This window comes from Hyaena hyaena, unplaced genomic scaffold (assembly GCF_003009895.1).
Source record: "Hyaena hyaena isolate Hyena2069 unplaced genomic scaffold, ASM300989v1 scaffold_29, whole genome shotgun sequence".
Taxonomy (NCBI): Eukaryota; Metazoa; Chordata; class Mammalia; order Carnivora; family Hyaenidae; genus Hyaena; species Hyaena hyaena.
The window spans coordinates 2999969-3062275 of NW_024080661.1; the positions used below are offsets into that span (position 1 = coordinate 2999969).

Sequence of the window (62307 nt, forward strand, 5' to 3'; positions counted from 1 at the left end):
CCGTCTCCTTTCGCCGAAGTCCTGGGCCCCCGATCCCCGCGGCCGCGGAGGGGGACCAGAGGTGCGGGGCTCTGCAGCTCTCCGGGGAAGTCGAGGAGGCCCCCAACAGACAGACACACACACACACACACACACACACACACACACACACACACACACAGAGTGCCTAGGTTTCCACTTAAAAAGGAACGGTTAGACTTTGGCTTCCTTTTTTTTGTCTCAAAGGCGCAAATGGTTTTCCCTTTTCCTTCTTCATTCAGAGGGTCTCAGCTGTGTAGACCTGGCCTAAGAGCTAGAGTTAGATCCTCTACACCTCCGCCTGTACCGAGTACGTCTTTTCTCCCGCACTGCCGGTTAAGTACCTGCTTTCGCATCGTTCTCCTTGCATTGAACTCTGCAAACCTGCTTCAGAAGCAACTGACTTTGTTTTTATATTTTGTCATGCATTAAGCCAACGATCTAATTTTTATTAGTTCCAATTATCTGAGAAAAGCCCACCCTGTAGCGATTATCAAGATTGTGTACACGAGCCCTTCCAAACAGAAATGCGATTCGTTTTTAATTTTTCGAGTTTCAATTTTTTTCGTAATAAGCTTCTAGTACCCATATAACTAAAAAGGAACGCTATTAAAATAATAATTTCCAGATTTTAATCCATCTTTTTTTAAAAAAATAGATAATGGTGGCGAAAGGAAAAATTCAAAAGTGATCAATGGATATCCGTTGAAAAGAAAAGTAGTTCTTTGTCCGGCTTATTACCTCAGTCCTTCCTAAAAGCAACTGTGTGGAGTTTTCTGTACCCTTACAAATAGAGCCTTTAACATATAAGTGGCAGCATGCTATATGCAAGGTTTTGTATTTTGTCTTTTATTTTTTAAATCATGTTGATAATAATTCGGTATCTTTACTAATGCCTCCTTTTGAATGGCTCCGTTTTATTGTATGGTTGTCCCATAATTAATTTAACCAGATAACTAATTTACCATAATTAATTTAACCAACTATTGACAGATATTTACATTGTTTCCAATTTTCTCTTCCCCCTTTGTCTGGTACTCATACATGCAATACACACGGCGTGTACATATGCAAGTGTATCTGCATGATATAGTCTTAGAAATGGGTGGGATCAAAAGCCTGTGGGTTTTTAATGTGCACAGAGTTTGAACTTATTTTCACAGTGTTCAAACAATGCATCTGTCCCTTTTTAGAGAACTGTCTTTTCCTGTCCCCCCTCCCCATCTTCTATTGTTCTTTGTTGATCTAGATTCTTACTAATTTGTTCTTTTATGATACTTTATTACAGTGTAAGATTCTGGCTTTGTTCTGTTGGTAGGGTTATAAATGTGACAGGATTTAACGTTTCTCCATCTATAAGGTATTGGGGGTGTGCCCACATTTTTTCTTGGAGATTCAGGACAGAATGGAGTTTGGGGTGTAGATTTTGGACTACTGTCCACTTGCATTTGCCCTTGCAGAATTCCATCTGTATGGGAAAATGGAGGGAGATTTTGGGCTTTCTCTTAACCATCTCTTCTTCTTCAACTCTCCTTAAGATTAGAAGACACAGGGGTGCCCGACTGGCTCCAGCTGATAGAGGATACAATTCTTCCTCTTGGGTTGTGAGTTCGAGTCCCACACTGGGCTTAGAGATTACTTAAAAAAAAAAAAAAAGATTAAAAGACACAGAAAAGTCCCAAGTTGGACTGTGACGGAAACTTCAGCACTGCAGAACTGAGACACGTCAGGTCCAGGGCACCCCCCCCCCCCAGGTCTCCAGACTCTCATCCAACACTAGAACATTGGGGTGGGGTCTAAAATATGGCACCTGGCACCTAGCAAATGGGCTTCTGGAAATTCCAGCCTTCCACGAGGGGTGAGGGTGAAGCTTTCAGTTTTCTGGGGAACTGAGAAAAAAACAGCCAGTGCACCTGGCCGCTCCCTCCCGCGACCCAGGGATCGCCACAAACTTATGTCCTCAGAGGACACGTGGGACAGCAAAGACTGGCTGGGGACAGGAGGGTTGGTGGGCTGGAGTTGGGGGGAGGGTAAGGGAAGTGAGCTAGGAGGAGTCGGAGAGATTGGAGGGGCTGCAGAGACTGCTTCCTGCAGTGAGCTAGCCGCCCTCCCCCCCTTCCCAGCTGCACACCACTTCCAGGCGGGAGCTCCACTCTCCCAGGCTCTGGGGCAAATGCAGCCCCTTTCAGCCTTGCTGTCATCATGACTTAGAGCCGTCGCCACCACTTTGCTTGGGGTTCCTGCTCAGCCTCACCCTCCAGGCACTTTCAGGAATTCTTTGGAAGACAGAATGGTTTGTGTCCATTTATGTACCTGAGACACTAGTCAAGAAATTGGGCAAAAAAACTAGCAGATCCTTAGAGAAAAGGTCAACAGAGAATTTGGATCCTGCAGAGTTCTGGGGATGGGAGCCAGGCCCCGTGGCAAGGAGGAGAGGATTTCACAAACGTTTCCTGAGCACTTACTGCGTGCCAGGAAACGACTTCGGGGGCGCAGGGTCTCTAATCCGGTCCGATGTCTCAGGGCCGCATTTAAGGTTGGAAAATGAGATCTACTTTCCCCCAAAGTGTTGTTATTAAGTTTGATGCCCTCAGAATTGTTGGCAGTGACATATAGATTGGGTACGTTAAATGTTAAAGGTTTTTAAGAACATTATTCAGGTAATAACTTGTTATCTTTTTTTTTTTTCTTTTGGTCAGGAGACCTCTCTTTCCGGAGAAGTCTAAGGGCTTTTATTACCTAATTTCTGACCAAATGACATTTCGCTTTTTGGTCCCATGACTGCGTTATTTTAAGTTAGAAAATGTTGGGGCACCTGGGTGGCTCAGTCAGTTAAGCGTCCGACTTCAGCACAGGTCATGATCTTACCGTTGGAGAGTTCGAGCCCCGCGTCGGGCTCTGGGCTGACAGCTCAGAGCCTGGAACCAGCTTGGGATTCCGTGTCTCCCTATCTCTCTGTTCCTCCCCTGCTTATGCTCTGTCTCCCTCTGTCTCTCAAAAACAAATAGATGTTAAAAAAAATTTAAAGTTAGAAACTGTTCCAATGTGACTGATGGATGTGTGGGGGGGAGGGGGGATGGGAACGGAGAGGGGGCACTTGTGGGGATGAGCACTGCGTGTTATATGGAAACCAACTTGACAATAAACTATTTGTAAAAAAAAAAAAAAAGAAAGAAAAAAGAAAATGTTCCAATGTATCCAAGTAATTGCTCGAATTGGTATAAACAGTGAGCTTGGACCTAAGACCTCAGCTCCTCTGAGAAAAGGAGGTGGCTCCTCCAGGAAGAAAGAGCTCCCATCCCCACCTCTATGCCCTCTCCCATGGATGCCAGTTGCCCACTTCCCCCCCCCCCCCCCTGCACCCAGCCTCTTTGGCTAGAGCCTGTCTTCCAGGGGTCTTTTCCAGGAGCCTTCTCTTCCTTGGGAGAAGGGGTGGGGAGAAGAGATGAAGGCAGAACCCATGTTGCCGGTGGGGAACGACTAGCTCTCTAAGCGCGGCCCCCTCCACCCTGCACAGATGGTCTGCGACCCACGACCCACATTTTGTCCGCAGTCCCCACACCACGGGAAAACCACCATCCCGATGCTTCCCAGCAACTGGTTGTTTGGGTGTAGACCCCGTGCCCGGATCTGTCTGCTATCGCCCTTTTGTGTGTGTGAGCGAAGCTTTAACAGGCAGAGGGAACCGAGCAACAGAATCTTATTCGGTCGTGGGGTCTCAGAGGACAAATCCAACCCTTCTCCCTTCCCCTCATAGTCAGGGTTGAGCTGAAAGGGATTCTAAGTTTCTCCGACATCAACTCCCCCTTTCTCTCTCGATTTTTATGGTTTCCTGAAAGTCTTCTAAGACAGGGTCCAGAGAGGCAAGATGAGCAGCGGTAGAGTAGGGGGCGAGGGAACATGATTTTACACCAACCCAGCGTCACAGAAAGTTGGCACTTGGTCCCAAAGCACCAGGATGGGGAAGGGGACCTGCCCGGAAGGCCGAATGTGCAGCGTGTACAATTCCCGGAGGAACTACCCGTGCACACAGGCGACCCCTCAGCCCGAGGTCGGAGAAAGGACAGGCAGAGAAGTCTAGAAAGGCAAAGAAGTTAACGATGTTTGGCCGTCTGAGGGCTTATCAGTGCGTCGGGGTCAGGCGGGGGCCGAGGCGACGCGCTGGGGCGGACGGGCTGGGGCTGCGCAGGCAGGAGGGGCCGCCCCATGGACCCCACCTAGGCCGCGTGGAGGCTGCGCCCCCTGGGACTTGACCTTTCCCAGCCTCGAGGTGGAAGGAAGCGGGGAACTGGTGAAATATTAACCCCTTTTGGGTTCTGAAGTGGGGATAATGGTGGAGAGAGGGGGGACGCTGCTCCCCTTCCCCCCTTCACATCCTGGGATTCAAATCCAAGCCTTTGAACCCTCAACCCCTGGCGGGTGGAAAGGTGCACGTTCGTGGGTTTCCTCTGCCTCCAGGTTTCTCCTCCCCAAGAATGAAGAGTCTTTCAGCCCGGGTCGCGGGGGGGGGGGGGGGGGGGGGGGGGGGGTTGCTGAGCAGAGGTGTCTAGCCCTTCTGCAGGGGACGCCTTGGGGACCGGGGTCACCAAAGTCTTTGAGTGAATTGGGGGTGAGGTGGAGCGGATTATGGGCACCCCTTCTCTGCAGCCTTCCATCTCAATCGGGACTGGGACGGGAGGGTGAGGGGCGCCCAGCCCACCGCCCTTCCCCGGGAGTCCCCCGCGGGGTAGCGCGCGTCAGAGTCCTGAGTCGGGAGGAAGGGCAGGTCGCCGGAGGGATGCCTCGGGGCTGGGGAGTCGCGGAGGCATTTATGGGCCGGGCGGGGTGGCGTTTCCCAGCCTCGGTCTCCCCACCCGCTGCCGCGCACGCCGTCGCCGGGGACAGCTGGGTGGGGGCCGGGCCCGGGCCCGGGTGCCTCCCTGCGGTGAATCAGGCTTCTGACCTCAGCCCCAAGCCGGCCTCGCTCCGGAGGGTAAACATCTTCGGGACTTTGGAAACTGGTGGGACCAGAAAGGTGAGGGGGTAGTAAGGAGGCGGGGGCGGGGGGGCGGTTAGGAGAGAGGCCCAGAGGCGGGGAGGTTCTCAAATCCCATCTCCTGCCCGGAATCCAGAGACGGCCTTCCTGGGGGGTGGGCTGCGCTGCCTGCTGGAGGCCGAAGAAGGCGCATCCGGTTGCGGGATGTTTCCCTCCTGCTGGATGAAGAATCCCTTCCCTCAAACCTGGGAAATGCCACTTTGGGAAAAGGTCCCAGGCTTGGGGGCAAGAGGGAGCAGGAGGGGTCTGAGAGGCACCCGCCCTGTTCCCGTTCCCTCAGGATCACCCCAAGAATATCCCTCTGAAGGGACACCAGGCATCCGTGAGCCGTTAAGGATGAAGGATGTAAGCAGGGCACAACTGGAAATGCCCACTCCTTAGGGAGGGACGTGGTCACTAAGCTTCAAGAACGTGGTTGCCACAGCTATCCTTTGTTAATGCTAAGACGGTGTGGAAAGAGCCTGTGTAGGCTCCGGATTCAACGCCATCCTTAGGCCCATACAGAGGAGCGGTGGAGTCAAACAGAGCCAGTATAGACCTGGATCCCAGGGCCCACCAGCCTCAGGCCCCAGCGAGTGTTTTCTCGTGACCCCCTCACCCCCCCAGCAGAGTCTCCTTGCCTCCTTGCCTGTAAAAGAGGGATGGTACTAACAGCTACAGAGCTGATGCTGGAATCAAGTCAACACCCTGGAGCGACACGCCTTGCACAGCATAGCCCAGCGCTTAGTGACCGCAGCAACGGTCTGCCGGCCTCAGCTTCCTCTCTGACCTTGCCAAGCCCCAAAGGCATGTGTCCTAGAGCAACCTTTGGACACTGGCCCTCTGCTCGGTCCCAGCCAGATGACTAGAGGGACTGAGAAATGGATCAAAGGAAAAGTCATACTCTACTCCTTTGTCACAGCATCCACCCCGCCCCACCGCCACCTACCCGAGGGAAGCAGCTCAGTTCCCAGTCCTCTGGCGCCCAGGCCGTAGCCCTCCACACCAAGAGGCAGATCTCGGCAGAGACTCTCGACAGCCTGTGTTTTCAGCACCCCGTTGGCTTTTAAAATGAAAATAATTCAGGAGAGGGCCTGGGTTTAGGACATCAAGCCTTTTCTTGGAGCTGGTCCCCAAACTAGCTGTGGTCTGAAGATGGCTGACTCGGTTCCTACTTTGTAAAACTGAGGTACCTGCCTTTCCCACCCTGTCTTCCTCGGGGGTCCTTATGGGAACAGTGACAGAGTGGAGGGTACACGGGAATGCTCGGTTCCCCTGTGTCGTATTACACTGATCTCCGCACTAGAAGCTAATTGCAAGGGCACAGGTCAAGTTCAAGAAACCGTGGCCCTGGAAGGATCTCCCTGAGGTTTCCGTTGGGTGTCCTTGGAGTCATGGCGATTCAGTCTTGCCTCCCACACATGCTGCTTCTAATATTACTCACCTCCCAGGCCCTAGTTTTCTCATCTGTAAATGGGGATTGAACCCCGCTCCCCGCCTCCCCCCCCCCACCATCAGGTGGTTTGGGGGATAACTCCTACAGCACTTGACCTAGTGCCTGACACGGAATACGCACCAAATAAACAGCAAGGACACGTATTCCTAAGTAGATACTGGAGTCAGCTGACTGCACGCCCCCTGCGGGGGGCTTTACCCCTGCGGCTTTGGGGTATCTGAGCCTGGGCCGCTGGGGTGCACGCAGCCTCGAGAGCAGCGAGCAGAAGGCGGTTGGTACGTGGCTGTCGGCCCTGCCCCAACCAAGCATTTCTGCGCAGCTCCCCCAACCTCCATCCTGCTTCTTCCAGCGGAGCGGGTCCTCCTGGGACCCCGCTGGGGCGAAGGGCGGCTTCTCTGCGGGAGCCCGCGGCGGACGCCCGAGCCGGGTCCGTGGTCCTGGCGCCTGAGCCGGGATGCGCTCCGCAGGGCAGCGCGCGGAGGCGCAGCGGCGTCGGGGAGGCAGGCGGCGAGCAACGGTCCACCCGGGATTTGTCCCCGCCCGGGAGCGCGGGGCTCGAGCGCGGGGCTCAGCGCCGAATCGGCCGAATGCCTCCGGTCGCTTGGCGCACCAGCGCGGGCCTGGCTCCCGGGTAGCGAGGTTTTTCTCTCCGTGCGTCCTAATCTCCAATTCTGTGCAGATTTACCCCATGCGCCTTTTCCGCGCTCACCTTCTCCAACGGACACCTCTAAGCCAGCAACACACAGGGCGCGCGCTCTTTCTCTCTCTCCGGGGGATCCCCCCAACCCCACCGTTGCCTCTAAGTCCCCTCTCGGGAAATGGGGAAGGGAGAATGCCCTCCACCTCCACTTTCCCAGGCCCCTTCTGGCGGACGCCGTTTCCCCGCAGGGTCCCCAGATGCAAGGCAAATGAAAACACCTGGAAAAGAGAATCCTTTGCAGGGTTTGACTCTAATGAAAGATTCCTTTTTCTCTCTCCTGTCTTTCCCGCCTCTCAGACAGGCACGTTGGAAAAATAATCCAGAATTTTCAAGGAATCAGGATATTTGCTGAGGCCTGGACACCCAGAAGGGGACAGGCTATCCAATAGCTGGCTCTTTTTTTTTTCCTCTCTCTCTCCACAGGAGCCCAGTCCCTATGAATACAACTACTGTGCATCTTTCTGTGAAATATAAATTTCCCAACCAGGCTGCAAAGAATATGAATTTTCATAGGTACACTGAGCCCTAAAACCACCATCAGGCCATAAGGGGGGTCTATTCAAGCTACCTCCAGGTACAACCAAATTACATCATGGAAACCAGAGATCTTGATTCAGATCGTTTGTGTTTAAATAAAGAGGGGAAAAGGGTGGCTAGGGGGGTTGAGCCTCTGACTTTGGCTCAGGTCATGATCTCTCAGTTCGTGGATTTGAGTCCTGCCTAGGGCTCTGTGCTGACAGCTCAGAGCCTGGAGCCTGCTTCAGATTCTGGGTCTCCCTCTCTCTCTGCCCCTCCCCTGCTCACACTCTGTCTCTCTCTCCCTCTCAAAAATAAATAAACATTAAAAATTTTTATTTAGGGGCACCTGAGTGGCTCAGTCGGTTAAGCGTCCCACTTAGGCTCAGATCATGATCTCACGGTTCGTATGTTCGAGCCCCACGACGGGCTCTGTGCTGACAGCTCAGAGCCTGAAGCCTGCTTCAGATTCTGTATCTCTCTCTCTCTCTGACTCTCCCCTGCTCACGCTGCCTCTCTCTCTCTCTCAGAAATAAATAAAACATTAAAAACTTTTTAAATAAAAACATTAAGAAAATTTTTATTTATAAAGAGGGGAAAACACTTTTGAAATATCCAAATAATTGGAAATATTCATAAATATATTCATTTCACCGGGGCTCTGTTTGGCTGGTGGCTGTGGCAGACAGAATCAGGGATGTCAACTAGCTATTTTTCTGGTCTAAAAACAAAAATACCCTTCCCCCCCCCAACACATACACACCTCCTTTGAACCTCTGCTTCTCAGCTACAAAATGCAAAGAACTCAAGTCCCATTTAGACTGTGGGAATTGACATCGAGGAGTTCAGGGCGGAGGGAATAGGAAATGCAGCAGACATGTTGTCAGAGGCCCAGACTAAGTCCTGGCTCTGTGCCTTTGATGGCCCCTGGCCTCAGTGTTCTCATCTGCAAGATGGGGATATTACTGATTTCACAGGACTGCTGCAGAGCATACACAAAGTAATACATGCAAAGATGCTTTATCATTATCTGGCTTTTCTTGGCCTCTCCCACGTTGAAAGGGGATCGAGGCAAGGAAAACAAGCGTCCAGCTTGGCCCCCGCCCCAGAGATGGTATGAGCATCCCTACGCTCCTTGAGGCCCTGACACATGGCCCTGCGGGCTCAGTCTCACCTTCTGCCAGATCCAAGGGGAAGCGGGAGGCCCGCCTCGACCCCTGTTTGCTTTGGCCAGGTTGGGATGGCTTTGGTGGATTTGCCAACAGGATTTTGGTGTTTGCTCTCCTGCCTGGCAGACTACTGAGGCAGCTGGCATTCTGTTCCCAATTAGCCTGCTGACTGATGTCGCTCATAGCACTGCCTGCCTCACTTCCTGCCGCTTCCACCCCCCTTTTCAGATGGATGAGGGACCGTTTCTTTTCTCAGACTCCTAGGCTTGGGAAAGCGGGATGGCGGAGAGCCGACACAGCCTTCCCTCCTTTTGTTTTAAAGTTTGTTTTTTAGACTTTAAAGTATATTTGAGAGAGCGAGCAAACAGGCGAGGGGCAGAGGGAGAGAGAGAGAGAGAGAGAGAGAGAGAGAGAGAGAAAGAGAGAATCCTAAGCTGGCCCCATGCTCTACGCTGAGCGAGACATGGGGCTTGATCTCATGAGCCCCACAGTCTTTCCCTTAAAAATGTTTGTCCAGGGCAGGGTGTGGGTGCCTGGGTGGCTCAGTCAGTTAAGCTTCTGACTCTTGATTTCTGTTCAGGTCATGATCTCAGGGTTCGTGAGTTCAAGCCCCGCATCAGGCTCTCACAAGGCCTGCTTGGGATTCTCTGTTTCTCTTTCTCTCTCTGCTCCTCCCCTGCTTGCTCACATACACCCTTTCTCTTTAGCTCTCTCTCTCTCTCTCTCTCTCTCTCTCAAAAATAATAAAATAAGGGGTGCCTGGGTAGCTCAGTCGGTTAAGCCTCTGACTTCAGCTCAGGTCATGATCTCTCGGTTCGTGGGTTCAAGCCCCGAGTTGGGCTCTGTGCTCACAGCTCAGAGCCTGGAGCCTGCTTCGGATTCTGTGTCTCCCTCTCTCTCTGTCCTCCCCCACTCGAACCGTATCTCTCTGCGTCTCAAAAATAAACAAACATTTAAAAAAATCAGAGAGCCAGAGAAACCAGGCACCCGTTATAGATTTTTAAAAGACTTGTTTTGCCTCCCCCCACTCCTCTCCTCATGGTTTCCAGGGATAGTAGTTCCGGAGTAAAGAGGAAGGGGGACCCTTGCTGAAGCTCACCCCAGACCAGTCCGGGCATGGCTCAGGAGAGTAGTGACAGGGGTGTGGTTAGCAAGGACCTGATGGGGAGAACACACGCTCAGAACGATCCCAAACCTCCCACCGCAGGGCAGCTCCGGAAGCCTGGAGCCACCTCCCGAAGCCCACAGTGTGCACTCAGGGGTCACAAAACAGCCTGCACACGGCGCACTGCTTGGCTTTCCCAGGCTGCCGGTTAATAACGCAGAGTAATGGCTGAAGAATGCAAAATAATTGAAAGCGATGCTTCGTAAATTGCAGCTCCCCAGTCTTCATTACTTTCCTAACAATTTGCAGAAACCATTTCATTGCGTTTTTAGATTCCTTGAATTGAAATGCCGCTGTGTGCTGTAATTAAACTAAGTGACATACCAGCTGTGAATGAATGCATGCGGCTCATGTAATCATCCCCGTCCGGGTGGGGGAGGACGCTTGAGCCAGCTGCCAATCTGCCTGCCTCCCTCTCCTTGCCAGAACGCATGGCAAAACCGGAATCTGCAGTTGCCCTTTGAAGGCTAGGGGGAGAGGTTTCCCCGCCTCTTCGAGGTGGGCTAGGGCTTGCCCAGTGTGGGATGGGCCGGATAAGTGGTTCTCAAACATGGCTATACATTAGAGCCCTCTGAGGGAGCTTTCTAAGCCAGGTCAACACCCCCTCACCAGGTCAACTGACTACTCTGGGTTTTTTTTAGGGGGGGGTGGGGTTTGGAAGCACACATGTCTTCAAGCTGCCCTGGTAGTTCTGAGGCTGGAGAACCTGCCCAGTCGAAAATGGCTATTTTATTAAAAAATTTTTTTAAATGTTTATTTTTGAGAGAAAGAGTGCGAGCAAGGGAGGGGCAGAGAGGGAGGGAGACAGAATCCGACGCAGGCTCCAGGCTCTGAGCAGTCAGCACAGAGCCTTACACAGGGATCAAAGTCATGAACTGTGAGATCATGCCCTGAGTCAAAGCTGGATGCTTAACCAACTGAGCCACCCAGGCACCCCCCAAAATGGCTATTTTTAACAACCCAGTCTTCAGGAAAGTCATTTTTGCACTTGGACGGTTCTCCTTCAGGGCTGCTCTTTAAATCCATCTGCGGACCAGAGCTCATCCACCTGCTTTGTGAAACAGATGCTCTGACTTCTGTCCCCCCACAGCTCCTTCTCCCAATGTGCCTGTCTTCTTTGAGGGGACTCGGCTCTTTTGAAGCCTTCACTGATGTTCCCTTTTCCTTCTCCCTTTCCTGTTCACTTAGCTGCCAGGTCCCAGCTCTACAACGTCTTTCTTGCCCGCCTCCTTTTCTTTCCCACGGTCCGCCACCCTAAGAGAGCCTGCAAGGGCTTGAAACCTGGGCCACTGTGAGAGTCTCCTAACCGCTCTCCCACATTGGGCCTCTCCTTTTGCCCGCCATCCATCTTACCATCTCCTACCAGATTTGACTTTCTAACGTGAAAATCCCCCTTTCAAAAGCCTCCAGTGGCTTTCCATTGAGTGATGTAAACACTGCCCAGAATAACATTTTACACACTCCATATTCACTCATTCAACAAATATTTACTGAATTTTTTTTTTTTATGTCCTAGGCGCTAGGCTAAAAGTAGGGAATAGAAAGATGTAAAGACATGTTGCAGTCCCTTGAAGGGACAGCCATGTGCACAAGTTCACTATCATGAGGAGCGCAATCCTAGTGATGCAAACACGAGCACCCGGGTCTCCAATCTGGTCTCTTAAACTGTCTCTCCATTGCCACCTCCCACTTTCCCTTTCTGATCCAGCCAGATTGCACTAGACTCTACTTCTTGACCACGTTCGGGTTTGTTTTTATTTTCTTCCACACTGCTGTGCCCTCAGTACCCCACCTCATATCCACTGTTTTTTTTTTTATTTTTAATGTTTATTTATGTTTAAGAGACGGAGTGCGAGTGGGGAAGGGGCAGAGAGAGAGAGGGAGATATAGAGTCCAGATCCAGACTCCGAGCTGTCAGCGAGCTGTCAGCACGGAGCCCGATGCGGGGCTCGAACCCATCAGCAGTGAGATCATGGTCTGAGCCGAAGTCGGACGCTCAACCGACTGAGCCACCCAGGCGCCCCTCATATCCACTTTTAAAAATCGTGTGTATATATTTTAAGTAGGCTCCACACCCATTGTGGGGCTTGAACTCACGATACTAGGGTTAAGATCCCATACTCTACCGACTGAGCCAGTCAGGCGCCCCCAAACCATATGTATCTTTTTCTGCCATTTCAAATATCACCTCCTCCAAAGAGGAGGACTTGATCCTCCCTGCTGGGTGGGAGGGCAGTTCCTTCTCTAACGACACTCCTTGTTAGTGGCACTTAATTCAAGCTAGCGATCTGTGGGTTTGTCTCACTCCACCGCACACTCCACGGGGCAACGTCTGCCACAAGATTTTTTGTTTTGTTTTTTGTTTGTTTGTTTTTGTCGCACACAAGCATCGGGCAGACCGCTGCTGGGCGGAGCCCTGTGCGCGAACAGGCGGGGTGGGCGGGGCCTGCCATGTTGCCTTCTCATTGGCTAACCCAGAGCTGTCGAAGTCTCTAAGCGGGACTGGCTACGTACCGTACCGTGGTGGGCGCAAAATGAAAATGCGGGGCTTCCTGGTTGAGAAACTCTTCAGGGGCGCTTGGGCGGCTCAGTGGGCGAAGCGTCCGACTCTTGACTTCAGCTCAGGTCATGATCTCCTGGTTCCTGAGTTTAAGCCCCCCACGAGGCTCTCCGTTACCTGAGATTCTCGGTCTCCCTCTCTCTCTGCCTCTCCCCTGCTCACCCTCTCTCTCAAAATAAACATTTTTTTAAAAAAATATTCAGAATTTCAAGAGGGTGAAAACAGAGCATCTAACCAAGTGCAAGGCCCTTCTAAGCGTGCAGCTATGTGAGACTACACGGATTCCACGCCCATGAAGCGGAGTCTAGGATCAAAGGTGCAGGCACCAAATCGTCCCCTAGAAAGACAAATCCTTCTGACTTCGCCTTATTAAAAGACTTCCTTTTTATCAGCTCAGGAACCTTGACTGGCTGAAGCTGGTGACTAGGGAGAAAAGGGGAGAGATGTGGAGGTTCTAGAAAGCCCCGTTTCAGGAAGTCTTACATCTTTTGTGAGGGCCAGGCTCTGATCTATAGATCCCAAAAATGACAATGGAAAAATTGGCCTTGAGTCAGTCCATATTGAGGCTCCTAAATGGTATTGGGAAGGGACAGGCAAAGGGGGTTTAAGTAGTCTCTGTGCCCAGCATGGGGCTCAAACTCACATCCCCAAGATCAAGAGTTGCATGCTCTTCTGAGCGAGCCCACCAGGCGCCCCAGGAGGGTTAATGTTTTACTAATCTGGGTAGTTGTAATCAGGGCTCCCTTCCTCTACCATCCAGGTAAATCCTGACTTACTTACTAAAAACAACTCTAGGGGTGCCTGGGTGGCTCTGTCAGTTGAGCGTCCGACTTCGGCTCAGGTCATGATCTCCTGGTTCGTGGGTTCGAGCTCCACGTCAGGCTCTGTGCTGACAGCTCAGAGCCTGAAGCCTGTTTCAGATTCTGTGTCTCCCTCTCTCTCTGTCCCTCCCACACTCATGCTCTGTTTCTCTCTGTCTTAATAATAAATAAACATTAAAACATTTAAAAAACAAAACAAACAACAAAAAAAGAACTCTATACCAGGAGTCTCTGAAAACCAGACCCAGGTGGGGATGAAGTTGTGTCTGTGAGTGCTTCCCAGTGGGACATGCATGGCTTCTCCATTCACCACTTTGGATAACTGAGTGAGGAGACCTGTGTGCTTTAAGTTTCCCAGAATCCTCTGACATCCGTGACGCCAGAAATTCATTCCAGTAGGAGTCCATAAAGCAAAGCTGAATCAACATTGTGAAGCAGGTTCTTGACTTCAGACCTCACCCTTCTTCCACCGCTGCCCCCTCCAAAGCTCCTCATTCCTGGGCTCTAACTCAGGAAGAGCAAGTGGGGCAAAATCTCAGATCACATTCCTGTAGAGAACGAACCGGCAGGATGAAAGGTTATGCCTCGCGTCTACCAGAACTGATGCTGGGCAGGCACGTGGCAGCCACAGTGCCCCCCAAAAGGGCCACCTTGGGCACCAGCCTCCCGGCAAGGAGGGCAGAGCCTACCATTCATCCAAAGAAATTCTTCAAAGGCTCCCGATGCATTTTCACTGCATTTGGAGCTTTCTTAACTGAGGAGTGCTCGGGAAGACGATCTCTCCCCCTTCCCCCTTCCCAGTCCCTCTCTGGATCAGGCTCACCAGCCCAGCATTGAGCGTCACAATTTATTAATGTGCACTTGGGGGGAAGATGTGTCATTTCTGCAGGTAGCTGGAAGAAACACCTGCACGCCAGGCACACTCGCCTCACTTCTTTCTCTATCAGCAGGGTCGATGAGGATTGGTGACGGAGGTAGCAGGAAGGTGTTTGGGCACAGAGGTGGCTGGGGTGGGAGGAGGTCTGGTCTTTACCTTGTAAAGTTACATCTGCCCCAGTCCCCTTACTCAGGGCTCAGAGGCCTGTTGGTGGACTGAGGACTTTGGATTCCTGGAAACTTTGAGTCTTTCTCTGCAACATTCCTCCTTTGAGGGGGGAGTGTTCTAGAAGACGATGCCATCTGAGGGACCCATAGGAATGACACCAGAGGGGCAGCTGGGGTGTGTCCTGAGGCAGCACCAATATCTCTCATAAGTCATGGTCCTTTATCACTGGAAACTCAACTGGGAGGGTGCAAAAGGCAAGGCTGTTGGCCCAGTGGTGTTAATGGGAGGTAGTTTATAAGACCGGGATATCTAGATGAGGAAATAAAACTTTCAGTTGATTCTATGAACATTGTAGACAGTTTAAGAAAAGATAAATCATTTCCTGGGGATACGAGGTGGAGAGGAAAACAGTGGCAGAGATCCAGCCTGATTCTGAAAAAAAAAAAAAAGATATGTATTTTTTAATTTCCTTTAAAATAGCCTCTAGAATATTCAAGTCAATTAACACATCATCACCATTCCTATCTAGAAGTAGCTCGGAGGCGCTCAGGTGATTCACATCCACAGTCACCAGAAACTCATATTTACCATCATCTTCTTGCATCCTTCTAGCCCCAAATATTTGATACGGGTCATTAAGGAGCAGCCAAGATGGCGAGTCCGAGATAATATGCGGTGGTGGTTAAGCGCACAGGCATGGGAGTTTTGAGTGCTCTTGTGTAAGTTATTTAGCCTCTCTAAACCTTGGCTTTCTCCTTTGAAAAAAAGAGAATAACAATAGTACTCACCACATAGAGTTGCTTCAACGACTGAGAAAATGTATGCAAAGCTTTGAGTACATCAAAAGCAAGTGTGTCTGGGTCCAGTCCTTGCTGGCCTCATCAGCACAATGTCATCATGATGATCATGCTCATGATGCAACTACCACTTATTCCGTAGGGTGCCAGGCACACCGCTGTAGCAGGCTTTTAAGAATCTCTTAAAATCTGGGGCGCCTGGGTGGCTTAGTCGGTTAAGCGTCCGACTTTCGCTTAGGTCATGATCTCGCGGTTCGTGGGTTCGAGCCCCGCGTTGGGCTCTGTGCTGACTGCCAGCTCAGAGCCTGGAGCCTGTTTCAGTCTGTGACTCCCTCTCTCTCTGACCCTCCCCTGCTCACGCTGTCTCTCTCTCTCTCTCCTAGAAATAAATAAAACATAAAAAAAAAAAATTAAAAAAAAAAAAGAATCTCTTAAAATCTACAAAATGGACTATTTATCCCCTAAAAGCTCAACTGTTGACAGATCTGAAACCCTAAACTCAGTGACCGACCCGCCGTGAAAGTGGGTCCAGAGGAAGGACGATGAGATTATAGTGATCTAAGTAGAAACATGTCAGGGCTCCTTTCTTCACAGGGGTCAAGATAGGCTCTAAGTCCACAGCAGGATGGTAAAGAGGAAGAAACACTGGGTTATTTGTCCAGAACTCCTCACTTGTGTGAGGTTGGACAAGTCATTTAATGTCCCCAAACCGTGGTGGTTTTCATTTGCAAATTGAGGATAAAGTCTGATGTCTTCTTGCCAAGCTCACAGCATTTGACCTGAGGATTCCATGAATATGGTATGTCAACTTGATGTGTGGAAGGTATTACTTTGACCAAGAAAGCCCCATAACTTGGACCTCTGCTCTACTCTTTCCTTCTTTTTTTTTTTTTAAATGTTTTATTTATTTCTAGGAGAGAGAGAGACAGCGCGAGCAGGGGATGGTCAGAGAGAGAGGGAGACACAGAATCTGAAGCAAGCTCCAGGCTCTGAGCTGGCAGTCAGCACAGAGCCCGACGCGGGGCTCGAACCCATGAACCACGAGATCATGACCTAAGCGAAAGTCGGACGCTTAACCGACTAAGCCACCCAGGCGCCCCATACTCTTTCCTTCTTTTATTCAACCGTGAAGCCTGATTCTTACACCACATCCTCCACCATTTGTAAATGAATGCACTGATGGCCGGGCATTCTCCTGTATACAATTAGACTTCAGGAGTTTGCCTTGTAAGCATCAGTCCTTGGCACACTGATGAACTGGGGATTTTTAGAACCCATCATTTGACATGAGAGCAGAGGGCCAGCTCTGCGATCTGGCAACCCTGTATGGCATTCTAAGAGGCCACCTCCGTCACCTGCAGAAATGCCTTCACTGAAGAGTCATTTATTAGAACCCTTTGGTATGCCCCCAGCTCAAACTGAAGACTATTAAAAATGCCATTTGAAAATAAGGTAGTATAGTTTAGGAATCAGGAACATCTGTCTCAAATCCTTGCTGGGCCACTTAAAAGCTGTGGGACCTTCTAAAGTTCAGGCCTTCTGCTTTTTGAGCAGAAGTTCTTTTCTTTTCTAAAGTGCACAATTGTGATTGAAATGAAATTGGATAAAAAATACATATATCTAGAAGTGTGCCGGCACCAGCGTGGTTGGCTGCTAAAAGAGGGGTAACAATTACCATCATTACTATTCATGAGAAAGTAAGTGCCTCCGGCCACTGTCCTCCACGGTAGTAGAAGTCTGTAATAGAAGATTCCATATGACAAACTGCCCTTAGATATGAGGGCTCGGGAAAGAAGTCTCTCCAAAAGAACTTATCTTTATGTTCAAACTTATTTTTACTCATTTAGGAGAGAATACCAAAAACGCCTCTGCCAGTCAAATCCCAGAGCTTCTCAGGGAGACCAAACCCAAGCTGGAGTTTGCTAAAGAATGACACAAAGAAACATCATCTGATGTCCCAGGTTCAACCGAGAGAGAAGCTCTCCCTGTTCTCAGCTCTCTCTTACCCAGACCTGATGCTGCGTAACCAGTCACATAAATGCCAGTATGTAGAGGGAAATTCCAAGAGCTTAGGATATGAAGTAACCAATAGCCTAATCTCTGAAGAGCTCTCAGTCTGGGCTTGGCGTGGGGTAGGGGGTGGGGAGATGCAGCCCCTGCCCTCAGGGAGACCCCAGTCAGATGGTGGAGACAGAATCCATGTCCTTAGGGAGACTCTATTCTGATTGGAGAGACAAGAAAGACCCAAACACCCAAACAGAATGCTGTGTTTGGCCTTTTCTGCTAAGAGGTTCAAAGCCGAATTCAGTAGTCAATGCAGAAAGTACTTTCTCTCACCCTCTTAATACAATGATCTCCTTTCTCTATATGGCATCTGATCATCATGACTTCATTCTATCAGGTGTATTGAATAAATTTTTCACTGTAACCTACTATATCAACCCCCCGCCCCGTTTTTAACAATAGGATTATAGGGGCACCTGAGTAGCTCAGTTGGTTAAACATCCAACTTTGGTTTGGGCTCAGGTCATGATCTCACAGCTTGTGAGTTCGAGCCCTGCATCGGGTAGTGCAGAGCCTGCTTGGAATTCTCTCTCTCTCAAAATAAATAAATAAATAAACAAACAAACAAACATTAAAAATTTTTCTTTTAAAACAGGGGTGCCTGCGTGGCTCAGTCAGTTAAGCATCCAACTTCTGCTCAGGTCATGATCTCACGGTCTGTGGGTTCAAGCCCCACGTCAAGCTCTGTGCTGACAGCTCAGAGCCGGGAGCCTGCTTTAGATTCTGTGTCTCCCTCTCTCTCTCTGCTCCTCCCTCCCCTGCTTGAGCTCTGTCTCTCTCTGTCTCTCTCTCTCAAAAGGAAATTAACATTAAAAAAATTTTTTTAAGCAATGGGAGCATAAATAGCAATAAATGAATAACCTTCCCTTGACTTCAAATTTTAGTACTGGAAAATCATGAACTGAAGAAAGCAGGGGTGGGTTTGGGCTCCGTAAGGATCGGGGAGTTTTGTTCCAATAACAGGCCCACAGGTCAGGCCTGACTGTCACAAGTTTCTGTGCCCAGGCCTGGGTCTAGACATAGGACAATCCTCACTCACTACCACACCTGAGAGACATGGGTTGCCGGGGCCACACCTCAAGCATCTTGTGTCAGAATTGCCAGGAGTGTGACCCAGAGGGCTTAACTAGCCAGCCCTGCCCTCGATCGAAAAATCATCAGGGAAACACCAGGCCCAGTTCTTCTCTGAGGTGAGGTGAGAAGCCCATCAGAATCATGCAGAAGAGCTTCTTAAATGCAGATTCTTGGGCCCCCACTAGGACTTACTGAATCAGAATTTCTGGAAGCCGGCTCTCGAATATACATTCTTACAAGCACCCAAAGTGATGTCTATGGGCTGATGTTTACTCTCAGGCCGGTCTGCAGTGTGAGACACTGCACAAGGAGGCAGGGTCAAACTGTCTGGTCACACTTTGGTGGCAAGAGGGAAGGAGATGGACGAAAAGCGTAGCCTTCTCCAGGCAGCCAAGCTGCAGGAGCCCCTCCCCTTCCCGAGATGCCATATACTTGATGAGTTTCTCCTGGGCTGGGACACACCGCCCTCCTTGGGCAGCACCGATGTTCCGACAGAGGGCCCCTTGCTATCTTCCACACAGTGGAATCAAAGCTTCTCAAAGGTCCTCGCTCCACTGTCTTGTTGTTCTGTCCCTTCAGTCCATGTCATTACCCTGCCCGCTTTCGGGGCAAGTGACCCGGACCCAGGCCAGGCTGGCATGGAATGAAAGCTGTGGAAATCAACCTCACGGATGACATGGTGCTACTTCTGGGACTGGCATTAATGACTCTCACTTTTATTTTTTTTTTTTTTTTTTTTTTNTTATTTATTTCTAGGAGAGAGAGAGAGAGACAGCGTGAGCAGGGGAGGGTCAGAGAGAGAGGGAGTCACAGACCGAAACAGGCTCCAGGCTCTGAGCTGGCAGTCAGCACAGAGCCCGACGCGGGGCTCGAACCCACCAACCGCGAGATCATGACCCAAGCGAAAGTCGGACGCTTAACCGACTAAGCCACCCAGGCGCCCCAATGACTCTCACTTTTAGCCGTAAGTGGAAGACAAGCAAAGTACCAGCAAAGCAGGTTGATCATAGCAGAAATACACATGGGGGAGGGGAGGGGGTCTTGGCACATTTTGACTGAGGTTAGTCTTTTTGTTTTTCTTTAATTTTTTTTTTATGTTTTATTTATTTCTAGGAGAGAGAGAGAGACAGCATGAGCAGGGGAGGGTCAGAGAGAGAGAGGGAGTCACAGACTGAAACAGGCTCCAGGCTCTGAGCTGGCAGTCAGCACGGAGTCCGACGCGGGGCTCGAACCCACAAACCGCGAGATCATGACCCAAGCAAAAGTCGGACGCTTAACCGACTAAGCCACCCAGGCGCCCCTGTTTTTCTTTAATTTTTAATGTTTATTTTTGGGGGAGAGAGAAAGCACGAGTGGGGGGGGAGGAAGGTGGGCACAGAGAGAGAGGTAGACACACAATCCGATACACGCTGTCAGCTCAGAGGCTGATGCAGGGCTCGAACTCGCAAATTGAGAGATCATGACCTGAGCCAAAATCGGACGCTCAACCAATTGAGCCCCCCGGGCGCCCGTGACTGAAGTTAGTCTTGATAGTTTGCTCACCTGTATGTCTGATCGCTCCAGCCACCCACCTGCCTATCCGACCTTCCAGAAATCTGTACACGTGGCGCGGGCCAATAAAGCAAGCACGCGAAGGGAATACGGGCGGACCTACCTAGTTCCGCGCGCATCCTCTGGGGCCCGCGATGCGGCAGTGACTGTAGGCTTCCCGATCCTGCATACACGGATCTCTCGTGGCAGCCCTGTGGCTTCGGCCCGGCCTCGGATCCAGCCGGGCTGGAGTGGCGACCACCAGCAGATCCTTCAGGGAGACGTCCTGGCTCGGCGGATCGCGCACGACGAGGAGGGAGGACAGACGCAGCCGCCTGTTCCCGCCGGAGTTCCGGCCGCCCACGCAGCACTCCCCGGGCAGGGACTGGTTTTCTGGAAAGGCGCAGTCACCGGCGTCATCAGCTTGTGCTGCTGGACTCGCCCCCGTTCCTGGCGGGGGGCCACCTCCCGCTGGGGTCCCCCGGCCTAAAACCGGCTGGAGTTCCTGAATCCAATTCCTCCCCCAAATAGTTTCCTATCCTGTTGCCATACTGAATGCTCCTCACCCAGTACGACAGGACTCAGCCGAATGGAGCTCTTCTGAATGAGGACCCGGAAACTGAACAGGGTACTTGTCAAAAGCATTCAATGGGGTGGGGGTGGGGGGCTGGGGGAAGCACTTGGGTGGCTCAGTGGGTTGAGCATCCGACTTCAGCTCAGGTCATGAGCTCAAGGTTGGTGAGTTCCAGCCCTTCCCTCATCCAGCTCATTGCTGTCAGCGCAGACAGACCCCCCTCCGCTAGGGATCCCCTGTCCCCCCCCCTCTCTGCCCCTCCCCTTTGCTCTCTCTCTTTTCTCAAAAATTACTAAAACATTAAAAGAAAAGAGAAAAGTCTCAGGGCGTCTGGGTGGCTCAGTCGGTTAAGCATCAGACTCTTGATTTCGACTCAGGTCACGATCTCAAGGTTCACGGGGGCCACACCCCAGTGTGGGGCTTTTCGCTGACTGTGTGGAGCCTGGTTGGGACTCTCTCTTCCTCTCCCCTGCTGGCATGCTCTCTCCCTCTCTGCCTCTCTCTCAAACTAAGTGAACACTTTTTAAAAACATTCTATATATATGATTTTTTTTTTTTTTTGCTTTTGTATTTCCAGCAAGACTAGAGACTCCCTAAGGACGTGGGTTATGTCTCCACCATCAGGGTGGGGTCTCCTGTCTCCCTGAGGGCAGGGGCTGTATCCCCCACCGCCACCCCCAGACGGGGCACTCCTCAAAGACGAGGACTGGCTCCGTTCGTGGCTCCGTCCCCTAAGCCCTGGGCACGTGGCACGAGCCTGGTGGCACTCACGTGACTTGTTACTCAGCACCAGCTTTGGGTTGCAGTGAGCCGGGAACAGGGAGAGCTTCTGCCGCAGGTGAACCTTGGTGAGGAGCTCCGACATCAGATACTGCTTCCTCGTGTCAATCTTCAGCGAAGCCCAGCTTTGGTTCAGACTTCCTAGGAAGCCCTGGGATTTCGTGGGCAGGGAGCTTTTCGACATATTCCCCTGGAGGAGGGGCTGAGAGATTCCGTGGTGCTCATACTTGGAGGAGGCCGCCTTATCCGCCTCGGGGCTACTGTGCTCAGAGCTGGTTTTCGGGATCATGCTGGGCAGAGGCTCTGGGGAGTCTGAGCCCCGGGTGGAGGAATCTGGGGAGGTTTCTACTGGGGTTACGGGCTGGAAGAGAAAACAGTCCAAAATGAGACTGCCGAAGCCTAAGTCTCCTTCCTAGGCCTTCTTGACTTAAACAAAGTAGGCCAAGGTCATGAGCAGCAAGAAAGATTAGGTTAGAATAGTTTCCTAACCAGGAGTTGGTTAAATGTCAGGGCAGAGGATAGAGGGATGGCCACAGAAGTCCCTTGGGTTTTTTTGTTTGTTTGTTTGTTTGTTTGTTTGTTTTAATACAAGAGACAGTTTAAACCCGAGAAATTGGTTATCAGAAAAATGGGTATTATTTCACAGCTGTCAGACTGGCAAAAATCAGAAAGGTGTTGATGGGATGGGGTGGTACGAGGACACTCATACACTGCTGATAAGGAGGTAGACTGATACAGCCATTTTGGCGAACCATCTAGAAACAGTTAATAAGATTACAATTACACTATGACTCAGCATTTCTGCATCTAGGTGTACATATCCAGTGAGTTGTAACTCCTTTAAAAAAAAAATGCGTACAGGGGCGCCTGGGTGGCTTAGTCGGTTAAGCGTCCAACTTTCGCTTAGGTCATGATCTCGCGGTTCGTGGGTTCGAGCCCTGCGTCGGGCTCTGTGCTGACTGCCAGCTCAGAGCCTGGAGCCTGTTTCAGTCTGTGACTCCCTCTCTCTCTGACCCTCCCCTGCTCACGCTGTCTCTCTCTCTCTCTCCTAAAAATAAATAAAACATTTAAAAAAAAATGCGTACACCAATGTTCCCAGCAACATTATTCCCAATAGCCAAAAGGTGGATGTAATCCATATGTCCACCAAGAGATGAGAGAAGAAACAGAATGTGGTATATGCTGACAAGGGAATGCTATTCGGCCTTAAAAAGGCAAGAAATTCTGATATATATTGCAACACGCGTTGACTTTGAAAATGTGATGCTAAGTAAAATAAGCCAGATGCACAGTACAAACCTTATATGATTCATCTTCTCTGTGGTATCTAGAGTGGTCATAGAGATAGTAAAATAGAGAGGAATGAAATAAGGCAGAAGAAATATTTGAAGAATAGCCACAAACTTCTTGAATCTGGTGACAGACATCCATTTACAAAATCAATAAGTCCCTAAGAATCCTAAGTAGAATGAACACAAATAAAATGCCATCCAGATGGGGCGCCTGGCTGGCTCAGTCAGAAGAGCCCTCGCCTTTTGATCTCGAGGTTGTGAGTGCAAGCCCCACATTGGGGATGGAGATTACTTAAAAAAAAAAAAAAAGAAAAGAAAATCTTCAAAAAGAAAATGATACCCATACACTTCATAGTCAGATAGCTGAAATCTGGAGATAGAGAACCGCCAGAGGAAAATGACACATTATATACAGCTGACAATGTTACGAATACAGTTGACTTCTCAGGTAAGAGAGGTAACAAGACATTGCATGGTGATAAAAAAGGGTCAGTTTGCCAAAGACGTAAGAATCCTAAATATGTATATACCTAATGACAACGCTTCAAAATACATGAAGAAAAAGCTTCCAGAAATGAAAGGAGAAACAAATTCGCAATTATAGTGGGAGATTTCAGCATCTCTCAGTAACTGATAGAACTCACACACAGAAAATTAACAAGGACATAGAGTTGAACAACATCATTAACCAACTAGATGTTAATTGGCCACTACCTGACAATGGCAAAATATACACCCTTCTGAAGTGCACATAGAACATTCCCCAAAAGAGACCATATTCTGGGTCATAACATAAACTTTGACAAATTTAGAATGGAAATCATATTAAATATGCTCTCTGACCATATGGAATTAAAATAGAAATCAGTAACAGAAAACACCAGGAATAGCTCCAAACAATTGGAGATTAAACAACATACTTCTAAATAATCCAGGTGTCATAAAGGAAATCTCAAGTCAAATCAGAAAGCATTTTAAATGAAATGAAAACAAGAAATAAACAGGATAGCAAAATATATCAAAAGCAAGGATAGGGACACATGTATAGCATTAAGTGTTATATTAGAAAAAGTCTGGGCAGCCTGGCTGGCTCCGTCTTGATCTCAGGGTCATAAGTTCAACCCCCACCCTGGGTGTGGAGCCTGCTTTAAAAAAAGGAAAAAAAAGGTCTTAATCAATAATCAAAGCTTCTCTCTTAAAAAAAAACTAGAAAAAGGAAAACAAAAATAAGGCCAAAGAAAGCAGAAGGAAAGTATTAATAGAGAGCAGAAATCAGTGAAATAAAAATTAGAAAAACAGTTGATCTTATCAACTGTTACGAAAATTCAGTAGCCATATAGGACTTAACTCTCAGGGGGCACCTGGGTGGCTCAGTCGGTTGGGCATCCCAACTCTTGATTTCGGTTCAGGTCACAATCTTACCACTTGTGAGTTCAAGCCCCATCACAGGCTCTGTGCTGACAGTACAGAGCCTGCTTGGGATTCTCCCTCTCTTTCTCAAAATAAATAAATAAACATTAAAAAAAAAAAAAAAAACACCTCTCACCAAACTAGGAATTGAAGTGAACCTTCTCCAACCTGATAAAGGACATCTGCAAAAACGCTATAGTTCACATCATACTTTTTTAAAAATGTTTTATTTATTTCTGAGAGAGAGAGAGAGACAGTGTGAGCAGGGGAGGGTCAAAGAGAGAGGGAGACACAGAATTCGAAACAGGCTCCAGGCTCTGAGCTGGCTATCAGCACAAAGCCTGACTCAGGGCTCGAACCCAGGAACCGTGAGATCAAGACCTGAGCCGAAGTTGGAGGCTTAACTGCCTGAGCCACCCAGGCGCCCCCCACATCATACTTTATGATAAAAGACTGAACGTTCCCCTCTAAGACTGAAAACAGGACAAGGTTTCCAACATCGTACTAGAAATCCTGGACAGTACATAGTAAGGCAAGAAAAAGAGATAAAAGGCATAAAGATTTGAAAGAATTAAAATCGCCTTTATTTGAAAGTGACATGATTGTTTATCATGAAAATCCTGAAGAGTCAGCAACAACAAAAAATTTACCAGGATTTACAAGGGGCTGAAGCATTTCAATGACAAAGGAAAATCTATTCTTTCTTGCTTTTTAAAAAAAGTTTATTTAGTTTTTTTTAATAATTTTTTTTTTTAATTTCTAGGAGAGAGAGAGACAGCGTGAGCAGGGGAGGGTCAGAGAGAGAGGGAGTCACAGACTCTGAAACAGGCTCCAGGCTCTGAGCTGGCAGTCAGCACAGAGCCAGACGCGGGGCACGAACCCACGAACAGCGAGATCATGACCAAAGCGAAAGTCGGACGCTTAACAGACTAAGCCACCCAGGCGTCCCAAAAGTTTATTTAGTTTTTAAATTTTAAGCTTTTATTTTATTTTTTGAGAGACAGAGAACGAGCAGGGGAGGGGCAGAAAGAGAGGGAGACATGAATCCAAAGCAGGCTCCAGGCTCTGAGCTGTCAGCACAGAGTCCTACGAGGGGCTTGAACCCACCAACAGTGAAATCATGACCTGAGCTGAAGTTGGATGCTGAACCCGCTGAGCCACCCAGGCACCCCAAAGGAAAGTCTGTTCAATAAATAGTGTGAGAGGGGTGCCTGGGTGGTTCAGTCGGTGAAGAGTCTGACTCTTGATTTTGGCTCAGGTCTTGATCTCACAGTCACGAGATCAAGCCCCACATCAGGCTGTACATTGGGCGTAGAGGCTGCTTAAGATTCTCCCTCTTTCTTCCTCTGTCCCTCCCCTGCCTGCTCTCTTTCTCTCTCTCTAAAAAAAAATTTTTTTTAATTTTTAAAAAAGTGTTCAGGGGCGCCTGGGTGGCTTAGTCGGTTAAGCGTCTGACTTTCGCTTAGGTCCTGATCTCGCGGTTCGTGGGTTCGAGCCCTGCCTCGGGCTCTGTGCTGACTGCCGGCTCAGAGCCTGGAGCCTGTTTCAGAGTCTGCGTTTCCCTCTCTCTCTCTGACCCTCCCCTGCTCACGCTGTCTCTCTCTCTCTCTCTCTCCTAGAAATAAAAAAAAAAAATTAAAAAAAATAAATAAATAAATAAAAAAAATAAAAAAGTGTTCAAAATAGCCACACATATGGGAAAAACAAACCCTGGTTCCCATCTCTGAGCATACTCAAAAATTAATTTGAAATGGATCATGGACCTATACACAAAGCTAAAGCTATAAAGCTTTTAGGGAAAAAACTAAGAGAACATCTCCGTGACCAGGAAATTTCTTAAACAGGACACAGAAAGCGAAAGCAGTAACTAAGAGAAAAATTGATAAACTTCATCAAAATTAAAATCTTTCCCTAATCAAAGACACTATTAAGAAAAAGAATAGGGGCACCTGGGTGTCAATCGGTTGGGCATCCGACTTCAGCTCAGGTCATGAACTTGCGGTTCATGAGTTCGATCCCTGAGCCAGGCTCTGTGCTGAGAGCTCAGAGGCTGGAGCCTGCTTCTGATTCTGTGTCTCCCTCTCTCTCTGCCCCTCACCTGCTCATGCTCTGTCTCTATCTCTTAAAAATAAATAAAGATTAAAGATATATTTTAATAATAAAAAAGAAGAATAGGCAGGTTTCCAGGATATACAAAGTATTCCTACAAGTCAATAATAAAAAGATAAATAATCCTCATTTTTAAAAGAGAGGGAAGCAAAACCTTGACAGACTCTTCACAAAGAAAGATAATATGAATGACTAACACTGACAAAGTGCCCAATACATTTAATCACCAGGGACATGCAAATGAAAACCACAAAGTGAAATCACAAATAGCCATGAGAGAGGCTAAAATTAAAAAGAAAAAAACAACAACCAGATACCCCCAAAGGTGGATAAAAATGGAGCAACTGGAACTCTCATTCATTGTTAATGGAAATGTACAGATGATACAATCACTTTAAATATTTTGGAGTTTCTTTTTTTTCTTTTTAAATTTTTTGTTAATGTTTATTTTTTGGAGAGAGAGAGACAGAATGAGAGCAGGGAAGGGGCAGAGAGAGAGGGAGACACAGTATCTGAAGCAGGCTCCAGGCTCCGAGCTGTCAGCCCAGAGCCCAATATAAGACTCAAACGCACGAACTATTAGATCATGACCTGAGCTGAAGTCAGATGCTCAACTGACTGAGCCACCCAGGTGCCCCTGGAGTTTCTTATAAAGTTCTAGATAGATCTACCCTTTGACCTAGCACACCTCTCCTAGGTAGTTACCCAAGGGAAATGAAAACATGTGTCCACAACGACTTGTACAGGAATGTTCATAGAAACTTTAATCACAGTAGCAATAAAAGAATAAAAACTGGGAACAACCCAAATGTCCATCAACAGGAGAATGATAAACAAACTGCAGTAGATTTGTACAATAGATTATAATTCAGCAATGAAGAATCAACTATTGATATACCCAACAAGATGAATGGGTCTCAGATATAATGTTGAGCTAAAGAAGACAGACACAAAAGAATATGTACTATTTTATTCCATTTATACAAAATTCTAGAATAGGCAAAATATCCAAGGTCGAAAAAGTCAGAGTCAGGATCCCTTGTCCTTGAATGAGGGACACAGAGGACTGGGGGGCGATTGGTAGGGAAAGGACAGGAGAGAACTTTCTGGAAATGTCAGAAGTTTCTACACTGTGACAGGGATATAGGTTACATAGACATGTTTATTTGTCTGAATGGTACAGTTAGGATCTGAGCATTTCAGGGTGCCCGGCTGGCTCAGTCAGAATAGCATGTGACTCTGGATTCAAGTTCAACCCTTACACTGGGTGGAGAGATTACTTAAGGAAGTAAACTTTTAAAAAATTTTCGACCATTTCAATGCCTGCAAATTTAATCTTAAAAATAGAAAAAAAAGCAGGGCTCAACAAGAAAACGGATAGGTCATAGAAGAGATAAAAAACCCAATCACATTTAAATAAAGTTTAAATGCACGCATTAAAAATAAATCTCTACTGGGGCACCTGGGTAGCTCAGTCGTTTAAACATCTAACTCAGCTCAGGTCATGATCTTGCGGTCTGTGGGTTCGAGCCCTGTGTCGGGCTCTGTGCTGACAGCTCAGAGCCTGGAGCCTGCTTCAGATTCTGGTCTCCTTCTCTCTTTGCCCCTCCCCTGCTCACGCTCTGTCTCTTTGTCTCTCTCAAAAATAAACATTAAAAAAAAATCTCTACTTTGCCAGGAAACATACTAACAAAAGATGGTAGATAGGAGAATGGTAGATGAGCATAGAGATAAAAGGGAAAAATAAATAAATGAAAGACACAAAGGCTTTGCACGAACCAAGGATTTTTATTAAACCAACCCTCTGCAGAGGAAATCCAAAAAAGAAAAAAAAAAACAATAAAATGTTGCTGCCTTACTTTTTAAAAATCTCTTTAGAGTTAACCAGTACTACTTTAAGTCTTAGATTAATGAGAAAAGAACAAAGACAGTCTTGTCACAGTAATATATTTTCTTTATAGTTTATTCATTTTTGAGACAGAGTGACAGAGCTCGAGTGGGGGAGGGGCAGAGAGAGAGGGAGACACAGAATCAGAAACAGGCTCCAGGCTCTGAGCTGTGAGCACAGAACCCGATGCTGGGCTTGAACCCACGAACTGTGAGATCATGACCTGAGCGAAGTTGGACGCTTAACCAACTGAGCCACCCAGGCTACTAAGTCACAGTAATATTAAAATAACAGCTAATGCCTCCTGCGTCCTGTGTGGCAGGCACCACTCTAAACATTTTTCTCCTCTTTTTTAATTTATTTTGAGAGAGCGAGCATGCGTGCAAGAGCGCTCACGTGAGTTGGGAAGGAACAGAGAGAGAGGGAGAGAAAGTGAAAATCCCAAGCAGGGTCCATGCAGTCAGCTCAGAACCGGATGTGGGGCTGGATCCCATGAACCACGAGATCATGACCAGAGCCCAAATCAAGAGCCAGACACTTAACTGACGGAGCCACCCAGGTGTCCCTAAACGTTTTCATCAGTTCTTTCATTTAAGCCTCAAAGTAATCCTCTGCAGTTATTATTATTAAAATGCCATTTTTTTAGATGAGGAATCTAAGGCTTAGGGAGATAAGAGTAATTAGACACAAGTCATATAGGAGACTCCAGGATCCAAGTATCTAAACAGAGGCAGTCAGATCCCAATGCATACTCTTTATTCTTTTTTTAATTGCCGTAAAATAAACACACACACACACACACACGTGCGCGTGCACACGCGGCTTAAGATTGACCATTTTAACCTTTTAAAAAATTTTTTTCTTAATATTTATTTTTGAGACAGAGAGAGAGAGACAGAGCATGAGCAAGGGAGGGACAGAGAGAGGATGACACAGAATCCGAACCAGAGCCCGACACAGGGCTCAAAACCTTAATCTGAAAGATCATGACCTGAACCGAAGTCAGATGCTTAACTGAGTCACCCAGGTGTCTCCAGTTTAACCTTTTTTATTTAATTAGAGAGAGAGAGAGAGAGAGAGAGAGCGAGTGGGGGAGAGGAGCGAAGGGAGAGAGAAAGAATCTTAAGCAGGCTTCACACTCAGCTCAGAGCCCGACAAGGGGCTTGATCCCACAACCCTGGGATCATGACCTGAGCCAAAATCAAGAGTTGGACACTCAAGGGACTGAGCCACCCAGGCACCCTGATCTTAACCATTTTTAAGTGTACAGTAAGTAGCGTTAACTATATGCACATTGCTATGCAACAGACCTCTAAAACCTTTTTAACTCGCAAAATTGAAACTCTATCCCCATTAAATAACTCCACAACCCCTGGCCACCAACATTCTATTTTGTGTTTCTAAGGGTTTAATACCCTATTGGGGCGCCTGGGTGGCTCAGTCGGTTAAGCATCTGACTTCAACTCAGGTCATGATCTCATGGCTCATGGGTTCAAGCCCCCCATGGCTCATGGGTCAAGCTCTGTGCTGACAGCTCGGAGCCTGGAGCCTGCTTCAGATTCTGTGTCTTCCTCTCTCTCTGCTCCTTCCCCACTTGTGCTTGCTCGTTCTCTCAAAAATAAACATTTTAAAAAATTTAAAAAAAAAAGAGTTTGAATACCTTACAGACCTCACTGGCAGCATTTACCTTTTTCATGACTGGCTTCTTTCCCTTTGGAAACATGTTTATTTAAATCCTTTGCCCATTTTAACATCAGGTTATTCTTGTTGTTGTTGAGTTGTGAGAGTCCTTTATATATTCAGGATATAAACCCCTTATCAGATATATGGTTTGCAAGTTTTTTTCTCCCACTCCACAGGTTGCCTTTTCATTCTGTTGATTCTTCAAGTTTGATATAGTCCCCCACTTATCTATTTGGGCTTTTTTTTTTTTTAAGTTTGTTGATTTATTTATTTAATAAGTAATCTCTATACCCCACATGCGTGGGGCTCGGACTCATGACCTCAAGGTCAAGAGCCACATGCTCTTCCAACTGAGCCGGCCAGGTGCCCCTGCTTTTGCTGCCTATGCTTTTAGGATCTCATATCTGCAAAATCTCACGTCATGAAGCTCCAATGCCTACTCTCTTAAAGGTGCTTATTAAACTGTGGCTGTAAACTATTAATAAATTATGAAATTTATTTAGTAGGTTGTAACTAGCATTTTGAAAAGAACAGAACGGAACACAAAATAGCAAAGGACTCGCTGTATGTGGTATGGCTAAGCACAGCTTTACTTCTTTTAATTTTTTAAGAATTCTTTAAGTGATCTCCACACCCAACGTGGGGCTCGAACTCACAACCCCGAGATCGAGTCGCTTGCTCCACCGACTTAGCCAGCCAGGTGTCCCTTAAGAACTTTTTTAGAAGCTTTTTTTCAGTGTGTGTCTATGTTCAGAGGAAATGAAATGGATTTCTACTGTGGGCTACGGTTAGAAACTTGAAAAACAATGCACTACTCTCTACTGCACTCAGACCAAGCGAAGGCCCAACATGCTGAAGATTTTCTGGTAGCTAAAGTACAGTCGTGACCCAGTGCTTGGTCGTGGTCACTGACTCTGATTAACATTTGAAAAGCCTCAAGAGGAAGGGTCCATTCTGGATCCTAAGGGGATGCTATTCCACAACTTAGACTTCCCCGGTGGGGAAATCGAGGCTTCAGTGACTTACTCAAAGAGAGATTGTAAGTCAGGGGTAGAGAAGGGACCAGAAAGGCTCCTCCCACCACCGCCCTGAGCTCAGCCATCGGGGGAGGTAGACCACTCTACTCACCACGGCGTCATCGGTGAATATGTTCACCGCGGAGGCAGACTTGGCCTCCTTGATTCTGGAGAGGGCGTCACTGAGTTCCAGCCCCGGGCAGCCGAGAAGGCTCGAGTGCGTCAGGTCAGGCACCGAGGTGTACTGTCTGGCAGATAGAGGCTTGCAGGGCGCAGGGCCGGCCTCTTTCGTGGGGGTCTCCGGGGCAGGGCAGCCGTTGGTCTCATTTCCTTTTGCATCTCTGACGCTCAAGAGCAAGTCAGGTGTGCAGGGCACTAACGTCAATGGCTGGAGGTTCTGGGAAGGGAGGAAAATGGGAACCCGGCTGTGTCCACTTCCAGATTCATCTGCACCAAGGGTAGGTGCAAAGGAGGAGAGGAGGAGAAGGCAGGCAGACGGTATCAAAGTGTCTCTAATGCACAGTTCTCATCCTGGGGTGCAGGGGCTCCTAGGAGGCTCATGGATAGTTTCATGGGGACTTTGAGCCACTTAAGACTGCAGTTTTAAAACTGTACCTTTGGATACTTTATGGCAAGGGATTCCAGAGCTCTTATCAGATTCTCCAAGGGCCTATGACCCCAACAAAGTTCTAAACAACAAGAACAGCAACGAACCCCACAAAGATAGACCCTGCTCTACTCCAGTCCCTGCAGTGCTGAAGACAAAGGAGATGGACCACAAAAGGCCAGCTGAGTCTTTCCACCGAGCCAGAAGGGACAGTGAGGCGGAGAGGGGGAATCCAAGGATTCGGATCGCCGGTCAACTGGACAGCTGGCCTACAGGCCAAGGGCTGGGCCACAGTCTGAGCAGTGAGCAGGCTGGGAGGACCCGGCTGTGGTTAGTCACCCCGTGTAATGGTGAGGGTCCTGCCTCCCCGCTGCTCTTCTCTGCGCTCCCCTCCCCCCAGCTGTGCCCCTGGCCTGCTGGAGGGGGGCATTCTTACCCCAGTGGTCCCGGAGCCCGTGGCCTCCGTGGGGATCCTGTCTGGCCACCCAGCTGCTTTTACTCCCAACCGGGGGAGGCAAGAAGGACAGACCAGTGAGAGTTGTCTGAAGGATGCCGGGCTTCTCGTGACTTCCAGACCCGCCCCCCCAGTCCCCTCCAGGCCCCAGCCCTCCATGCAGCCCCATTCCTTCAATGCGTCAGGGCTCTGAGCAGTGGTCTCCTCCGGAGCCCCCCGCGGACCGGCCCCAGCCGGGGAAGGGTGCTGGGCACACAGGCCCCCCTCCCCGTCGTTGTCAAGTTTACTTGTTTGGAGGCGGGGGCGGCGGCCTTGAGTTCTTGCTGTCGTTTCTGTCCCTGGCTCCTCATGCTCTTGCCTCTCGCTCGCTCGCCAGCCGACTCCCCCTGCATCTCCGCCTTCTTCTCTTTCATTTGGAAGGATTTTTTCTCCTGTTTGAGTCTCAGCTCCTGGATCAGCTGCCTGTCCGGGAGGAACGGAGAGCATCAGCGGAGGTGAGGGGCGGGCTGCAAATGTGGGGACTGTCCCCGACGGGTGGATGAGACTCGGCAAGGGAGGGCAGTGCTCCACACGACCTCCCCCAGCGTGTCCGGCCTGCACACGTGGGATTGCAGGGCACAGAGCAGGAGGGGGAGGGGCAAGTCATTCCTCCCAGCAGACCATTCCCAGCCTGGGGAAGAGCATCCAGGGAAAGATCTACAGGGTTCCACCCCCTTGTCTCCGTCCCCACTTCCCTGCAGCTCAATGCCACACATGGCGGGTGCCGGGAAGAGGGTCTGGGCAGGCAGCCCAACCAAGCGGTCCCCATATTGGACCACTGTATATCCCAGGCCTCTCTGGCCAATGATGTAGTGGGACTAACATGGTCACATGTGTCAGGAGGCAGAGATTCTGATTTCTCTTTCGTCATCACCTCCTATGGGACCCCTTCCGTGCTCAGGACTCCCCTTCCATAAAACGAGGTGATGGAGAGGGATTAGACTGGACAGGGTGGGTCCCTTCCAGCTCTTAGATTTCATGCCTGTGGGAATTCAGGAGCTAGTTCTGAGGGACTGGGAATTCTGGACTGGGGTGAGGGTTCCCCTCCCAGAGGTGGGTTTCTAGAAACAGTCCCATATCTACTTAACGCCCCACAGCAGGATATCTTAGAATTCTTGGTCCTTGTGAGACTAAAGCAAATCTGTCCCTGGCAACTTCCAGGTTGGGGACTGAGGCTCAAAGACCCTCCTTGTGGGGGCGCCTGGGTGGCTAAGGCGGTTAAGCCTCCGACTTCAGCTCAGGTCATGATCTCATGGTTCGTGGGATTGAGCCCCACGTCAGGCTCTGTGCTGACAGCTCAGAGCCTGGAGCCTGCTTCCAATTCTGTGTCTCCCTCTCTCCCTGCCCCTCCCCTGCTCACACTCTCTTTCTCTCTCAAAATATAAACAAACATTTAAAAACTAACTAAATAAATAAACCTTATAAATAATAATAATAAAAAAGACCTTCCTCACCATCCCAGGCCAGTCACCCTATAAAGGTCAAGTATAATGTCCACCCCCGCCCCAATACCCACCCATGTCACCCAGAGCCTTCCTACCGGGCATACACCTCCCGAGCCCTGGAAGCAATGGTATTCTGGAAGAGAGAGTTGTTTCCCTGGAAAAACTTCTCATACTTCTCCGAATTCAGAATAGGATAAATCAGCCGGAACCCTCCACAGTTTTCCTTCTCGTACTGCTCAGTTTTCTCCAACCATGCGGCCTGGAAACCCTTGACCTCCTCCATCCTGTTGGGGAACAGAATACGGGGCTACTGTAGATTTTCTAGAAGGGACGTGCCAAGCCAAGTGTCATCTGGGGGCCAGGTGGTCAACCAGTATTTGCTAAATAGATGTGTGTGTCTGTGGGCCTGAAAGGAAGGAGATTCTAGCCCTCTGGGGACAGCTGTCGTCATGAGGCACTAATCGCTGGTTAGGACAGTCCTTCTGACAGCTCCCCAAGGTGGTTCCTCATGTGAGATCCCGTTTCCCCGTTGACTCGGCTCTGAGGAGGCGGACGGCGGCCACCTCCCCCTTCACAGCCCTGATTACCCTCTTCGGAAGGATGGCAGCTTGTGTTTTGCTAAACTCCAGGGCTTCTTGGATGAGCTTTTACGAGCTGTGATGATCTCATTCTCCCTCGCAGCCCCACGGGGAGGTGGAGGTCAGGGAGGGAGGAATGATAAACCCCTTTTACAGCAAGGAAACTGAGAGCACTGAGCTTATCCAGGGCCAAGCCATGAAGAAGAGGATGATTCAGGGGAGGGCCCCCCGGTTCCTCCCTAACAGAGGCTGCCTCCTCCTTGAGCAGTTTAGAGAGAGCTGGGAACCGTGGAAGGCAGCCCAGAGTCCCAAGCGGCACACTCACTGGGGTCTGGCTCGAGTCCTGTCACTTCCGGGCGGGGGGACCTTGTGCACGTCAGTTCCCCTTCCAGAAGCTTCGTCTCCTTAGCTCCCAAAACGGGACCATGGAACACCCCCCGCTGCCCACCTGCCGCCCTCCTCACAGGGAAGACGGGGCGCCCGCCAGAGTGCCCTGAGAGGCCCAGCGCGGTCAGAACACAGGCACTGTCGCCTCCGTTTCAGAAGCCCCACCCCCAAGGACCCGCTGGCTCTGCTCATGGGAGTCGAGGGGCTTCCATGGGATCTGAAAAGCAACAAAAGCATCTCTTCCACAAAGTGCAGAGTCTTCAGACACTAGAATCACTCCGCAGAATGAAGGCCCCTGTTTAAAGGCAAATACTGCCATTCAGGGAGGAGGGGGCGCTCGCTCCCGCCAACAGGTAACAGGGGGCAGGAGAGAGCAATGGGTCTTTCGGTAAAAACAAAGGAATGGTTTTAATTTTTGGATTGGTGATCCCTGAATCTTCACATTATATTTAATGAATTCATACCCATGATATAGTTCTGTCTGTAACTAAATCTTTTTTTAGGTAAAAAAAAAAAAAAAGGCTCGTGGTAAAACTGTTCCAACGGCCGCTTTTGGCAAATATAAGTTAATTTTCCAAACAGGACTATCATATGTTAGAACTGACTTCCCTCCCCACCAGCTCAGGGCAAGATCCTTTTTTTAAATGCGATGACCTGTTTTAATTGAGGTATCATTGACCTACACCATTCTGTCTGTTTCCCAGGTGTACGGCACAATTCGATACTGATGTATATGGTGAAATGATCCCCCAAATAAGTCTACGTCTGTCACCATACGTAGTTAACAAGAATGTTCTTCTTGTGATGAGAACATTTAAGATGTGTTCTCTTGGCAACTTTCTTTTCTTAAACTTTTTCTTAAAAGTTTATTTTTGAGAGAGAGAGGACTCGTGCAGAGACAGAGCAGGGCAGGGGCAGAGTGAGAGAGAGAGAGAGGGAGACACAGAATCGGAAGCAGACTCCAGGCTCCGAGCTGTCAGCACAGAGCCGGACGTGGGGCCCGAACTCAGGAGCCAATGCGAGATCATGACGTGAGCCAAAGTCAGATGCTGAACCAACTGAGCCACCCAGGTACTCCTCTAAACAACTTTCAAATATGCAACACAGTCTTACTAACTATAGTCACCATGCCCTATATTACATCCCCATGACTTATTTATTTTATAAATGGAAGTTTGTAGCTTTTAGCCACCTTCCCTCATCTTGACCACCGCCCCCCCCGCCCCCGCAACTCCAGTCAAGGCTCTTTACCATCTCTAACACACACTAAGATCCTGGGCACTGTGATGAACCTTTTACACACGTGATCTCATTTAATTCCACCTTATGTATCACGGGCTCCATTTCACAGAAAGAACACTGAGGCTCAGAGAAGTGACCGGAAGGCCACATAACCAGGGAGCCGTGGAGGACCAGGACAGGCCGGTCTGACTGTGAGCAGGGCAGTCAGAGAGAACGGGGTCTCCACGGGGAGGGGACACCTCTGTACCTGGTCTGCCGAGAACGACATTGCTGCAGGAATCGGCCCCGTTGCCTCTCTTCTTCTAAGACTTTCTTTTTGTCGCAGCTTCCCAGGTTGATCAGGACCAAAGTGTCATAGAGCAGGCTGTCTTTCACCTCTTTATCCAGCCAGGAGTCGGTGGAGAAGCTCGGAGAGTGGTTGACCTGTGAGGGCAGGAGTGGGAGAGGGGGTGCTGGGCAGTCCAGAGTGGAAGCAGGGAGCAATGCCACAATGCCACCACCAAGGGGCTGCCCCAGCCCAGCTTGGGGCCCTGGCTACCAGGTGAGGGGGACAGACAGGGAGAGGAGGTCTGCACTGAAGCCAACCAAAGCCAGGGGCGCCTGGTGGCTCAGTCAGTTAAGCATCCGACTTCGCTTACTCAGGTCATGATCTCACGGTTCATGGGTTCGAGCCCCACGTCGGGCTCTGTGCTGACAGCTCAGAGCCTGGGGCCTGCTTCAGATTCTGTGTCTCCCTCTCTCTCTGCCCCTCCCCGCCTCAAGCTCTGTCTCTCTCTGTCTCAAAAATAAACATTAAAAAAAAAAAAAAAAAAACACCAACTGAAGCCAGAGTGAGAAAACAGAACATCCTCTAGTTTAACCAGCTTTTATGCCAGCCCTTTCCTCTTTTCTTTAAAATGATTTTTTAAAGGTTTATTTATTTATTCTGAGAGGGAGAAGGGAGGGACAGAGGGAAGAAGGGAGAATCCCAATCAGGCTCCACACTGACAGTGCAGAGCCAGATGCAGGACTCGAACCCACGAACCACGAGATCACGACCTGAGCCGAAATCTGACGCTGAACAGACTGAGCCACCCAGGCGCCCCATCAGCCCTTTCCTCTTGAGAAGCATCAGGGGTGCCCCTGGCATGCGCGCTGTCTCACGCACATGCCATTCCATAGAGTGGATGGAAGGGGGCGGTTGAAAGGGCCAGGCTGGGAGGTGGGGAAGCAACCAGTGATGCATTTGGGACCCTGAGCAGGATTGAGGGTGAGACAGGAGGTGAGAGGAGGGAGAGGATTCCTCATTGTTTAGATGCCCTAGGTAACATTTAAAGATTTCTAGCAGCTTCTGAAGGCCTGCGCCTGGTGGCAGATTCTGCTCTTTGTATAAGGGCTCCAAACAGCCATATTCTCCTTCCCACCTATACCTGGGAAAAGGGCTGGGAATGGAGGAAAGACAAGGTCCCAGGAATGTGACTCGTGATTCTGGGTCTCCCCTCTGCAGACTGGCTCCGACTCCATGCCAGCTGGCCCCAGCACCTCTGACTTGGCACCTCACTCCTCCACCCCCACCTTGTGAATGGCCCCCCCTTGTTGCCGTGGGCCTAGGGGACACAGGAAACCCGCTGGGTGGCCCTCCACCCATTCCCTCCGCCACGGACGCCAGGCCACTCTCTGTCGGTGCTTGGAACTGAGTGGCCCAAGCCCGACACCCAGCCCTGGTAGCTCCTGTCTGATCTTAACATCATCACCCAGTTTTGATGAACACCACCCCCTTTCTGGGAGACGATTCTATTACAAAAGACAAAGCAGTCTTCAGAGGCTTTCTGCGCCTGAGATCCAAGTTTCCAGGTCTGGAGTACTTCCAGAAGGCGCAAGGAATTCTCCAGTCCCTGGCCGTCTACCCCCCTCTGGTGGCCACTTCTCAGCGAAGGGAGGAGCCCCAGGCAGCAAGCACCGGCAGCTGGATAAACTGGCCTGGCCGGGAGGTTGATTCAAAGGAGCGGGGGCTGAGCCAGGGATGAAGGGATGAGCCTGACCCGGGCAGACCCCAGTGAGAGCGGCCAGTTTTCAGCCCTCACCCCAACCCTCTACCTCCAGCAGCCAGGGCTTGAGTTTGTGGTCCAGCAAGATGTCAAAGCCCAGGATTTCAAAGCAGGCACTGTTGAGAGTGTGGTTGGGGAAGCAGGTGTGGTAGTTATGCTTGACGATGGGGTGGGCGGAGATGATCGTCTTGATGATGACGTCCTCGATATCTCTCCAGATCTGCTCCAAGTTGTAGCCATGGGTCTCCATGTACGCGTTGAAGGTGGAGAGCTTCCTGGAAGGCAAGCACAGGCCATGAGGCAAGGCAGTCGGCCGCTGGTCACCCAAGGCCGTCTCGTGCTGGACACCAGAAACTGCTGGAGAAGTTAAGCCCCTGGAGTTAATGGGGATGGGCACCCAGGACGCAGGGCGGCCGCAGGGTTGGGTCAGCTCGGAAGGGGACCGCAGGAGCCACAGTCCTTGAGCCTCAACAGCCCTGAAGGGGGTGGAGATGCAATGACATATAAGACCTGGCTTGGGCACTTTCACCGTGACTCAGAAAATGCCCATGAGGCTGGAGCAGGGACTAGGTATTCTGGGTGGAAAATTTAATAGACGAATTTAAATAAATAAATAAATAAATAAACCCAACGTCCTACACTCTGGTTGTGCTTTGATGGCAAATGGCTTCTCAGCCTTTGGTGTTCATTAGAGATGCACAGGGAGCCTTTTAAAAATGCCAGTATCCGGGTCCCACCCAAGCCATCTGAGGGGATTCTGGGGACACTAAATTCACAGGGAATCTGGGTCACCTGGGTGGCTCAGTTGGTTGAGCATCCGACTTCAGCTCAGGTCATGATCTCACGACCCATGGGTTCCAGCCCCGCATCAGGCTCTGTGCTAACAGCTCAGAGCCTGGACCCTGCTTCCAATTCTGTGCCTCCCTCTCTCTCTGCCCCTCCCCCGCTCACTCTCTGGCTCTGTCTTAAAATCCAATAAAGACATTAAAAAAACTAAAATAAATCAATGAATTCACAGGGACTCTGTTTTAGGGCCGTCCACAGGGGAAAAGGCAGCCCCAGGGCATTGTCACAGGTAGGGTTACCAACTCTCCCAGGCAAAGCAGGACAGTCCTGATTCGAGAACTGAACGTCTCACATCCCAGGAACCCCTCAGTCACAGGCTGCTCTCCCCACTCCCCAGATCAGTGGGTGTCTGCCCCATGTGGAGAGGTTCGGGAGGAGACGTCTGAAGGGGTGCTCTGGTCAGCTCGGAGCTGGGCGGTACAGAGAAGGCAAGTCTGGAAGGTCTAAGAGGCAATGGCGGGGACACACAGCCGCCCGCTCAGGCGCACGCGCGTCTGCACGCAGAGCCGAATCGGGAACGTGGGAGGAAGGGACACGGGGGCGTGAAGAGCAGAGGGAAGAATAAGATGGGAGACGTGGGCTCACAAGGCCATGCAAAGAGCTCACGGAAACCCGGTCAATGGCATCAAAATGGAGAAAGCGGGGAGAGCCAGCTTTCTGGCACACACATTGTCAAAGGGTCTGCTGTACTTGTGAAACTCATGAAGTGAAAGGACCCCAAGAAACGGATCCTGCGGTCATGGGGAGCTAAGGACCCTTTGGGGAGTCAACACACATATGAAATAACCAAGGATGCATTTATATAAAGACAGATGAACAAAGGCCACTCAACACAGAGGCCCACCTCCCCTACCCACCGCTGTCAGGGTATAAAGTATTGCACATAAATGAATTTTCCAGATCGCTTGAAGCCAGTCCATTCAAGTGCACAAAAAGTGTATTTAATTTGCCTAATTGGGAAATAAATTTTCCCAAAACAGATTATCCACTTCCCTGCCTTCTTGTAACAGACATTGCAAATCATAGCATAACCTCATCTTGATGACTTGGGCACATCACAATGAATATACATTATCGTGTAATTTCATAACGCCCAGTGGTTAGCCAATTCAATTGAACACGCCGGCTATGTGCCAGGCACCTCGAAAGATGAAGAGGGCCTGGTCTCTGCCCGCGAGCCCTGACAGACTTCCCATTGTTCTGTCTTCCCCTCTGCGGTTCTTGCTGAGCGTGCCCCTGGTGGGGGGCTCACTGGGGGTGCAGTTGGCCTCAGGCTGGGGATGGGGGGCTTGGGGGGCAGGTAAGGCAGTCAGTATAAGAAGCGGGTCACCTCAGAAGGTGGGGAAGAGGAAGAAGAGCAAAGGAAAAAGGAGGGAGAGAAGGAAAGAAGGACTCTGCTCGGCGACATGGGAGGCGCCCAGAAGGCCAGGGCACCACTCTAACCCTCAAGGGACTTAAGTACAAGTGAGGACACAAGACAAGCATGTGCACTAAACCAAGAGCATTACAGGCCAAGGCTGACATCGACCAGAGGGTGGTGGGGGTCCAGAAATGGGAAGGCGGGTGGCTTGACTCCGATTCCATAGTCCGTCCTTAGACATGGGACCCAATCCTCTCTTCTGATGAAATGAGGACCCAGAGGCCCACAGACACAACTGCTTTCACAGGGGTTATATGGCTGCACCAGAACCTAGAACCAGATCAGAGAAGGCAGCATGGAGGCTTAGTGAGCCAGAAGGGCCTTCGAGGATGTTCTCCGCGATTCTGGTTGGAGATGAGCAAAGATGGAAAAGTGGGAACGAGCAAGGCCTAGATATGGAAGGTGAACAAAAGAGCGACCTGGTAAAACCCCCTGGAGCGAACTGCGCAGACTATGGCCTTGTGGCTGAGGGTCGACTCAGGAGTTTAATTCTGGCTCCATCACTTCCCCGCCATGTGACCTTGGGCAAGTAGCTTGACCTTCTACACCTGTTTCCTAAAAGGCAAAATCGTGGGGATGGTAATAATAATTCCTACCTTAGAGGGATGCTGCGAGGGTTAAATGGGCTGAGGTGTGAATATTCCTTACAGCAGTGCCTGGCAAATGGCAATTCCTCAACAAATAGAAGGCTGACTATTAGTGTCGCAGTGATAACAGTTGAAAGTGGCATCTGGTCAAATGAACGACCAGGCAATGTGTGGTTCAGTTGAAGGGAGACTGAGCAGAAGGGTTTGAACTTGATGCTCTAGTTCAAACTAGTTCTAGTTCTAGTGTGGCCTGGGAGCCACACTGCTGTGGAAGTAACGAGTGGAGAAGTCCCCCCGTTATCCACAGGGGATGCCTGAACCCACGGACAGTACCAAACCCTACATGTAGTATGTCTCCCCTATACATACACATCTATGATAAAGCTTAATTTTTTAAAAGTCTTTTTAAATGTTTTTATTTAATTTTGAAAGAGAGAGAGAGAGAGAACAAGCCGGGGGGGGGGGGCGCAGAGAGAGGGAGATACAGAATCTGAAGCAGGCTCCAGGCTCTGAGCTATCAGCACGGACCCTGATGTGGGGCTCGAACTTGTGAACCATGAGATCGTGACCCGAGCCGAAGTCGGATGCTTAACCCACTGAGCCACCCAGGCGCCTCCCCGCCCCCGTGCTCACCCTTCTTATGAAGACGATGTGAGAGAAGATGACTAGCCTGATGAGACACACAAGGTGAATGACATGGCCACTGTGACATAGCATTAGGCTACTACTGATCTTCTGACGACCCGTCAGAAGGAGAACATCTGCCCCTGGACCGCAGTTAACCGAAGGTAACTGAAACCGCGGAAAGTGAAACCACAGCTAAGGGGACTACTGTATACAGAATACACAACAGCGTCCACCTGCATGGGGGTTATTGTTTTTGAAGCCTATTCACACATGTCATCTCAGTAGGTCCTTAACGGCAGGTCTGAGGCTTGGCCAGGTAGTATTCCTAGTTTACAGTCATTTTATTTTTTATTTTTCTAATGTTTATTTATTTTTGAGACAGCGTGAGCAGGGGAGGGGCAGAGAGAAAGGGAGGCACAGAATCGGAGGCAGGCTCCAGGCTCTGAGCTGTCTGCACAGAGCCCAATGTGGGGCTTGAACCTGTGAACCGGGAGATCACGACCTGAGCCGAAGTCGGATGCTCAACCGACTGAGCCACCCAGGCGCCCCGATTACTATGTCACTTTAGAGATGAGGTACAGAGAGGTTAAAGCCTGGATTTAGGGTGAAGAGCCAGGAGGCCGAGCAGCCCATCAGGTCTGAGGTCTGAGTCCGGTGGAAAGGAAGGGACACAGGGACATCTGAAGGAAGAACCTTCGGGATTCAATGACACCAAACTCCCTAATCCCACAGGTCAGGAGGCAGAGACGGGGCAGCTGGGCAGGGGAAGCAGTCTTGAACGATGGGGTGGGAGCGAGGGGCGAGGCCTGCCTGGGGTGGGGGAAAGAGAGGTGAGGAAACAGAGGAAGGAGGAAGGGAGATGCGAAGTGGCAGAACTATACTCCACATTCATACCTCAGTCCCGGCACCCCTAACACCCCTCCGTTGTGGCCTCAGGGCCCAAAGCCTATTGTCTTCCCCTAAGAGCAGGGAAATGAGGGCCCTTAGGGAAAGTCACAGTAACCAGAGCCCTGTCCCCGCAGCTATCACAGGTCATTTGGGTCTCACGGTGGTGTGACCTCGGAGGTGCAGCAGGGCAGGGGAGGGCAGGGCAGGGCACTCACTGCCCCTATCAGAAAGAGGCTCAGAGAGACGAAGAGAGCTTCCCACACTTCCTGAGCTGGCAGGAGTCAGGGCCGGGACTGAAAGCCAGGCCTCCCGAGCACCCTCCCTCAACCTACCAAGGTGAGCTGGTGACCGTGGTGGGGAGCAGAGCAGGGGTGGAAGGGCTTCGGGAGAGGCTTGCACTGACGCCCTCGAAAGCAGGGGAGGCTTCCCCTTCGAGCAGCCCTCAGCTGGCGATTTTCCACTTGCTCTGGGGAACCTGGCCACCACGGAAGTTTGTGAAATCTCACGCGCCTCTCTGATGCTCTGAAGCCAAACCGACGGCGTGTTTAGCAGCCTTCTGAAGCCTCGCGCAGGGGACGGAGCATGCACCTTGGAATCTGGCGAACCCACCTTCTCATCCTGCTCTAGCATTGACAGCTGTGGGGCCTTGGGCAGCTTAACCTCTCCCAGACCTCAGTTTCCTGGTCTGTAAAATGGACACAGTACCTAACTCATCGTTTGCCACCTACAAAGGGCGGATTTGAATGCTTCTGTCTTAGTGCTCTGAAGATGCACGGGGGGGAAAAGATGTTCCTGAAGCCCCCTCCCACCCCACACGGGCCCCATCACACAGAAGGCCTCCATAGGCTTTCCCTCCCCTTGCGCCTGGCGTGCTCACTTCCTTCAGCTCCCCTCTTTTCCTAAATAAAACTCCAGTGAGATGGGATGAGACGGTCACATGACTGTAGTAACTGGGAAGGCACTCCAGCACTCCAGCATTCCTCTCATTTCCTCGCTCTTGGGGGGTGGGGGGGTCTCAGGGATCTGTGGCCGGCCAACCACAGTCATGCCACACGTGCCAAGCACATTGCGACTATCATTTGAGAATCTCTGTTGGAGCGACACCCCAGGAAACCACAGGCCAAAGGAACATCTGCCTGACACGTCCTTCTCCCGTGGCAGCCTAGCAATCGATAAACATCTATTGGTTTGGAAATCTCAGAAGGGCCCAGTGTAACAAGCATATGTTCTGGCGCGCGCGCGTGTGCGCATGTGCGTGTCCTGCTGGAGAACCAGCACACATTTCTCTCTCCTCTTCCCAACCTCCTGGGGTTTACAAGGTAGCCTGCTTTTAATGATTAACAGCCAAAGGGCAGAGACTACGGAGGCCAAGAAATGGTTTCTGAGCCCATGTGACCCACGATGGAAACACCGAGGGGGCCTGATGGCCTTTGGGTACAACCGCAGACGATGGGTCTGAGCCTGGTAGGGCGCACGAAAGACAGAAGCGCAGGGGCTTCCTTACCTCTTGCTACCGGCCTGAGCGTCTCGGATGAAATTGGAACTGTGCTTGTTGATGGAATAATTAGTCAGGTGCATGCACACGTCGTCCTGGGGACAGAGAGAAGCAAGTCTGTGGGTCTCCGGCTTCCTCTCCCTGCCCTCCCAGGGCCCCAAGGGCTTAAAGAAATGGAAGCGACAGGGGAGGGCTCCCCCTGGCTTAAAGGGGCAAAACAGAGGAAGTCAAGTGGTATCCTGCAGCCTGCGGCAGAAGAGAGTCCAGCCCCTCCTGTGAATGGGGGGCTCACTGCCTGAGGCACATTTCAGGAGTCTTGGGCGGGGGGGGGGGCGGTCTGAGGGTGTGGGTTCAGGGCTCGCTCTTGGCCTTCTCTCTCCTCAAGCCCCGCAGCTCTGGAGTGCTAGCTAGCTTTGCGGCCAGGGCAGCCCTGGTCGCAGGTCCCAGCCCCATCTCTTCCTAGATCTGTGACCTCCAACAAGTTCATTCTTCCTGGAGTTTTCATTTCCATGTTTGCAAAACGGAGTTGAGGATCCCTATTTCTGGGGGCCAAACGAAGAGGGCGTATGCAACCCAGCACGCAGTTAAGTGTTCCACAAACGACAGCCGCATCCACAGCGTCTTAAGAAGGTGGATTTAAGTGGGGCTTTTCGTCCCCCCGGGGGAGGAGGGGGAGGGGACGGGTCTCCTGAGCTCACCAGGTTGTCTGTGCAAGGATGGGAATAAGAGGTAGTGGCGAAGCGCACTAGGCCTTCCTTGTACGCGAAAATCCTGAGCGGGTCACAGGACGTCATCAGCACGTAAAGCCGTAGGTCAAACTTGAACCCGTCAATGATAAAGGGCTGTGGGAAGGGAACAGACATCACACAGGCTTCAGGAGGGAGAGTCAGACATGAAGATCAGCGCCTCCTCTCGGTTTTTCCGGGTACTGTGGAGCACAGGCTTGGCCCCAGGCTGGGGAGGACCGGAGGACCTGACCTGTGGAAGTCACTAAACCACACTGTGCCTCAGTTTCCTACGGCACAAGTCACCACCTCCCAGAGATCTGGCACCCAAACGAAGTGCCCTTACAAAGTCCTGTGACGAGGGATATATTGTCATCATCTTCCTTCAGGCCTGGCCAGTCCTGTCCTGTCCTATCAGCGCATGCTCTAGAGGGCTCCCTCCCTGCAGCGGGCTATACCACTGAGACCTCTGACCTCCAGCCATGGAGTGAAGCCGTTCACCATGATCTCTCCAGGACTCTTCCCCTCTCCCAAAGGAAGCGGGGCACCCACAGACCAAAGGTGCCCTCAGGCTGGCATCTGGTAGAGGACACAGGCCAGCCTAGTAAGGCCACACCCGCTATGAGGACATAAGAGTGAGAGATGCTATAGCCCAGGCACGCGTCACATCCCTGGTCAGAAGACTCGCTCTGACAACTTCTAGGGCAGACGACAGGACTCGGCTCTGCCCCCACAGCCGGCCTCCGTTCCCTCATTTCCCACAATCCAGTGGAGCTAAAGCCTGAGGTTGCTTCGGCAGGAAATAAATAATCCCAAGGAAGAAGTACCTTTGAAATATAGAGTTGACAGATCATATCCTCGCCTGGCTTGATATCTTTCACCGTCCGGGTGATGAATATACCTCTCCCTTGGCAGCCCGAATCCGGCTTACAAATGTAGGTCTTATTTTTTCTTGACCTGCTGTAGTTCTGTAAATCTCCCCAGCTACCAGAGCAGCAGGAAGGGAATGAAATACGCCTTTAGCTGGGGAGCAGTGAAAGGGAAGCCTAGCTCTTTACAAAAACAAAACCAAAACCAAAACAGAAAAAAACCACTAAAGCTCTCTAATATGAAAAAGACTCAGAGTTGACAGACACAGACTAAGGAGATCTGGGAATAGGAGACACAGCCACGCACACCCACGCACGGTGGAGAGAGGGTGGGCTTTGGAGGGAACTCAGGCCGGGGTTTAAACCCAGGCGGCACCACTCACAGGCTGTGTAACGCTTTGCAAGGACTTGACCTCTTTAAGCCTCAGTTCCGTCATCTACGCCATGGGGGTAATGACACTGTCTTGTATGGTGGTTGATTACATGCCCCTTGAACGGGGCTGTGATGGGAGTATTTTGGCCTTCTGGGTCTGCAGGTAGGAGACATGGAGTTCCATCCTGACAAGCGTTGTGACCTTGGACCAATCAGTCTCGTCCCCTACTCTAGGCTTCAGCTCTGCCCTGGTCACATCAAGGCGCAAACACTATTTTTCACTCTGAAGACAGTACATTCGGAAGAAATATACTGACGCGCTATAAATCTAAGTCCTGCTACACTTCTTGTCTTGCATTTTAATTTGCATTGTGACCACTGGAGAAGTCACTTCACTGCAATGCTCCTCAATGGCCATGAAATCTGGATGTGGCCCCTCGCTTAAAGGCAAACACGTTTCATTCTGAGTTGCTACTAAGTCCGGAAAGTTGTTCCAGACAAGCTAAGGAAGTTTGGGAATCCTGGAGCTCCTGGTTTGGAAAAGCGCTGGGAGAGCGCCTGGGTGGCTCAGTGGGTTAAGTGCCCCCCTTCCGCTCAGGTCATGACCTCAGGGTTCGTGAATTTGAGCCCTGCATCAGGCTTTCCGTTCTCAGAGCGGAGCCCGCATGGGATCTTCTGTTTCCCTCTCTGTCTCTGCCCCTCCTCTGCTCATGCTCTCGCTCTCTCTGTCTCTCAAAAATAAACATTAAAAAACAAAAAAAGGAAAAGCACTGGATGCATAGGACAGAGTAGGATTCTCGCTATGTGAATATAATTCCATTGGCAACGCTTCTCTCCCCTCCGCCTCATCCCAGAGACTAGACTGTACTCAGGTGACATTCATGTCATCTCACATTTCTTCCATTTCTTGGTGGTGTGGCCCAGAGCGTCGTGTGTACCAAGAAGGGATGCCCACTTTCAAGACGGGCAAAGTGAGACGGGAGATGGGGAAAGGCTGGCTGCCATCCATGGTGTCCCTCCCTGCTCCCAACCTGGGCGCTAACCATTATCTCACTCCCTCCAGAAGTGCTCACGGTCCTTACAAATTCAGAAACGGCACAGTTAAAAGGTTGGCACAAGTTCAAAATCAACAGCGTTCAGGGTCAGAACAAATTCTCATCCCAGCTACAGGCTCAGGCTCCAAGGCAGCCAGCCTCTAGATGTCATCCAATTTTTTATAGCAGAGCCTTGTGTTTTCTCAACCTTGCACACACCCTTTATCCCTTCTCTTCCTGAAAAGGAGAGGGAGATGGAGGACCCTTTGGGAAGGGCAAGTAGTACCAGGGAAGCAGGAGCAAGATGGAAGTGTAAATTGGGGGTGCGGAGGGGAGAAGACGCACAGGTAGGCACTCACTCGGCAGGAAGACACCAGGTCCTGGGGAAGAAGTGGAAATCCTTCGGGAACATCTTTAACATGCGACTCATATTTCTGGCCAGCAAGTCCTTGCGGCAGATTTCACTCATCCCAGGGAAGTGGTTTATTTTCTGTGAAGGAAGCCAGAACTCGTGAATAATGGGGGCCAGGGGAAAACCCATGAGATCCCCCTTGTGGACAGCCCTAAAAGTGGGAACCCGATGGAGAGATGCCACATGTGTACAGAGGACCAGCTGTGCCCCAGATACCTGGTAACTTTTCATTTCCATCACCCTCTCCAGCGACACCGAGTAGTCCGTCCAGTAGAGAGTCCAATCATTGGATTCCCCTCCCTCTCGCAGGCCATACTGCTGGGCGGCCCTACGCACTGGCCATGGAGTTGGAGAAAGGAAGGCCTGTTAGCCCCAGAAGTAGGGAAGGAGCATGGGGTGGGGAGGTTATGTTTCTAGATGCTCTCGGACCGCGTTAGACCATATGCTGAAGAGAGACACCTCAGCTCATTGGGACCAGAAGCCATCTTGCCTGGTCTGGACACACCATTGCCAAGAAAGAAACATGGAGAGCTATTGAGGAATACAGCCTATACCCAGGGAACCCCGCAGAAGGTTATCTGGGAAGGATGTTTTACCTGCCCTGGCTTCCCCGTGCCAGGAAGTAAGCTTCTGGCTTTCCTCCAAACACTACGCACTGAGTGTTCAGGGAATGTAAACTAATCCTTAACATTAGCCAGGGCCAAGCTTAACTAGAAAGGTAACAGAAAAAAAGTATACAATGCATTTCAAAACCACATATATATTGGGGCTCCTGAGTGGCTCAACTGAGTGTCCGACTTTAGCTAGGGTCGCAGTCTCATGGTTCGTAGTTCGAACGCCATATCAGGCTCTCTGCTCTCAGCACAGAGCCCACTTGGGATCCTCCGTCCCCCGCTCTCTCTGCCCCTCCCCTGCTGGTGCACGTTCTCTCAAAAATAAATAAAACATTAAAAAAAACCACATATATGCTCTCACATCCTTCTTTCCCAGTCCCTGTTAGCATTTGTAAGTGGGAGCTCACTCCAACACAAACACAAATGACTTCCAGGGTCTGGAAAGGAAGAAGTGCCTGCAAGTGATGAGGGAAGTCAGGAGCAGTCTAAAAAATTCAAATTCGGAATTATATAATGACAATAACGCTGCTCTAACAAGGACCTACAACTCTTCTCTACAATCAGATTCCCAAGTAACCCTACACAAGAATTATAGAGAACTGAGGAAGGCACCACTGTGGTCAAAACCTGTATCTTCTTGGAGTGAGAGTCCCTTCCTCCAACAGTTAATTGAGCTGGGTGAAGGAAACTGGAAGATTTGGAGTCACCGCCTTGTCACCCCCACGGGAAAGTTGACCCCTTCCCAACCGTTTGAGAGTAATCCACTGGGTCCCCATTGTGGATCCCTCAAGGGCCGGCGCTCACCGCTCTCGTATCGGCAGGCGGAGAGATTGATCACCAATCATCTGGAAAAGAGAAGAAGGAAACAGCAAGACAGAGACAGACATGCTTTCCAGAACAAGTGGCAGCACCCAGAAGCATCCCACCCCAGGCTGGCCTGCAGGGAGCCTACTCCTCTGCATCAAGCCCGGTTTGACTCCCCCTCACCCCTACTCAAGATACAGATGTGAAGGATTGCAGAGAGGCAGCAAACATGGGCTCTAGCGGCACTCAGCCCACGAGGCAGAAATTCTGTATGGCGGTTGTAACAATCTCTGCTTTGGCTTCATATGAACACTGCCTCCTTGATCCTTTGATTCCAGCGGCCCATCAGGAACAGGAAGGAAAAATTTTTTGGGCCAAGTTACTTCAAGATCTCCCTCCTCTGGCCCCCACTAACGGAAGTTGTGAGTTAGAAAGTTGACAAGGTGTCAGACATCAGTGAGTCTGAAGAGAGATTCATTTCTCCCCCCAAAGAGGCAAGGTGTTAAATAGGAACTAGAACGCAGAAGCCACAGTCGGAGCCTAGAAATCGGCATCAGTTCTGTTGTTTTTAAAACGTACTGGGGCGCCTGGGTGGCTCGGTCGGGTAAGTGTTCTACTTCAGCTCAGGTCATGATCTGGAGGTTTGTGGGTTCAAGCCCCGCGTCGGGCTCGGTGCTGACAGCTCAGAGCCTGGAGCCTGTCTTCAGATTCTGTGTCTCCCTCTCTCTCTGCCTCTCCCCTACTCGCGCTCTGTCTCTCTCTCAAAAATAAGTGAACATTAAAAAAAATTTGTTTTAAATGTACTAAGTTCCCAAGACAATAAGCACTTCCTTAAAACAAGGAAATCATCTCTCTCTGCACAATTTAAAAAAAAAAAAAAAAGGCATGCCAAACAATGAACGGAATGCAGATTAGGACAAAGTGTCGTTAAGATTACAAACACCATTATTTGAGTCCATGAAACAGGTCATCCAGTGGATCCTTTTCGTATGAACCGGAAGGGCTGTGATTTTGATGCTCTCAGCATCTCTTTTACCCTCTCGTTAGCAGCCTGGGCGCCCTTCCCTCCAGGTCCCTTTCTGCTCCCGACGACACGGAACCCCATTCCCCATCTTTTGGTCCTAACCTCTTTTTCTTCCTCTTCTTCTTGCCTTGCTGCTGGGCATTTGGAAGCCCCTCCTGTACCCCAGTGTTCTCGCTCATGAAAGCCGGGGTGACCGTTTCTTTCGATTCTTCCAGGGAGCTGTCTTCCTGCTCTTCTGAGTCTGCCCCTTCCTCGCCTCCCAAAGGCAGGCACTGGTTCATCTCCCCAGGCTGCGAGGAGGCTCCAGGGAAATCCCGGCCCACCCTGGAGAGAGGGCAGAAGGAGCAGCAGTTACTTGAATCCACCTGCAGGGGGACCCCCTCCCTTGCTCATGTGGGTGGTTAGATCCACTCCGAGACCAGGCGACACGTGGCAATTGATAAAACGCCACCCCATCTCCACGGTTGGTGCAAGCTGTTGGTGCAAGCTCGGGGAGAGAGCCGATGCCACCTTTTGCCACTGACTCTGACCCTGGGGACTCGCTCAGCCAACCCTGGCTTTGGTTTTGTCCTCCTGGGATGCTCAGGAGGAACAGGCTGAGATGCTATGCATGGCACCGCTTGGTAAACAATCTTATTAAAGTGAGCGAGGGCCTGGAGACAGCCTCGGAACCAAGCCCTAAGGCTTCCTAGCTGAGGGAGGCAGTCCCAGTGGGTGCCGAGGAGGCGCTCTGAGCAGGTGTGTTAACTGTTTCCACACTCCGCTGTACCTCCCGTGCCCAGTCTGCTGCTCTGACGGTGAATGCAAAGGCAGCTCGCGGGGCACAGGGTCACTTTGCAGCTGACTGAACACAATTCAAGGTCAGGGCCAGAGGGAGACCTTCAGAGACCCAAACCACAGAAGAGGCTCCCGCACCATGAGATTCAACATAAAAGCAAGACCAAACGGTAAAATACCACTACGGAAGTCCAACAAAGTTCTTGTCCCTCTCCCCCCATCCCTACTGATGACTCCTTTGTTGTTTGCTTGAAATTTCAAATATCAATATTTTTTAATGATTGTTAATGCCCTTGGTTCAATCATCCACAGGAACCTGCTTGTTTGCGGTGACCCAGCCCAGATCCAACAGACCGATTCATCTCCGTCACATCCAAGGCTTCTATGGCCCTAAAGCCAATCTTTTGATGCTCCTCTCCCCGTTACCTCCAAATCCCTGCCGACCTCCTCACCATCGTAACATCTGTCCTTTGATGCCCTTTCTGCCTACTGCCTGTTCTTCCCTCATGAACGCTTTCGTTTTTAAAAAGTGTATTAATATCTTTATTATAACATATTATTAGTAATGACTTAATATAACATGAAAGGAAGTTTGGAAAAGGACACAGTGGGAAATCGCCTGTGGCTTTCCCAACCTGGTATAGCAACTTGGCCCCTTTTGCATATTCTCTCCTCTTCTTAATTTTTTTTTTAATTTTTAATGTTTTATTTATTTCTGAGAGAGAGAGAGAGAGAGAGAAAGAGACAGCGTGAGCAGGGGAGGGTCAGAGAGAAAGGGAGACACAGAATCTGAAACAGGCTCCAGGCTCTGAGCTGGCAGTCAGTACAGAGCCCCACACGGGGCTCGAACCCATGAACTGTGAGATCATGTCCTGAGCCAAAGTCGGACGCTTAACTGACTGAACCACGCAGGCGCCCTTCTTCTTAATTTCTAAGCATAATCATTCTTCTGTAAACTGTAACTATAATAGATAAACCATTTTCTATCTGCTTTCCCCCCCACTTAAGATAGTATCAGAAACATCCTTTCGGTTGTGACAAAGTTTACATGTTTCTAGTGTTTAGTGGCTGTATAATAATCCCCCAGAGAAGGAATATGCTTAAAGCTAACCAACCATGGCACTATGGTTGGCAATGTAAGTTGCTTCCAATTTTGCGATTGTGTTAATAGCTCTAAAATGCGCATTTTCATGTATAGAAGGCCTTTTACTTCTTTAGGATTATTTCCTCAAGATATATATCTGGGACGAGGATTACTAGATTAATATAAAAATTAGCTTCTACTTATCTGTCTGTCTGTCCATCTGTCTCTATCTTCTATATCTTATCTACCTATCTCTATCTATCTCTATCTTCTATCTCTATCTATCTTACCTACCTATCTCTATCTCTTTCTTTCTATATCTATCTATCTATCTATCTGTACTGCCATGTTGTTTCCCAGAGGAACTCTCAACAATTTTGACTACACCAGCAATATGCAATAACAGTAGGCTCACCAGACACACACAATTTCGCAGGAATCACTTTCCCTCCAGGACCAAACTTGCTAATTCTAGACAACTTTATGTACCATGCTTTTAACATTACGGCATCCTTCCGTGTCTTTCTGCCCCTTTCCCACACCAAAATTGATGAGGAGAGGGCTCTAACTTGGAGGCTACCTATGAATAACTTAATAATACAGCCGCCCTCCTGGGTGGCTCAGTCAGTTGAATGTCCGACTTCGGCTCAGGTCATGATCTTGCGGTTCGTGAGTTCGAGCCCCACATCAGGCTCTGTGCTGACAGCTCAGAGCTTGGAGCCTGCTTCGGATACTGTGTTTCCCTCTCTCTCTTTCTCTCTCTGCTCTTCCCTCACACTCTGTCTCTCTTTGTCTCTCAAAAACATAAATAAGCACTAAAAACTTCAAAAAAAATAATAAAGCCACCGTTATATGTATGTACTTAGTTTTTTCAAAGAATTATCACACATACCATCACACTGAAAGCTTAAAATGGTCACCAAGAGGAAGGGCAGAATTATTAAGCCAGCCAAAGATTGCCACTGGTTTCTCTCTTGCCGAAAAGGGGCTATACTTATTCCCAACCCAATTATGGTGACACCTGAAAAGGGGAGACCGAGCTGCACTCAGCACAACCAACCAATGAAACCTGGGCCTCGTGAGTCCGTTTTTCCCAGTGAACAGGCACATTCTTGGCAAAGTTCAAGAGGACTGAGGTACGTACGTGAAACCTTGACCTTGGGCTCCTCCCTTGATTTCAGGTAAACGGCCAGCTCCACTCCCCTAGTCCCTCCACAACGGCTTCTGTGTACCACGCCGTGAAGGAGTGGCTCCGTTTACCTAAAGGTTAATGTTAACTCGAGGAGAGAAAACTGACCTCGAATTTGGCCTCTGGAGTTGCGAGCGGTCTTTGCTGTCCTTTGAGTCTTTGCCCAAGTGGTAAGAACAAGTCATGGCTTCCAATGTCTGGCTGCCTCAAAGAGAAAAACAATAACAACAACAAGATCAAATTCTGTTTCCTGTGGTACAAGAGGGACGTAGAGCCCATGTTCTAGAAAAGGAACTGATCCCCACCGCATCCATTCCCACCTGCCTTCCCCTGCCTTCTAGGCTATCCATGACACAAGAGCCAGTTGAATGGTGCCTGAGTCAGGTGCAAGATGGTAGACAGCAGTTAATGCCACATGCGTCTATTTTTCGTTTGCCTTTGGTCCCCTGGCTTCTTCCTCCCCCAACCCCCTCCTCCCTATTTCATCCCCAAGGTAGGAGATATAGCTGGGACTGAAGGCTGAAAGTCCTGCTGACTTTTCTCAAAGGTTCCTGAGAGAGAATATCTTGCTCAAAGTTTGCCAGCATGGTGTCACATGCTGAATCTACCTGCAGAAATGTTTGCCTGGCCCACCACAGTGCATAGTTGTTACGGTTTTCAAACAGAAGTAGCTGCTGGGGCGACTGGTGGCTCCGTCGGTGAAGCGTCCGGCTCTTGGTTTCGGCTCGGGTCAGGGTGTCACGGTTCATGAATTCAAGCCTGGTCTCGGGCTCTACTCTGACAGCTCAGAGCCTCCTTGGGATTCTCTCTCCCTCTCTCTCCGCCCCTCCCCTGCATGGGCGCACGTGCTCTCTCTAAATAAATAAATAAAACTCGACAAAAAAGAGCAAATAAATAAAGTAGCGGCCAATAACTAGAAAATGTAGATTTCTCATGCAAATCCAGATTTCTATTTCTTTTGGAAAAGTAGATCCCCCTTGCTTCAGGCCGGCGATCAACCAGAGCCAAGCTCTGGCTCTCTCTTTCTTTTTTTTATTTTAATCTTTTTTTTAATGTTTGATTTATTTCTAGGAGAGAGAGACAGCGTGAGCAGGGGAGGGTCAGAGAGAGAGGGAATCACAGACTCCGAAATAGGCTCCAGGCTCTGAGCTGGCAGTCAGCACAGAGCCCGACGCGGGGCTCGAACCCACGAACCGCGAGATCATGACCTAAGCGAAAGTCGGACGCTTAACCGACTAAGCCACCCGGGCGCCCCACTGGCTCTCTCTTTCGATATTTTTCAATCTACCCCAGTCCAGTCCCTATGGTCTCCCTGATACCAGAGCCAAACAATAGTTCCATCCGTGCTATTATCTTTCTCATAGTAGCATTAAGAGAGAGGAAACATCTTTGTATGTCCAGATCATTTCTCTCCTTTAGGTCACAAGCCCCGCGCCCTTGACATCTGGATTTGCCTGCCCTCCTGCGGCATCTCTCTGGCCCCCAAACAACAGTGAGTTAGGACAGAGGCTGCTTTCTCCAGAAAGTCTCAAGTTTTACTGGACTCTACCAGTCTTCTCTTATCCAGCGTCCGCAGCCGCTCCCTTCTCTCCTGCCCAACGACTTGGCTGTCAAAACGAGTCTTGCTGTCTTGCGGAACCAGAGAAGGAGAGGCAATAAATCCGAAGGACGGAGACTAAGGAGAATATAAAAGGGTGAATGGGGCTGCTCCATCCTGAGATAGGCGTACATCCTGGTGTGAGGGCCTCGGCAGGCAGAAGCGTGACTTTAAATCACTTGCTAAGAGGCAGCTGGAGTGAAGTAGCTAAGAACTCAGATTTCAGGGTCTGTCTGCCCGGATTTAAATCCCAGCTCTGCCGCTCTCCAGTGGGGCGACCTCGGGCAATGTATTTCCCCTCCCTCTGCCTTTGCGTCCTTGTCCGTAAAATGATTTGCCCCAGCCAGTTATGAAAACGAAAAGGAGTGAATACAATGCAAAGTGCTGAGAACGGGGCCAGGCACATAGTAGGTGCTCACTAAAGGCTATCTCTCAGCATCAGTGCGCGGCCTGGGACTGCGATCCCCCCTGATGGAAAAGCCCGCGTCTGAGAATTCTCCACTCTTATCACCAGCTCTGGCAGATACCGGAGCTTTCTAAGCTTCTCGCATGATCAGACTGGAAGAATGAATAGATTCATGAACTAATTTCGCTTACAGTTCATTTTCCTCCTCTATGTAATAGAAGCACTGTTGTGAGCATTAGATAAATAGGTTTTTTAAGCACTGACCTTGGGTTCTTTTACACAGAAGGCACTTAAAACACTTAGTGTCGCTCATGTATAATAGTAGCTACTTTTTACAACCTACTGACCACATCACTAAGCATTTACATTGTACTAAAGCATTTTATATCCATATGTACTGTCTCTGCATACCATCATGTCATAGATATTATCTTCCCTCCATTACAGATGAGAAAATTGAGGCACAGAAGGGTGAAGGTAGGAGATATAGCTGGGGTTGAAGGCCATGCCTGTCTCACTCCACAACCCATCGCTCTTTGACATGCTGCATGCTGCCTTTCCCTCTCGGCTTATCACTTATCAACGGGGTGACCGGATGAGTGAAGCAACGGCCCTCCTAGCTCCCAGAAGCAGTTTTGGTGACTCGGTCCCTCACACTCAGTTGGTCTCATTTTCCTTAAAGCCCACTGCTTCCAAATTCCCACCTCCATTAAGGACGTGGATCTCCCCAGATTTGCCATAACCTGGGAACAGCTCTATTGTTTCTACTTTGTATTTATTTTTCTGTCTCCTTCCCTTCTTTTCACCAATGTCCACATAGTACACGGGCTCTTATTTGGGGTGCAATTAGAACATTTTTTTGAAAGTAGGGCTCACGCCCAGCGCAGAGCCCAACCTAGGGCTTGAACTCATGGCCCTGAGATCAAGACCTGAGCTGAGACCAAGAGTCAGACACTTAACCGACTGAGCCACCCAAGTGCCCCTAGAACACTTTCTCAGCAATTACTGAATTCCTGAATATTACAGCTGGGAGGGACCGTGAGAATACATAGCTCAATCTATCTGCTTTTTTTGAGGCTTTGGAATATCCCTGCCAGCTAGAGGAGGGGACTTGCACAAAGCCAGAGAGCAAGTCAGAAGAGCCAGGAGCAGAGCCCTGGCTACTACTGACCTTGTTGCTCATCTTTTCATAATACCAGGTTCATGGAAAAGCCATGTGGACCAAGTGTTTTGGAGAGCTCTTAAAAAGTGGCTGATGAGGGGCACCTGGGTGGCTCAGTCGATTAAGCGTCCAGCTTGGGCTCATGATCTCGCGGTTCGTGGATTCGAGCCCCGCAACGGGCTCTGTGCTGACAGCTAGCTCAGAGCCTGGAGCCTGTTTCGGATTCTGTGTCTCCCTCTCTCTCTGACCCTCCTCTGCTCATGCTGCCTCTCTCTCTCTCTCAGCAATAAGTAGAACATTAAAAAAAAAATTTTTTTTTTAATTTACAGAAAGGCGGCTGACTTGTGCTACTGTAGCAAACATAGTAAATACCATCTTCGGATTCACTTGATGACACAGGAAACATTTAGTTCGCCTTTCCAAAGAGGATAGTTAAGACGATTTACAATTTACCAACAGTGATGTTTCCTTCCCTTTTAGTGTGGGGTTTGACTTTGAATCCTCCAAACCAGACAAAGCCTCACCAGTCTGGTTAGACAGCATGAAAATGCCCCTCAGTGGCCACCAGGGGGAGGGCATGAGCCCTGGGATGGCTTCATGCAAACATCTTGCAGATTCTTTGGAAAGTCTCAAAGGAGGGAGCATATTTCATCTCTACTTCCAAAGGACTATACATGTTGACTGACTACTTTTCTTACCCCTAGAGGTGCTGCAGAGCATGGAAAATATTCAGAGCTTTCTTCGACAAGGCGGAATTAATACCGTTGTCAAGAAACTGAAGAAAAGAATTATCTGGTAGTTGTTTAAGAACAGATCCTGGAGGAGCACCTGGGTGACTCAGTTGGTTAAGTATCCGACTTCAGCTCAGGTCATGATCCCATGGCTGGTGGGCTCGAGGCCCATATCGGGCTCTGTGTGACAGCTCAGAGCCCAAAGCCCACTTCGGATTCTTGTCTCCCTCTCTCTCTGCCCCTCCCCTGCTCATGCTCAGTCTCCCTCTGTCTCTCAACAATAAATAAATGTTAAAAAAAAAGAAAAGAAAAGAAAAAGAAAAGAACATATCCGGGAGCTGTTTAACGTTTCAACCAAGCTTTTTCATCCTGACCTTCAGAGCCTGGATTTTTCTTCCAGTCTGTAGGAGTACATATGCTATGGAAGACCTATCCTACTGTGTCTGAGGGATGGCTACCTTCTCTTCTCCCAAATAATGGGTTTTCCTGCACCTCCTCCCCATTACATCTTTGGGTGCTCATTCTCCTATCAGAAGCATCCCTCTGAAGGCTTCTAGCGGCTAGCTCTTGGAAAAGGTTGAAGTAGATGGGGGAAGAGATGGGGAGGTAAGATCTCTGGATCTTGCTTTCAGCTTTGCCTCTTTGATTTTGTAAGCCAGGTAATATCGCCTCCCATGCCCCCCCCCTTTTTTTAAGTATCGTTGACACACAATGTTACATTACTTACAGGTGCACTCTTGTTCCCTATCTTTTCTGTGATTACAGGACCGCCCAGAAGATAAAAACTTCACATCTAGGGGCGCCTGGGTGGCTTAGTTGGTTAAACGTCCGACTTTCCCTTAGGTCATGATCTCGCGGTTCGTGGGTTTGAGCCCCGCGTCGGGCTCTGTGCTGACTGCCAGCTCAGAGCCTGGAGCCTGTTTCAGTCTGTGACTCCCTCTCTCTCTGACCCTCCCCTGCTCACGCTGTCTCTCTCTCTGCCTCCTAGAAATAAATAAATATTAAAAAAAAAAAGAAGAAGATAAAAACTTCACATCTAGAAAGTGTTTTCGGGCCCCTGGGTGGCTCAGTCAGTTACATGTCCAACTTCAGCTTGGGTCATGATCTCACAGTTCGTGGGTTCAAGCCCCGCTTTGGGCTCTGGGCTGACAGCTTAGAGCCTGGAGCCTGCTTTGGGTGCTGTGTCTCCCTCTCTCTCTCTGCCCTTCCCCGACTCACACTCTGTCTTTCTCTCTCTCTCCACAATAAATATATATTTTTTAAAAAAAGAAATGTGCTTTGAGCCTTGATGCACACAGGATAAATTAAGATGCTTTTAATGGCCTTTTGCCTTTTCATTCTAGCCACCCTTGAAGTTTCAGCCCAGGGACCGAATGGGTTCTTAGCAAGATGTGGACTAACAAGGGAGGGATGGGGGCACTCAACTGCTCAAGGGCTGTGCCCGTAAGAAGATGTCAGAGTGACCGGCCATACACACTGGAAACACCAAGAATCTTGCTGACCCAGATTCCATTTTTTTTTAAATTTTTTTTAATGTTTTATTTATTTCTAGGAGAGAGAGAGAGACAGCATGAGCAGGGGAGGGTCAGAGAGAGGGAGTCACAGACTGAAACAGGCTCCAGGCTCCCAGCTGGCAGTCAGCACAGAGCCCGACGCGGGGCTCGAACCCACGAACTGCGAGATCATGACCCAAGCGAAAGTCGGACGCTTAACCGACTAAGCCACCCAGGCGCCCCCCAGATTCCATTTTTTTTAACTCTGCCAGAAACTGAGGGGAAGATGCAGTTTTCAGGGCAGGCTCATGCCCAGCCATCTTCTGCACAATACGCTGCACTGCTAGCAAAGACAGATGGATCTGGACCGGGATCCCAGCTCTACTTACTAGTGCGTGACTGTGGGTAAGAAACTGAGCTTCTCTGTACCTCGGTTTGCTCATGAGTCAAATGAGGATAATAATATCCACCTTGTGGGGTTATGTGAAGATTACGTGAGTTAATACTTACAATGCTCTTGAAGCAGTGCTTCGTTTAAAATGAAAAGCTGTACTGTAAAATGAAAATATAACAGTAGGGTCCGGGCGTCTGTTGAGTAACTTACTGAAGAGCCTAGCACATATGGGTGCTTAGTTAAGGGTTAGCTCCCTTCCCACCTCGTCCCCAAATGTAAGGGGAAAATGTAAATTTTCAGATGCCAAAGGAGAACATTCCTCAAGCCTAGAAGAATTCTCCTTCAGGAGGTAAGAAATAATAACTGGAAAAGGGGGCGGGGCTGAGGAGCAAGGGTAGGGGCATTTGTGGAGGGCTGTGCTGGCTACCCAAAACAGAAGTGTCTTTCTGGAAGGTTTCCCCAGACAAAGGAAGAAAGGTGCTCAGGAGAAGGGTCCAGCGATGGGGAAGGGGGGAGAGGGGGGCAGAGAGAGTTTGGCGACTCCCAGGGATCTCCGGGATCTGAGGGACAGCTCCCTGGGACGACCGGGTGTGGGAAACGAAGAGGGGGCAGAAAGCGAGGGTGCACCAGGTTCGGGCGGGCGAGAAGGGGGGACAGGAGGGAGTACGGAGCTAGGACAAGAAGAGAGTGAGGGCAAGGCCGTGGCATCGGGGCTCTGAGGATAAGATAGGGAGCGAGGGGATTTCAGGGGTGAACGCCAGGGTGGGGCCGGGAAGAGATGAGCTGCGGCGCCAAAGGGGCGCGGGGACTGGGAGGGTGAGCGGCTTGGGCCGCGTGGGGAGCCACCAGGGAGGGCAGAGGGAGTAACCGTGCTGAACTGGGCACCGAGGGGGACTTCGGGGGTATGGAGAACCAGGAGACACTAGGAGGCCGCGATCTAGGGCCAGCACCGGGCTTCGGGGGTGGGGTGGGGGCTCTTACCCGCGATTCCTATCTGCCCGGCTTGCCGCCCGTATCGCTGGCAACCACACTTTCGCGCCCCCTCCTCAAAAGACTAAGGAGACAGGGTCCCATTGGCGGCCGCCCAACCTGCGCTCCTCCTAACTTGGGGTGCGCCCAGCCCTCATATATTTGCATATAGGGCTTTCTAGGTCTTCGATTGGCCCCAGCGGCAGGCGGCCGTGCCCCCCCCTCCCCCCCGACTCCAATTAACCGCCCCTGTGCTCCGAGAGGGCAGCGCCCGAGGTAGTCCCGGGAGACGCGGAGGACGCCTGGGCCGCGCTCCCCGCGCGCGTCCCCGCCCTCCCCCGCCCGCGCCGTCGGGGCGTCGTGCGCAGGCGCGGCTGGAGCCTCGCGGGCCCCGCGGGTCCGACGTCGGAGAGTCGGGAGTCGTGGCCCCTCCGAGCTGGCCACTGGCCAAGAGAGAGCTCCCCCCACCCCCACCCCGAGGGCTCTGGGGTCGCGGCTTCTCACAGCGACCTGCTGACCGTCCTCTGGCAGGCGGGGGGATCAGAGTAACGGCTGCTGCGTTCACAGGACTGTGGTCTCCTTCTGTTTCCACCTGTATCGGCCCAGACTCGTGCGGGCCAGAGTGCCTGCAAAGGATTGGCAGCCAGTAGAGCTAGCTGTTTCTGCCTGGGTTCATTCAGGATTGGGGAGAGACCTAACAAAGGATCGAATTCAAAGCCCTGAACCGGGGGCCGCCCGGGTGGGTCGGCTCAGGTCATGATCTCACGTTGGGTGAGTTCGAGCCCCCAGTCGCGCTCTCTGCTGTCATCATGGAGCCTGCCTGGGATTCTCTCTCTCCCTCTCTCTGCCTCCCACCCCAAAATAAATAAATAAACTTTAAAAAGTATTTTTAAGAAAACCAATAAAATTCCTGAACCACAGTGTTTTTAGGAAACTCCCTTATGGATTGAGGCAGGGGATTCTTGTTGCCTATATCCATTGGCTCTTCATTCTGGAGATTTCCAGATGCTTGAATTGATGTTAGGGAAATGTAGTTTCGCCTGTGAGAAAGGACCGTTCAGTCCCAAGGAGTCAGACTTAGGTAAGGCTATGCCAACATTACTCCCATACTGAGGATAGGGTTCTCTTGAGGGGAGACATCGTAGGAGAGACAGACCCTTCCCAGATAAGCTGTAGTCAAAAGGACTAGTGGAAGGGGCAGGATCCTCACTGATGTGGAGGATGTGGAGTTAGTCCAGGAGAGCTTCCTGGAGGAGGAAGGTTTTAGCAGATTCCTTAGGAACCGTGTGTCCAGTGCATGTGTCTGGGACTTCGTGCTGGCCTCTGATCCCTTATCTGAATACAGCAGAGCTTTACATTTCCCTGTCCCTCTCCATGACGCACCCCTCTGTTCTTGGACACTTGGACATTCCAAAAATTGTGTAAACAAGCCTCATTAGAAGCCCATTTTGAAGCCCTAACCGCCAGCCCCCCCGTATAAAACTGATATATAATAAACCTTTACGCTTAGCTGTGTGTACAGTTCCTCACTGCTGAGTGCTGTTGTGTCCCTATAAATTGTTACCTTTTGGACCTATGTTGCTGGAGGAAGTTTTCTCCTCAGCACAGGACACTGTCCCTTTACCTGCTAATCTGCTAAGGAGCCTGGAGGCAAAGGCTTGGCTTAGCCCCAAGTGGACAATGAAAGTTGGGGTTAGTGATGCTGAAATTCACCCTGGGGGGCCCAAGGCGAAACCAGCGCCCTGCGGGTCTGCTGCTCTTCCAGAAGCCTCCTCGCCATCCCATCCTCCACCTCTGGTCTCTTCGCCCTTCCGTCCAGGTGGCCCTGAGCTATCTCGCCCCTCCCCATCTCCAGGGGCCCAGGTGACAAGTCATCAGCTGGCCAAGAGCAGATGCCTCCCTAAGCCCAACTGTCCCAGCTTCGTTCCCCTCCCCCTCCAGCCTCTTTCTTTCCCCAGCATCCCCCAATCTGCTCCAGTTTTGGCCTAAGGTCCCTCGGGAGTGATATTGTGATGGAAACGAGGGAAAGGATTCAAAAGGATTCGGGAGAGATCCCCAAAGATTTACAACTTCCAGAGGGTTTCCATTAAGATCCCTGACAACTGGTCAGTTGGCCGGTCGCAGTGGGAGCTAATAGGCCAGAGCCTGGTACCCCTGTCCTCTCAGGGGTGGTGACACGAATAAACACAGGGCGCCATGGTAGAGGTGCCCCCCTCTGTAGAGCAAAGCGTCCCCTCCAAGGCCAGAGTGACCGCCAGGAAATCAGAAAGCATTAGTGATTTGTGCCCGGCAAGCCTCACACAGAAAGAGCCCTGAGGCAAACACCGAGGGTTTTTCTGGGCCTGGGTGTGAAATGTTGAAGTAGGGTGTCAGTCGTCACAAGAGTTGGACTGTGTCCCCTCCCCCGAGCTCAAAGGCAGAGGCAGAAGTGTGCAAGGGAGAGTGCCGGACACGGGTACGAAACTTGTTTTCATGGTCTTTTTGTTCCGAAGGCACCCACCTGACTAAATAGTAACAATTTACCCTCAGAGTGTTGTTTGCTCTGCAGTTGACACACAGGCTCTTTCTCAGTTTGGGATTAAGTAGTTAATGCGGGGAACAAAGAAAGTCCTGCTTCTGCCTATACCAGTCAAAGAAAGTCTTGGTACCTGCCGGCCGTCTGGGTGGCTCAGTTGGTTAAGCGACCGACTTTGGCTCAGGTCATGATCTCACAGTTCGTGGGTTCGAGCCCCGCGTCGGGCTCTGTGGTGACAGTGCAGAGCCTACTCAGGATTCTCTCTCCCTTTCTCCGCCCCTCCTCTGCTTGCGCGCGCTCTCTCTCTAAATAAATGAATAATATACACTTAAAAAAAAAAGAATTAGAAGAGGAAATCGAGGCCCAGAAGAATGCAGTGGTTTGACCAAAGCTACTCCCTCCTGCACCCACGCTCATTACTGTTCTTGATGAAAGAGCAGCAGAAGTGCTGCCGAGCGCCTCTTCCGAGTTCTCCCATTTTGACATGTATCCGATGGGGCCGACAGAGCCCCTGGGAAGGGAGCTGTCGGCCCAGAAGCTTCCATGCTTCTGTCTTTACTGTCCATCTTCATCCTCCCCTTTTCCTTCTGGGAGACGAGCTGCTCATGGTTGTTTTCAGGGCATCCCTTCCTTGGTGTGGGTGGCTCTGAGAAGCAAGTTCTGTAGAAAAGCGCCCTTCTGTATGGGAAAGAGTAGGTACATTACTTTTTTTTTTTTTAATTTTTTTTTTACAAATAGTTTATTGTCAAATTAGTTTCCACATAACACCCAGTGCTCATCCCCACAAGTGCCCTCCTCCATGCCCATCCCTC

At 50.1% G+C, this 62307-nt stretch overlaps 1 protein-coding gene across 3 annotated transcripts; it reads right to left on the minus strand.

The window, feature by feature from the left end:
* Positions 1–14252: 14252 nt before the first annotated feature.
* TTLL6 (tubulin tyrosine ligase like 6) lies at positions 14253–59105 on the minus strand. Of its 3 annotated transcripts, none has more exons than XM_039227659.1 (17): positions 58993–59105; positions 52337–52429; positions 49281–49502; positions 48155–48192; positions 46953–47071; positions 46684–46814; positions 44876–45032; positions 44022–44165; positions 43333–43418; positions 37510–37735; positions 35681–35856; positions 33322–33510; positions 32030–32204; positions 30794–31078; positions 21275–21485; positions 20054–20322; positions 14253–14896 (listed from the first exon to the last, which is right to left on the minus strand). In XM_039227659.1, the coding sequence occupies exons 2-16, from the start codon at positions 52411–52413 to the stop codon at positions 20054–20056; spliced, it is 2505 nt and encodes an 834-aa protein (XP_039083590.1). In that variant the 5' UTR covers positions 52414–52429; positions 58993–59105; the 3' UTR covers positions 14253–14896. The 3 variants fall into 3 exon arrangements, with proteins under 3 accessions (XP_039083590.1, XP_039083589.1, XP_039083591.1); XM_039227658.1 differs by having other exon boundaries at positions 21275–21644; XM_039227660.1 differs by lacking the exons at positions 20054–20322; positions 21275–21485.
* Between the last annotated feature and the right edge of the window lie 3202 nt (positions 59106–62307).

Bases quoted from the DNA above. Each gene is read 5' to 3' on its own strand.
- TTLL6 (XM_039227658.1), bottom strand. From the start codon at position 52,413: ATGACTTGTTCTTACCACTTGGGCAAAGACTCAAAGGACAGCAAAGAC. The intron at 49,503-52,336 runs GTCAGTTTTCTC...CCCTCTCTCCAG, and splicing joins CTCCAGAGGCCAAATTCGAG to GGTGGGCCGGGATTTCCCTG. The intron at 48,193-49,280 runs GTTAGGACCAAA...CTTTTCCAGATG, and splicing joins AAGAAGAGGAAGAAAAAGAG to ATTGGTGATCAATCTCTCCG.